The sequence below is a fragment of the Cinclus cinclus genome, chromosome Z (assembly GCF_963662255.1).
Source record: "Cinclus cinclus chromosome Z, bCinCin1.1, whole genome shotgun sequence".
Lineage (NCBI taxonomy): Eukaryota > Metazoa > Chordata > Aves > Passeriformes > Cinclidae > Cinclus > Cinclus cinclus.
The window spans coordinates 67,605,888-67,677,976 of record NC_085084.1 but is presented as its reverse complement, the minus strand read 5'-3'; the positions used below and the strand labels follow the sequence as shown (position 1 = coordinate 67,677,976).

Here is a 72,089-nt window from a genome sequence, read left to right as displayed (position 1 = left end):
AAAGCCCCTGTGAAGGGGAGGTGCTGTCAGAAAGAACATATTCTCTGGCTGCTGTTACTGGCTTGCCAAGTTGCTGCCTTTGTTTCTTGGCTTCTCTGTGCAAAATAAAGCTTTGCTGCTGTGCAGGTGTCATAGGCCTGCACTGGGACACGTTTGAAATATGCATTTATAATAATGTAATATAACAAGGACCTGTCCATCCTTTGCAGCGAGCTGCTCTGGCTCTTCTGCTGCTACAGGCAGACTACTTGCTTTTACTCCAGAGCACACAAACATGATGATTTCTTTGTCTGAAGACAATAAACTGGATCATTTTCTCCTTCTTTTTATTTGCAGAAGGAAATACTAGAAGTCACAAATACAAACAGGCTGACAGTCATTTGTATTGACTTCTTCAAGGTCTTTGATGTTGTAGTCTCAGAAAACTTAATTTTGTGCATTGTGTCTTGAAATCAGGAACACTTTGATCTACATTTAAATACATGTATTCATGGACTTTATTTACATAGTTCAGATACTAGGGAATGACAGTTCTGATCGTAAAGGCTGTACCACTGGTCTTTTAAAATTCTGCAGATATGGTTATGTAACTGCCTTGTAAAATGCAAGCAGACCCTCTGTTAACCCCTTTATTAACTGGTTATTGTGGCTGGGTAGCAGGTGGTCAGACAGAAATGATGGTCGTGTCTTGGTGTCCCACTGCTGTGTTGCAGGGCAGACTGGGCTGTGTCCAGCCCTCTTGTCAGTCTATGCTGGCTCATTCTCCTTCAGAGGGAAGGGACCTGTTTTGCTAACATGCTCCATGCCAGCACATCCAGCTCTCAGTTGTTTTCAAAACCTGCCCATCCAAATTCCTCTACTGTGGCAGCTACACCCAGCCATGGAAGACAGTCCCTCCCAAGATAATATATCATGGTGGGGTAAGTGAAAGTATGCAGTGTTGTAGGAAAATCTCAGGTCTTCCAAGCCTCACCCCACCAGCTTTTCTACTGAGCTTTGATGGGCATGGCCATGCCAGGACCTCCTACAGTTGCCATCCTTCCTGTACGTGTGCCTGGGCACCAGTGAGGTTTGCATTGGAAGGATTCACTGCAGAGGATGATGATGCCTGTAGGCCCTGGCAGTGTCCTGATAGGAAATGACATTACCAGGGCAGGGACAACAGAGCGTTCTGAGACTGAGCTGCTAGGCTCAGAATTTTGGTAATGCCTTGAACAGATTTGTTTCCAATGGAGAGTCATGTTGAATGGTAATCCAGTATGGACAAAGAGACAGCCCAGATCAGAGTGCAAGGTTTGAGTGTGACACCACTTGTGGTCCAAAAGGATATAAACAGAGAATATATATATTCTCCAGCTCCAGTGTTTGGGGGTTTATGTTCCCAAAACATTCTAATTTTCAGGAGGTGAAAATAAATCCCTACTTATAAAAACCCACAAACTAAAGTAAAAGAAACAAATAAGAACCATGTTCATTTAACTTTAAATGAGGCAAAGAAAGAATTTTCTTCATACAGCCACACTGTAGAAAATATTAAATGTGAACAGGTAGAAATCCATGGCCTATTCCTGCACAGTTTTATTTGCAGCAAGTTTATCCACACATGTGTCTTGATTTCCTGTACTGTATTCTTCTTTAAATACACATTGTCACAAAACCTGCACATCATCTCACCCTTCTGAAAGTGTTTTAAAATATATTCTAGAATTTCCAACTAAAATAAGATTATAGAACTTGGAACTTAATTTAATTTTTTAACATAATTTTCCTTCTTTATCAAGTCATGTCAGATGCATTAGCTGGCAGTTTGACTGTTCTTCATTTGATATACTGGAAGCAGTTACAAAAAAGGACAACATATGACTTTTATGACAGTAAAAATCAGCAGGAGTCCTGACTTAGGATCTTAGAATATGCCCAATATGTATCTGTTGCTCTGTATATAATTTTATTTTTCAGCACATGTAAAACACTAGTGAAAAATCCCCCAGAATTTTAAATATTATTTCTTACAATTTTGTTGCTTTTCTGTATCTGAAGTGATGATTTCTAGAGTTGTAAAATGATCACAGTAAATTTGTACCCTAATGTACTCATGTTTATATAGTCTGCTTCTAATTTTGTCTTGATGTACACATTTCTCATAGCATGATACTGTTCTGTGAATGAGCTTAGCAGAAAACACTGAATAAATGCCACTAACTTCCACTCTAAAAGAAATAACTTTTGTAGCTTCAATAAATGTCCATCCTAATTCTGCTTTAGGATTACTTCAGTAACTATTCTTCCTCAACTGTTCTGGGGAAACCCAGCAGTATAAAAGATTATTCATAGTTACACAGTGATCTATAGAGATATGTGAAATGCAATATATTTTAGATATCCCCAAAGAAAGGCCTTAAATTTAAGCACTTAATTGGTTTAAAAATATAATACTTCTACCCAAAGTGTACTACTGTGGTCAGACCAAAAAACTATATGCCAAACACTGTCTGAGATGTGATTGTATTTTTAGGTAGTAAATTGTTCCCTTAACTTCTTCTGCCTTGTTCTAATTAGTAGTAATGCTAATTAAACTATTTAATACATGAAAATTGTTGCTTCAGATTAGCTACTCCTTACATAGCATATAACATGGAGGTGTTGCTTTGTATTATTCCCTGAACAAAATATATAACTGTCTTTTTAGTTCTAATTAAGCATTGATTATAAAATGAAAGTGTGGTACCTTTCCCATGATCACATCCTTCTTGCAAGTCAGTAGCCTTTAGAAGTCCTGCCCAAAAAAGTTAGACAAAGGTTTGAAATCACAATGACCATGCTGATCTGCAATTTTCTGTCTTTTATTGGAAAGAGAAAGAAGAATACCAAGATCTAAAAACAGTCTAAGTATCATTTGTAACAGGAACTCAGTTTCTTATCCATCTGTGAAACTGGGCTAATGATGGCAACCAATTAATAAAATCCTCCTGTACACAAGACCTAGCTAATATAAAAACCCAATTAATCCCTCTTCTACTGTAACAGACAGACCATATCATACAAAATCAAGTGTTTCCATTTTTCTGAAATGAAGAACTCTCCCAATTCTGCAAGACCTTATCCATTCTCATGATGGTAGTTTGGTGGGTTGGGTTTTTTTTTCAGGTACTACAGAGCAATTTAAATGCAAGATCTGTTGCATTCACATCAGGACTATTGAAGCATTTTTTGGAAGGGCTCTCCTGAAAATATGCAGTTCAACCTCCTGCTCAAGGCAAGCCTTTTGCCAGCAGTAAATCAGGTTGGTTGTGGGGTTGTTTAACCCAGCCTTGGAAACCTCCAAAGATGGTGGCATGACTATTTCTCTCAGATCCAGTGATAGACAAAGAACATTTAATAGCAAAATATGCACCAGCAGACCAGCACCTGATAACCCAGTGTTAGGACAGCCTTACTGAGAATGTAAGCTCCACTTGTCTCTGCATTATGAAGATAGATGGAAAGTGAGGTGGTGTTTCAACATAAATACATGTTCATTCCTTCTTGCTCCTTGTTAAAGGAAGAAGATTATATACTCACTCTTTGGCTGATTTATATCCTGCTATAGCACTGTATTTTGACTCTTTGATGGTTTACTTGTATCTGAATATAACTTTGGAATGAATAATTCATGGCCTGACTTTGATGGAGGAAGAGACATTTTACAGGTCTTTCCAGTATATTTTTACATGGCAAGCCCTAGAAGATTAGCTGATACCTTATTTTAAAAATAAAAAAAAAACACATCACTTTACAGTATATCCAATAAGACCTATTATTTGGTTACGGTTTTTTAAAGTCCAATATGATTACCATTAAATCACTGTATATTGGTACAATGTTAGCAGAAATTGGATCCACATTTATGTCAGAAAAACTTGGAAAACCTATGTGTTTTTGTGGCTGAAACACTGAATTGGGCAGGCACAGTTTTTTAATCCTAGCTTTCTACTTGCACACAGTAAACAATTTCATATGTTCTTCATCTGCAAAACAGAGCAAATAGCAGTAACCTACTTTATAAAGTGCTTTGAGATCAACTGATGAAAAAACGAATTGAAAGATTTGCTGATACTAAATAAAAGGTCTTATCTCTGGAAATTACTTAAGGGTCTTCAAATCTGCATACAAGCAGATTACTCTGATTTAAATATGTTCCTTAAGAAACTGATTCAGTTAAATCATTGCAAATTCTGTGGTACAACCAAGACCAAAGAAAAAGCCTGAAGCAATAAGTATGGGGGAAAGAGAATGTATTTGTAGGTCAAGCAGTGTAGGGCAAAATTTTCTGAAGCAAGCACTTCAGACTCAATCAATTCTCATTAGCTTTCACCTCTTCCTGTTTTAGCTTCTGATCACACTGTACAAACGTAGAAAATAACAGTAAACAAGATCCAGCCTTTTTACCTGGAGCTAAGCCACACATTACTGTGTGCTGCAATATAAACCATATTTGAAACTTTTAGTAGATTGTGCAGGCATGGAAGACAATTAAAAAGAACTAAGAAACGACCTGTGCCAGACATGAACTTCCTACTGTATTTTGTAGTAAAGATGATTCATTTTGGCAGCAGTTCAAAACCTGGCAGTGGGTGGAGGGGGAGACTTAGCCTGAAGGATAGATGGTGTTGTCACTGTCATCCTTCCTCATAGTTTTGTCTGGAACAGCTTAAGAGCCTTTTCAGCAAAGCATGCTGAATCAACTTATTCTTGGCCAGCTCAGTTTGCTTTTTGCTGAGCCCGGTGCAGGCAAAGAGGAGGGTGTGACCAGTGCAGCCTCTTTTTTTCCTGCAGATTTCCTAGCCCCCTGTCATAATTTCTGCTACCCAGAACTAGTTAAAATTGAACTGGTTAGAGTTAAAATTGTGTTCATTGCCCAGGGTGTCATATGATAGGAGTTGTAGCTTTTGTGAATGTTCTTTAAGTACACAGGAGCTATGTTATTTGCTATAATGCCACCACACCCCCCTGGGTCTGATTCATACTGTCAAAAAATTTATTAGAGCTTAAAAATATTCATGTGGGGTTTTTTTGCTGTAGCTAGAAGATAGAATAAGTACCATGGAATGCAATGACCTAGATGAATTAGTTCAATCCTAGATTACTTTCTATTAATTTGTGGGCTAAGTACATGTGTTTGCAGCTAAGAGAATTAAACATTCTGCTTTAGAGGAGTTGAAAATCATTCCTTTAAGAGCATTTTGGTGTTTGAATCTAGGAGAAATGTATTTTAACTGTAGTCAATGACATTTACGTTAAGAAACACCTAACACCTGATCTTTCTCTTCAAAACGTTACTTGCTGGGGCAAAGAGAAAGGTTAAGATATGACATGGAAGCCCTTTCATCATTTCACAAGGAAGTGGGCCTATGCCTAGTGTCCAGAGCAGATGATATCATTTCCAGCTTAGGCCATGATTTTTCTGTATGATAGTAAGTTGTTTCATTTGCCTGTGCTTTAGCAGTTATTGTTATACAAATAGAGAATGGATATTCAGAGAATTCCACTGTTAAAAGTTTAGAGCAACCTGAACAGTTCACCTAACAACGAAATCAGTGTTTAAGGAGATCTTCATATCACAATTAAGATACCACATACCTTTCAGAGACAATGACACACAAAATTTTGATTTATCAGACTTACCTTTCATTCTTTACATGGTTCTTCTGAAACTTAATTTCTCATATGGACAACATCCGGAATCATTAAAGCTGGGCTTTGGGAAAGAGAGGACACACATGCTGCCTTCACTGGGCCTAGGGACCAGGATTGCAGGGGGCAGTAAGGGCAGCAGAATCCTTTCCCCATCCCTGGAGTTTAACTATCAGGGCCATGCTTTCATGCCTGGCGCTCTGCAAAAGCTTAGCTGAGATTGCAAAGGAGAAGTAGACAGGTTTTTCCCTCTCTAATTCTTGAGCTCTGCACATCCTCTTCTAGACCAATGAATGCCAAAATACTCACAAAATTGTATGGTAAGCTTAAGCTTACTAGCAACATTTTCATTCATACTTTCCCATCTTTTGCAACAAGACTAGAATGTGAGACATTAGTGGAATTCAGACCTCTGACCTTCTGAATATTCACAATGAATGTGCTTGGAAAGCATCATACACTTCAATCTCAGGACAGCTTTTGTTGTCTTTGGTGTGGTACAATTACTAAAATAAGATGGTTGGAATGCCTTTCCATGTACCAAAACAAACACCTTCACTTGGTTCTGTAACATCTGCACCAAATACACTATGGTTGTGGTTTTAAACAAATTGTTTGACATGTTTATAAAGCTAGTCTAAGTTTCAGATATGAATCATTATTCCAAAAAGTTTATCTCATGCTTTGTTGAGAGCAGGGGAAATAGAAACATTTTCTCTTTATAGCTATGACTTTGGTTTTCTTGATATTATCAAAATGCATTGGAATTTAACTTCTCTACTTTCAATACTTTAAAAAAGAGAGAAGGATGGAGAAATCATGAGTTTATGATACATACCTCTTTAACGTGCTGTCATTAGTGATAGTTTGAGAATGAGAAATAAGAATCAAAGGCAATACTAAGAAAAAAAGATTACATACAAAGAATTTTGTATTTATTGACTGATTTAAATACATATTCACATGAGTAATAGAAATAGTCCTGTTTTATTTTAGATGCAAAGAAGTTGTCTTACTCCATTTATGTTAAGGGGAATTCTGCATTTAAAAAATAGGATTTTTTAAACTTTCTGCAGGTTTTTCCAATTGGTCATATTCTTCTTTCATAACTTTCTCCAGTGGTACTTTTCAGATGCTCTTCAGCTTTCTTCAAGCACTGGATTGCTTAACACAGTAAAAAGATGAGCTGTGTTGTTCTTTAATACCTAGATACTGATGGAGTAGTGCATATCCCCAAACCCTACAGAATGTGAAAGAGAAGCTTCTGGTGGATGCATACAGCGCTCCACAGAAGTATATACCATTGTGTTGAAACTGAAGATTCCCACAATTCAAATCTGAGTCTTAAGAATCTGGGAAGATTTTTAGAAATTTGGAAATGAAAGGAATTCTAGTTAGGGGGGGGAAAAGAAGGTGACTATCTACTGCTTAAAGATTCAGCAAATGACAATCTCCTCTACTAAAATTTACTTGGCAGGATAAGAGAATGAAGGATTGACCTGAACTAGAAGGGTGCTTTAATGTATTAAGAGAAAGGTACCTTTCCTTCAGGTTTAATGAGTTTACACTTGGAGATTAATGGAAATGGAAAGCTAGGCTTTCCTCATATTTAAAATAAAATATTGCTGAAATAATGTGCAAGTTCTTCTACTGAACTAAATCCAAATCCTCTGTGAGAATCCTATGTGAAAAAGAAGGAATATATATTGTCACAATTCATAGTAAACATGGGAAGTTAGATTATTCAAAGGAATTTGAGAAAAACTCAGAAAATTCTAGGTTTAGAAACTTAAAAATAAGAGGGAGTATTATTTTCTTTATTTAGTATCATCAGTCTACATTTTATTTTTACAATTGGTAAAATGTAAAAATACTCTGCATACTTCATATATAGATGAGTATATTTCACTAGAGGCTGAAAGCAGTTATTAGAAAATGGCTGCAATTTTTCTTAGTGTAGACTGAAAGGTGTGTTACCACCTTATGAAGGATTCTTTGTTCTAGTTAAATAGAGCAAACAAATAGTTATAATCTTAAGACTTCCACGACTAATATGTAAAAGTGTTAATACACATTCTTATCTTGGATAGAAATTAAAGGAGCGACTGTTCTCTTCAAGATAAAGCAAACAGTCCATGCAGCTTATAATTAAGATGCTAGAAACCAACTAATGAAATTAAAATCATTAAATTGGTGGATATTTTTAAACAAAATCACCTTCCAAATCACATGTCTAGAGAAATTAAACTAAATGCAGCATCTCAGAACCATTTCTTTGTTAATGAAGTTTAAGAGAAAATTGTGACATTTGTTTTTTAACTGATCTGACTTTCATGGTTAGTGTCACGCACAGAAAACTTGATTAAGGCACTGTCCTTGAAAAGCAGTTACACAATTAACTGGAAGGGGCTGGCATGGATAATACCTTCATCTGTAAGTCATCAGCTATGCACTGGAGACTTGCAAACCTTTATTCAAAATATGAGACGTTTTGGCTTAAACCACAAAGAACAAGGAAGATAGGCAATCAGTCAAAATAAATTCTGTATCCTACCTTGGCAAGGGTTAGGGTAATGTCCTCTCCCAGATCTCCACAACATATTCTGTCAAGGTCATTCCTTGCTTCTCCAAAGCCTTTCATAGTGCAAACATGTAGAGCATTTGAAGTCAGCTCAGCTTTGTGCCCTGATAATATTTTTATGTTACAACAGTGAGAGAAATGATCAAAATGAAAATTGCAAAACCACAAAATCTAATCCAAATCCATTAAAGAAGCATCATATATATATAACACAAATATGCGTGGCATTTTCATGTATTTATATTACATGAAAAACAACTTTGCAAATGTCAAAGACCACCCACTAATACAACAGCAGTTTTATGTGATTTCAGTACCTAACAAAAGGATGGTAAGCATGAAGAAAATAAAGGATTTTTCTATTCACTATTTATTGATAGGATTAGTATCCAAACATAATAAAAATTGCAAATTAATTTGGTGTAGCAAAGGAAGCTGTGATGTAGAACAGCCAAAGCTCTATAAATTACATATCTCAGGAACAGCTATCAGATTCAACAGGTACACTTATATTATGGAACAGATAGAATATTTTCAAAATCTCTTATCAATAAAGTAGAACCTAAGAAAGTTCAGAAATTTGTTTTGCAAAAATATATGTTATTTCATTATATTTCTTTTGGAGCCAGCTTCTCATGACTTACAAAAATAAGATGATTGATTTTAGTACTAATAAAATATTAGAACTGAAATGTTACTTGCTTCAGAACTCTTCAGTGTAATTTTCCAGAAACCACATGGGAAACTTTTTTATGACTCTTGGACTCTTACTTATATATGCACAGAAAATGCTGAAGAAAAATCGTGTTCAAAACACTTTGTCATTAGATAGGCAAGCCCCTACTACTGATGTCCAGATCATATGGTTTTTAAAGATGTTTAGTTTAGATGGTAGCTTTGGACACTATGATTAAATGGCTTTGGAAACACTGTTCTCAGGGACTGTGGCTGGCAGACAAGTAATAAAATTGTGTTGTGCCAGCTACATTGCTGGAGGGAATAACAGAGATTTAAAAGCCTAAGAAAAAAGCCATGCAGCTTTTTCTGAAGATGTGGAAATGATAAAAATCTGACTGTTTGGACATAGAGGATCCAAGAAATATTTTTTAAATCTGTGGATTCTCTGCCATTGTTACAGCTAATAGCTGTTTGGTTCATTTCTACCATGGAGCCAGAAAATTGGCAGACTTGGCATAAAGGGGTCACATGATGAGCTAGGCACAGATATTGCTGCTGAGTTTTATTCCCTCCAACAGCTGTGAGGCAAGTCTACCTGCTGGATTTAGGAAGAGGAGCAGCACTGCCATCAGTGTTAGCCATCATGAATGCAAGCATACAGACATTATTACTGGTGGGCCAGGGTGGGATGAACAGCAATTAAAAGGAGGGAGAGAGAGAATGTGTCATGCTGGATGCCATTACTGCACCCAGAAATTATTATTCAGATATGCACTGCCTCTGGAGAAAGCAAGCAGGGTACTCTGTGGGGAATGTTCCTGCCAGTTCCTTGTCTGTTTGGCAATTATTCAGGGAGGCAGTTATCCAGAGGTCTCTGTCAAATTGTGTCACTCTCGTCTGCTTTTCTTTTACAGGATGCTCAAAAGGATTGTGTGGTATGTGCTGGGTATATCAATCACACAAGACTGCTGTTTAACAGCCCATAGCCATGCTGAGATATGCCAACAAGGCTTTTAATGTTTGGTGGTGGTTCAATGTTTATGTTGTTTTCAAGTTACTGTCCTCTATTAACTGCAGCTGGCAATGTGTGATTCTGCTGCTAGCAGAGCAAGGGTGATGAGCAGCAGGCAGAGGAAAAGAATAACTGCAGGGTATCTTCAGCAGGAGTAAGGAAGTGGTCCTTCTTCCATCCTGTTGAGGCAAAAATAAAAGTGAAACTCTTGCATCTGTTTCTCTGTAATTTAGAAACGTGTGGCTTCCAGTGGAAAAAAGCTGCCACAATGTATTAAAAGCTGTGCTTCTATTTATGTCTTTGACTCATACAACAGAAAGAATAATGAATACCTAGGCTGAAAGAGATGTAACAGGTAGCAGCAGGGTGAAGGAAAACTGAGCTATCACTGTTTTTCTGAAAGTGTAGAGTTGCTTTCCCCCAGAGAGACAAGATAATGGTGCTTACTGTAGATGGAATTGCTGATCCAGGTGAGAATTATGCTGTCAATTTACTAGTCTGGAAGAATATAAGAAAAAGCTGATGGCTGCAATAGTTTTGGTAGATCTTCATAAGTAATGGGTGGGAAGAAGTTTAACAGATTTTGCTCAGTTCATTAATATATTTCTTTTGAGCAAGGGATTCATCTTGAAATTCAATAAAAGTATATCCCTCAGCCTTGTGTTATGCCTTAGGTAGATAAATAAATTTTTTACACAGTTACAGTTGGGAAAAATTGAACCATGAAAGGATCATGACTTATTCAAGGCCAGAAAATCCACTGTACTACAGCCAAGAAGAATATCCAAGTCAGACACCAAGCTGTAATACTCTAAAGACTATCTGAGGTCAAAAATTGAACTGATTTCAGTAGTTAATGCAAGATGTACAAATTAGTGATAAAAAACCAAGGCGGCAGGTACACTGTACAAGGACTACACTCTAGCTTGCTTATTGCTCTGTTGCCTGTTTGTTTTTCATACTTAAATTGCAAACTCTTTGGAAAGAGATCACCTTTTTGCTTTGGATCATATGGTGGATAGACCAAAAGGTTCACCACTTCATGAGTAGATGCTACAGGGAAAAAAAATGTTAAGTGTAAGTAATGTTACTAGACAATGCAGGAGTATTATAAGTAGCATCAACATCATTAATTTTTAGGGAGAATCAGGGAACTGCTATTACGTCTTTGTAATAGAACAAGGAGGTTTAAGTGCAGCCTTTTCCTTATATTATGTGTCTGATGTCTAGGTCAAAACATCACCCTCAATTTCATTAATTCCAAAAACATTTTTGTTTGCTTTGTTTTAGAAAAGTTCTGTTCCATGTGGACTGAAATGTGAGGGGAAAATAGTATTTAAAGAGGTTTTCTATTGAAATAATGAAGAAAAGCATAAGTAAAACATTAAGAAAAGAAAAACATAAGTAACAGTAGACTAGACATTTTCCAGTGTGAGGGCAAAACCCCTACAATTTTCTGTAAGAGATTCCAGTTTTTCCTGACGTTGTCTCTCCTGAGAAGTGGAATGGAACTCTTCTTTTCTGAAGGAGATTTCTTCTGAAAGGTACACCTATTATGCTATTAAGTAAAAATGGTGCATCAGCAAGATGGCAAAGCATTTCTACAGAAGACAGTGATGTCAGCAGATTTTCAGTAGGACCTAGGAAACAAGCATGAAAAGGTCTTCAGATTGGTCCTCATTTACTTGCTTGACTTTTCCATTACATGGAGGAGTAAACAGGGAAGGATTTTGGCATAGGAGCAGGTTTGTTTTCCCTTTCTCAAAACGGAAAGAATGAATAGAAGATCAAGGTGGGGATAAGTCTTTCTACACAGACTAAAAAGACAGGGAAAATCCAGTTTGTGTACAGTATTAAAGCACTTTTTTGCATGTTTAGTCAAGACCAGAAACTGTGGACGGTGTTATCTCTCATATTTATTCTGTTTGTGCATGATGATGCCTAGGTTATGCATTCAGGGGCACAGCAGATTCCTATCTCTAGCATGTTGAAAGTTGTTGATTATTCATTACACTGTTACAAGTTTTGTGCAACAAGGAAACTCCTTGGCTTGCAAAATCTTAGTGCGTTCCCAAACAGAAGTTCCTTTGTGTACAGCAGTAGATGTTCCAAATATTGCACGATGCTAATTTGAGGCCAAAGGCCTCTGTTTCATAACAAACCACGGGTGCCGTTACTTGTGACTGAAAACTGCTAGAAGTTAGTCTCATGTTACCTTCTAGAGCTGTGTTTTAGTCAGACTGAGAAATAGTCTGAGCAAGAGGTATCTGAGTATCTTTCAGAGCTCTTCAGTAAATTTTGTGCTTTTTTTTCTAATCAGCTCAACTCATTTAAGTGCTAAAAAAAGTTTAAGAGCAAATGAGAAAACACAGATGTCAGTCAGCATGTTCAATTTGTGATTTCAAAGTGGTAGAGCCTTTATATTGTGCATAAACTTGTGTTGCATGCCAGCAACGCACGACACAGTGTTCTGGAGTGAGGAATGGAGGGTGGGTTTCATTAGCCACTTTGCTTCCTTCTCTGGTCAAGGCACAGTGGAGAAACACACATTTGAAAAAATAAGGTTAATATAAGGATTATAGGCAGAATGTAATTTATTGAAATTGAAATTCAGCAGGTTATGAAGAGATAAACAACCATTATAAGGAATGCCATGCATTTTTAAATGACGGAATAGTAAGGGTTTTCCACTTTGCATCTTATCCAAAGGTAACTCAAAACCTTGACAGCACTGGCCTTACTCAAAAGGCAAAGTAATATATTAACAAAAGTGGTGACAGCACCTGTCTCCTTCCAGCTATTTCGTACACTGATGGCTCCCACTGTCCCAGTATTTTATGTTTTGCCTTGTTCTTAGCTGCTTTCCAGAAAATGTTTCACCTCAGTGTACATGCACATCCCTCAATACTGCCACTCTGACATTTTCCTTGAATTTCCTGTTTCCTTCTCCCTTGCTGGAGTCTTGGCACTCTGAGAGAGCTGTCCCCTAGAACTGTCACACACACTGTATGCACCCTCACCTCCCAGATTAATTTTTATTGAAGATATGGTTTTTCTTCCCTGTATTCTATTCCGACCAATTGCTATTCAATGGGATATTCCTCTTCAATGTTATGAGTATTTATAAAATACCTGAAGTAATATTCTTGCTCTGTTTAGATGTCTTTAAAAGCATAAAAGTTGAAGCAAAATCAACTAAAGCATAAAGCATAGGGTTTTGTGTGGTTATTTTCTTTCCTTTTTCTATAAATGTGATTTTATGCTAGAGGGGCATATTCCAAAAGATATGAGTACACTAATTTGAATGCAAATAATTTCATGCTGTGGCTACAAAGTGGATACTTTGTTATCTTATTCCCATGAGTAACATTCTTACTTTGTCAACGTGTCTTGGTCTAGGAATCTTCCAGAAAACTGTCTGTAATTTATAGCAGAAGTTTTAAGAAAGTGTCAAATGTGACCTTCATGAAACTCAGAATTTACATCTCTGAGATGTACCTTACAAGAGAATATTAAATGATCTGTTTATTCCAAAGAAACCATATACTTGCAAGATGACAAGGAATGCAACTGACTTTCTCACTTCATCCTTCACTGAAAAACCTGCACAAGGATGGTTGTAGTGTAGCATTTTGACAGACCAACTAAATAATTCACTCAGTGTGACCTCAAGACCTTACCTACTGGTATTACAGAGTACAAAGAGTGCTTTCAGATTTTTGTCTAGAGGGAAAAAACTTTTCCTATCTGCTCATCACATTGTCCAGCAAAGACCCTGCATTTAGGGACTGATCATATATGTAAGGCAAGAAAGAATCTGCTTCTGTTAGAAGGTAATTCTCACTCAAATAGTGCTTCAGATCAAATCACCTTTCCCAGCAAACTGATCATACCAATAATCATTGTTGAGACAATGAGTTAATGTTACATTTAAATACCTACCACATTCTGAGAAATAAGGCTGAAATATTCAGCTTAAGTGCTTTGAACTGCGTGACTTCTACTATATCTAAAAATCACACCGTCCTGAAAACAACCTTGTATGCATAGCAATATTCATTTTTCCTTATCTCAGATCAGAAAGCAAAACCACCCCAATGTGGTCAAGTGAAAATCCTGACAAGTAGAAAATTTACTTGAACCTCCGCTGGGTTCGGGTCATGTGATGTCTGCTGCGTTTCTTCTCTCTCGCAGTCTCTCAGGAAACAGCCGCAGCGGTAGGTGTGCGTGGCAGGGTATAACCTCATCGACACGTGCATTCCGGCGCACACATGGAGACGGGTGTGCTCCGGAGAGACATTAACGCTTCTCCGTCGTTTACAGACATGGAGAAATACCGGAGAATGGAGGGAGCGGCGCCGGCCAACTGAGGGCAGCCCGGAGAAGGACGCGCGGAGACTACGAGCGAGGATGTGTGTGTAATTTCCTAATGACTCCAGAGAGGGACGACCAGGTGAGCTGGGGCACTTTGGAGAGGCGATTCCTCGGCTGCAAGCAGCGTGGCAGCGCGGCCGCTCCCCTCTTCCCGGCCCCTCGCCGGCTGCCAGGGAAATGCTGGGGAGAGGAGCGGCTCAGGTTACGGGGTGCGAGCTAGGAGCGCTCTGAGACCCGGGAAACGCTTCACCGTGCCTCGCTCGGGGGAGCCGAGCCGAGCCGAGCCGAGCCCAGCCCGGGCCCGCCCAGTCCGGCCGTACCCTGCCCGGGGCACCGGAGCCTCCGCTGCTCTTCCGCACGTGGGGAGGGCCGGTGAGGGCGGGGCCGCGCTCCCCGCTTGGCGCCTCCACCGTCTCCCGAGCTTGGCTGGGCTGTACGGACGGACCCCGTCCGGTTCCGACCCAGCCCCAGCCCCGCAGAGCAGCGCTGACGGCAGCAGGCGCAGCTCCCGCCCGGCTCCCTCCCTCCCCAGACACCTGCGCGGGGGCGGGCGGGGCGCGGCCCCGCGGCACCTACGGCTGAGGCCCCGCCCCGGCGCCCACAGCCGCCAATCCGCGCCCGCCGTCCGCCCCCGCCCTACGCCGTTTGCGCAGGCGGCGCCGTTTGCGCAGCGCGCTGTCCGCCGGCGGCCCCCGGTGCTCGGGAGCCCGATGTGACCCGACAGAGAAAATGGCGGCGGCGGCGGGGGATCGCGCCTCGTCATCGGGATTATCCTCGGGCGGCGGCGCGGAGGCGGCCGCCGCCGCCGCCTGCGGGAGCCTGAAGGGCGGCGCGGTGGCGGGGAGCGTCGCCGGGAGCGGCGGGGGGCTCTTGCGGGAGGCGGGCGGCGGCGGCTGCCGGGAACAGCGCTCTGACTGGAGACGGAAGCAGCTGCGCAAAGTGCGGAGCGTGGAGCTGGACCGGCTGCCGGAGGCGCCCCTCTTCCTCGCCACCCCTCCGGCCGCCTCCTCCTCTTCCTCCTCCTCCTCGCCGGAGCCCCCCGAGACGCTGCTGCTCCACTACCTGACCGGGCCGCCTCGCTGCAGCCCCTCCAGCCCGGCTGCCTTCCCCAGCCGCTGCGCCGAGCTCCTGGAGCCGCTGCCGGCGGGGAGCCTGGCGGGGACGGACCCCGCCGCCGACCGGAGGATGGAGCCGTCCCCGGCCGCGAGGTGAGGGGCGCCGGCGGCTGGCGAGGCGGGCAGGGGTCGGTCCCGGCGGGCGCTGCGTGACAGCGGCGGCGTCGGGGCTGTTCCTGCGGACGGGGCTCGGGGCGGGCTCCGGCGCCCCGTTCCCTCCTGGCCGCGGGCCGGTAGCGGATGCGGGGGCGGCGGGAGCCGCCGCGGAGCGCAGCGCTGGGGCGCGGCGGGCAGAGCTCGCCCGCCTTCCCCCGGGGCACCTGGTACGGGGCGGAGGGAGGGGCACGGCCGGGCCGGGCCGGGCTGGGCCGGGCTGCCCCGCCGGCCGCAGCTGTCAGTGGTGCGGGACTGCGCGGGAGCCGAGCCGCGGGAGCGGAGCCGCGGGGGGCGGCCCGTCTGGCAGCGGGGTACGTTTGTGTTTGACTCCTGCCGGAGTCCCGAAAGGCTTTGAAGTGTGAGCCTGTGAACTCGGTGCGGTGGCGGGGCCGGGGCCGGATGTGTCAGCAGCCATTGGGGCTCGGGGCGAGCGAGCGCGGTGCTGCCCGCGGGGCTGGGGCCGGGCTCCGGGCGGCGGCTGAGCGCCTGCCTTGGGTGCTCCCAGGCGCTGCCCGAGCACTGAGTTTTGCCGCAAAACTGAGTAATCGACTTTATTTTATTTGTGTTTCCCCCTCCTGCCCCCTCCTCCCTGCCCGGACTTCTCTGAAGTCAGATTCTGATTTGTAGCTTCGCGGTAATGCAGAACTGATTTCTTTTAGTAAGAAGAGGGAAGACTTAGAAGCATAAATATTCTCTCTGGTCTGTTTTCCTAGGAGAAAGTAATTTTGTCGGTGTCTTAGTCTAGGTGGTAAATTGAAGTGGTTATATTCAGCGCCCTGGTGTTTTTGCAGCTTTCTGTACGTATTAATTCATAAGTCAATTTTCTTGTGAACTGCCAGTATTTCGCCAGCTTAACATATGTGCAAGTATTCAGGATGAAAGTGAACTTATATCCGTGGTGAAGCAGTTCAAGTACTTAAGTACACGTTTCAGCTTTAACATGTACTCGCTGGGTCTTACTGATGTGTAGGCAGTGGAGTATGACCATGTAGTTTTGATGTGAAGATGACAATTTCACCTGGACCTCTTGTCAAGTTTTACCTGATGTGGACTCTGTAGTTTAAGAACTTAGTATTAACATCCAGAGACCTATTTTAGTGATGCCTTACAGTTTGGCTAATCACTTAAACCTCATAAAAATATAATTCCGTTATAACTTGTGTGTTCTTTTCAGTTGTGTCTTATGTCAGTCAAACCTGAGCAATATTTTTAAAGGTTAAATTGCCAAGGGAGTACTGTATTAAGAGCGGTTTTCTAAACCAATGTCCTGTTTGTATGTACTCTCAGCAATTCAGATGGATTTTGGCCTGTTCCTAGGGCTGTGTAAAAATACTCATTATGGTGTGGTTGTTCAGATAAAAAATGACTCTGTACTTACAGAAAATCATAAATGTTTAGGGGAAGGGGAATGATGTACAAATTTCATTGAGTGCCTTGTCTTTTTATAAATTCTCAGCACTGCCTTTGTTTTCATAACGTCATGAAATTATAATGGACTGTATATTGTAATATAATTATATCGAGTTTTGTGGCTTTCAAGAAAAAAAGTGTCTGTGTCAGAATATGTTCGAAGCAGTTGAGTCTCATGGTGATAGCAAGTTGGAGTTAGGCTTGATGTTAAAGGTGCAGGAAGGTCAATGGGTATCGCATCAGTGCTGAAACGCTGCGTCCATCCTTGGTAGCTGGTCCCACAGCTGCAATGACAAAGCAGCTGTGGAATTTTTTTTCCTTTTCATACTGACGGTTTTGCTTACTTTTAAGTACCTGCATTTGAGCAAATCAGTATATTGAGTGTGTATACAAGTTAAAATATTTGTAAGTGCTTTGTGCTATTTAACTAGGAATGTTAACAAATCTTAGAAAATACTGAATGCCAAATGCTTTCTCTTCAGTATTTCAGTGAGTCCACTCTGAGTTTAAGTGCCATTGAAAATACATAACTTTAACAATAATTCTCCTTCAGAAATACCCTATAAATGCTCATGTAGAGTATCTCAGTAATTCTGTGTGCTATGTTACCAATAAAAGGATATTAGACTAAGTTGTACTTTATCAAGTTGTTTAAAAGTTTAAAACTTCTGTGTGCCCTCATTTTAATATTGACTTGTTTTATCTGGAGGAGAGAGCCAAATTTATATGTAGCAGTAATACACATTAAATTTGCCTGGGCAGCTGTTGCCCAGATATTTATTAGGAGGCAAACTGAAAGGCATAATTTAAATAATGTTTTATGGGGAGGCTTTGAATACAGTTAGTTGTACTTTCCTGTAAGGATCTACTATTAGTTAGAAGATACTGTGCTTGCTCCAAAGTCCCCCTATCAGTCTGTTTGGTATTACAGTGACTTCCTTTTAAATAGGTTCTCTGTTTCTGTTTATGCTGGAAGACCTTCCTGAGCCTCAAAATGAAGCTGAGAAGGGAAACTGGCTGCTGTTGAATTATAGATGTAAATATTACCTTTTTTCTTTAAGCTCTCAAGCGTTCTGCTTAAGTAGAATATTTTGAGTAGAATGAATATTATAAAAGCAGTGAAGGGTGTAAGCTATCTTATACCACTATAAGAGAATAAGGGAGCTGTTATCCTAGGAATTGCAGCTTCAACATGATAAAGCACTTCAGATCTCTTATCCCATATATATTGTTTACCATCAGTATATTGTTTTTGTTTATAACAAGATGTAAATAGTGAATTCAGTGATAACTGTAGTGTGATTTCTTGTAGCATGAGGGAAATCCATGGAGGTGAAGTGCACCTCCTTTTTTGTGAGCTTAACGATGTGCTTCTAAAACATTCAGACATTAATGTTTGTGTCTGAAATTGGTGTAGAAGGCTTACTACTTCCCCAAGTACAGAATTAGTTTATATTGCTGTAATCATGTTTTTTATAAAATCGAAAGTAAATAAATGGTGTAGATCATCTCTTCTGTGTGCAGTAACCATATACTTTATGACTTCCATGAAAATTAGGTTTTTGAAAAGGCATATGGTAGGATAGTTCAGCTGCAAGGCAGCCCTTGTAGATGTTTATACTGTATTTTTCTGCAGTTGCTGTTTGACAGATGCTAGGGACACCAAAGACACACTGTAAAACCGAAGTTTTGTCTATATGTACAAGTGTACTAATAAAAGCACACTGGTTTCAGCTCTGTTTATCAATTTGTAGCACCTTTGATAACTTTCAAATGAGGACATGAATGCTTTTAACGGAGCACTGGGAGTTGGAGTGGGAACAGAGGGGGAGCACCTACAGTAACTGCACAGCATGGCCAAGGATTTTTCTGCCACTGAAATGCTAACTTTGTCTGTTCCTGTCAGAATGTAGCTAAGGTAAAAAAATATAGTTTATTATTGATCGTGCTATTCCCAGCTAAGGTAAAATATCATTTTGTATTTTATCTAAGTCTCTAATGCTTGATGTTTATAACAGTCTGTGTAAATAAGGCACCAGATTTTCTGCATGCAATTTGAGTGGATACTGTGGTGAGACAAGATTGCCTTTCTACCTCTTCTGTGCTCTGTGGCTTGTGAGTACTTTTGGAAGAGGGTCACCCTCTACCATGTCTGATTTTTATCACTTTTAGTTATTGCAAGTTGTAGGGTTCTGCTTAAATGGTCTGATCTGGTATGGCAGTTTCTTTGTTCCTGTGCAAAGTAAATAGATTGTAACTAACTGATCTGGAGCTTTCTGTCTCGTTGGATTTAGTGATACTAAAGGTTCAGTCTCTACTGTCACTCAGTGGAGTCTAAGTACTGCTCAGTGCAATACCTGTGTGTAGACATATGCAGTCATATTTTACCCAAACATGTAGAGCAGAAGATTTGAAGACCAGTTTTTCTTTCTGTATGAAGGATTTGAACTTCACTAAACCTTTTAGTGTATTAACACTTTCAAAAGTGATGTTGCAGCTGTGCAGTGATTTATGCTGCTGCAGGGGAGCATGAGTCGAAAGTAGAAACGAGTATCTGGGGGTGGAATGACTGTGGGAATGCTTCTGTTGGCTTTCACTGGCTTCCAGTATTGGTGAAACTTGGCTTAAGCTTGTTTTAAATACAAATTATATGTTGCCATGTAGCTGTTTTTTAAACAAACTTGTAAAACTAGTTTTCAGCAGAAGTGGTGATAAGAGTATGGATCTGGTTTGAGTTCTGAGTTTCTAAGCCTAATCTGAGTGTTCTCAGAGGATTCTCGGCAGAGACCAGAGGGTCATTCTTAATTTACATTTTATCTGCTGTGTGCTCGCTTAAAACTCTAGAATTACAGTTCATTCTTTTGCTTAAGGCAGAGTGGACAGAAAGCCTTTTAAAGGGCTTCATTACTTGTCTGTGTGTGACTAGGAGGACATGGTAAAATGGAGAGTTGCTTTCTGTTGCTACCATCCTTTTTATCTCTACCCAGAGCTGGGTGTATTGCCTGCAGGGTTGCTTCTGCTTTCCAATCTCACAATGCTACACAAGTAGAACTGGAGAATTCTGGTTAGTGCTGAAGTGTTCTGACTATTTTTTTTCCTGTATGTTTGGAGTTTTGAGGGGGTTTTGGTGTGTTTTGTTGTTTGTTTTTTTTTCTGGGGGGCAGGGCAGGGAGTTTGTGGGTTTTTGGTTTCTTGGTCTGTTTCTAGGCTTGTAGGTTTTGGGTTGCTCTTTTTGTTGAGTTTTGGGGTTTATTTCTTTGCTTTATTTTGCAGGGGTTGTTTGTTTATTGGTGTGCTTTTAGAAGATTAGTTTTGTTGGACCTTGGCTGTAAAATGTCCTGAGAACACAGCAGCTCTATTTATTTGCTACTTAAGAGCAATTTGAAACTGGAAATTATTTACCAGCTCTCTGGAAGTTGATGAAATAGTTTTCAAATGGTCTTAATAAAAGGTCATGGAGACATCTCTTCCTCTCTTTTTTGGATTATTAATGTCCAGTTGTTTTGATGGCATTCAGCATGGGATGATCAAAGACTTTAAGATGTTCGCAAAAAGTGGTTTTTTTCTTTAAACTTAGAATGTCATAGAGTATTCCTGTTTCTGAGATTAAACTGTAATTCAAGTTAATCTACGTTTGTTTCACACTGTCTCCATGTATTTAATTTGTGTCCCTAAAGTGTAAACTATTCAAGTCATTCATGGAAATATAGCATAATATTGTCAGTTCTCACCTCTCTTGTCCTAGTATTCTAATTCATAGTTAAATGAATGCTAATGTGATTATTGTACTGGGCAACTTCAGTTCTTTCCTAGTATTTCCCATCAATAGATTTCACCCTGTTCTTGGTACTGCAGCTCCTTGTAACTTGCCCAAGGTCACTGTGGAAGGTGGAAATGGAATGCTGGGAAATGACTTGCATCTGCTTGACCTCACTGACATCTGACCACATCTGACATCTTGCTTTCTGAGCTCTTCCCCATCCTGTTCTTGAGCCTCCAGTCATCTTGCTTTTCAGCAAACTGAAACAAGTTCTTACCAGCTGTCAGCAGTGATGATCAGGTACTTTTGGGAGCTGGTAGTTTGCCCTCAAAGGTGTGCATATATTTGAGTAGTTACTTATCTGAAATACTGTCTTTCACCCTGATGATTTTTGCAGTCCTTGGTAACTGTCATGTTTCCATCTCCAGGGCTGTTCCTTTCAGATGCTAGAAGAGCTTGGTCTAAATACTTAAAATGCTTAAGGGAAAAAAAGCTCTAACCCTAATTTGTCATAACAAAGTGAGAAACTGTTTTGGGAATTTTCATACAAATTTATACAAATTTTGTCTTACATCACATTTTACTGCAAACAAAATGTCTGTACAGTATTATTTTAAAACTCTAGTATTCTTTAAAAGGGAAGCTTCTAAGCTCAGTGGATGATATTTTCCCCTCAGATAATATGTAAGTGCTCAGCATTTGGAGATGTATACAAAAATATATGTCAAAGGTGTGGTTAATCTGTGGGATTCTGTGTGGAACTTGCAGTCACATCCAGTTTGCAGTTTGTGTGCAGTTAATTGACCTTGTCAGATTAAGACAGTCTAACAGGCTAGTGTTTGTTTACCACCATGACTAAGACAATATTCTAATTGCTTTGAATTATGACGGTTACTTTTAATTTCTGGTTGCTGGATATATAGTTTGAAAATTCTTGTGTAGTCAGGGACAGTTCCTCCATTTATCAATTTTTTATTTTTTTTTAATTACTTCTTTCATGATTTTAGATGGTAGAGTTGCAAGATCTGATATCAGTAGTCTTTCCAGTCTTTTTTCTCTGGTTGCGCATTTTAATTTTAGCATTAGTTCTATAATTAGTGTCTTAAATTTTTCCATAAATAAAGATCTGAAATGTTTATTTCACGAAAGGAAATGCCTCTACAGAAGTCTTAGCTACAATTGCAGATTTCTTTGCTTAATGTAAGAAATTATTGCAGTTTTGATTAGCATGGAAGCTTGCTGGGACAATATTAATGTATTCTTAAAAAGTTGGAAAGGATCTTCCATATTAAGGATTTGTATTGCATATTAATTTTGTTAGATTATTCATATAAATAAAACATAGGGGATGGCTTCTGTAGTTGGGTGAAGTTCTTTCATACTTGAAATGGAAGTGTGAAGAGTTAGTTTTTTAATTGTGTGGAGCTGGATGGAGTTACTCATAAAACTGTACTAATATGCATAAGTTTATTTTTAAAAAGGTAATTCAGTAATGCCCCATATAGATCCAGAAAATGGCTTCTCCTCTAAAGATAGAATTAACATTGTTTTTTTGGGGTTTTTAACTGCAAATTCTGCATTGATTTATAATTAACAGCTTATTACAGTAGGTCTCCTGGTCTCTGCAGGAAAATGGAATGCCCCAGCCTGTAGAAAGTGCGAGGTCTTTGGGGTTTCTATTAAGTTTTCCATGGTGTGGAAACTTTCTCTGTAATGCCCAGTAAATGCAGCCAAGCTCTTCACTGTCTACCTGGCAGGGGTGGGTGGTGGTTTCTGGCAGGGTCACAGTAACCAGAATAACTTGCTTTCTCTTTGAACCTCTGAGGTAAGGGCTAGGGCTGGTGGCCTCAAACATTCTGCTCCACACAGCCTTGTTTACACACTTCCTCAGATATCTTCCTGAAATTAACTAAGTCAGAGTTCATTCTGTGGAGGGGAATTTACTCTTGAGTTGCAACTGCATGTTTCTTACCCTTCCCAGAGGTTCCTGGGTAGAAGAGCAGGGTACATGGAAAAGAGATCCTAAAGACCTGCAGATTGTTCTGCATTTGCTTTAAGCCAGTAGTACAAGAAGAGGGAGAAGAATCTCCTGCTTCACTCCCCTCCAGCTTTGTAGATAAGAAAGCATGAGACACCTTAAGCCATGCAGAGCTCTGGTAGGGAGAAATGCAGGTGGCCTTCAGGGTTGTCATTTTAGAAGTGCCTTGTGCCAAACCAATATGGAAATGTTTGATTTGCTTGATTTCTCTCTCTGTGAAGATTAACATGCAGACTCAGTGGCTTTTTTTTTTTTTTGTGGTAAGAGGACACATAATAAAATAATAAATATTTTGTATTAAACAGAGATGATTCCATCTTTTCAAAGTTGTAAGGCGCTTTCATGTAAGAATGCGTTCAGCATTGTAAACCAACATACACTGATACACTCAGCAAGCTGAGTGAGGAAAGGTATGGACTGACAAAGTGTTTGACTTGGGAGATCCATGCCTCATCATTGCGTTTGGCTTATGCTGCATGCCAGCATCCTCTGTTTAATGTGGTTACTGTTGTCACTCCTTTCTGCTATATTTCTGGTGGCAAAGGATTCAATTCTGAAAAAGAATGCTTTTTTCCTTCAAAGACCAGTGGGTCCAAGTTGACTGTCTTAGGAATGGAAAACACAGGAAAAAGGCTTAGAAAGTACCAGAGTAGTAATATATATTAAAACAAAAAATTAAGTGTTCCCTGTACCTGAGATGCTCATTATTTTTGCCAAAAAGAATTTCTCAGTCTGAGGAGATGGTCTTATTCCAGAGAAGGAGAGAACTCAGGATTTGCAGACTCCTAGACCCTCCTGCAAATCCTGTCTCCTTTCTGCAGTAGAAGATCAGCTTCCCTTTCTGAAGAAAAAAAAATTGTTGGAAAGATTTGATCTGAACATTGCCCATTGACATGTCCATGAAAAAGGTCTCGATGACATATCATTCTAATGTTTACTGTCTGTTCCAAATAAAATAGTGACAGTAACTTTCCTTGTCTGTTGCTCTTTGGGATACAGTTTACTAATAACATCATGAACCTTTGTGAAAACTGGCGTTTCTCAGAAAAATAGTGTCTTTAACCAAGCCTTAATTCATGACAGTAAACTAATGAAACTGCTTACTGTTCATCTTTCTAAACTGATTTGAAGCATAGTTATACTTGATCTTGAAATCATCATTTATATTGAAAATCCTGAAATATAGATTAGCTCTTTATGAAAAATTAAATGTATGTATGGTAAGTGGCTGTACTGTCAGATTTGTCTTTTAAGCATGTGGTTAAGTTCCAACATGTTCAGGTACAATGGTAACCTGTCTTGTCCTGGTAAATGTGCTGAAGTATTTAATTCTTCCTGGTGTCTCAGCAGTAAATTACTATGCTCTACTGTTTGCTTGTTCTGACCTGCTCTGAGTTGCATGTTTGTGGCAGCTTTTACAATTCTGCTGCTGCTAGTGAGGATGCCCAGCGAAGCCGAGTGGAGAAGAATTGCTTTGACATTTTGAAATCAGCTATATATGAATCGCATTCCTTCATTTTAAGATTGACTGCAAATGAGAATTGCCAGGACAAGCCACTTGTAGACCCTGGGAATCAAAACTGCAGGGGAGAGAGCACAGCCAGAACTTCCAGAATTTTTGGCTTCCTTTCAACCTACCGGGTAGACTGTTGAGGAACTAGCAAGGGGAACTAGTAGGAAATCTGCCAGTTTCTGTCATGTAGGCAGACAGGGTTCCATAGGAGCTTCATCAAAATAGGTCTTTCACTTTTTCTTATTTAACAAATAGTTTCTTGAAAGTATTTATTCCCAGGAAGCAGTTTAGCTGTATGCATTAGTATTTCAACTGTATATAACGTATTTGCATGTGTGTGAGTAGTTGAGAACTAAATAGCCATAACTAGCTAGGACTTCAACAAGAACTCAGATTTAAATCTTGTGAGTGAGCCTCTAGCAAAAACCTTAAACAGTGGTGGAGCCTTATAGGCTTTATTGGTATTCTTGGTGAGCAAATGTTCACTTCATGTGTATCTATCATATTTGTAAGATTGGTGCCTTAGCCTGAAATAAAGCAAGGCATTTATCACTAAGTATGTGACTAACTAGTTTGGATTTTGTTCTAAGCATAATTTCCACTTCGGAGGAAAATCAGCATCCAAGTTTACCACTGTGCCCACCATGGAGTTACATGTGACTGTCAGAGTTCTGAGTGAGCTTTCTCTGCTCATCAGCTTTTTGTAGCAGCTGGCAGCAGGATGAGGCTACCATACCTGTTGTACTCACAGTGGCTAGGTATGTTCTTTGCACCTTGTGGCACTCAACTACATAAAACTTTTTCCAGGACTTGTAAAGTTAGCAGGCTGGACTGCTTCTGATGCTTCAGGCACTAAGTACCTCTAGAACTTCGGATGCAGAGAGGTGGGGGAAAAAGGGTGCAACATCTGGTAATGTAGTATATGTTACAAACTGCAAGACCTCCTGGCTGTAACAGAATCTCTACATAGGAATGCGTGGTTCAATTACCACACTTAAGTTGCTTTTGCCTGGGCTAAGCTGATAGTGTTTTGATGCATGCTGATTTGTTAAATATCTAAAAAACTCAGGAGTTTGTCATGATTAAAACCTGGATTCAAAGGTTATAATGGTGAAAGTGGTAAGCCTGTTTCTTTTATGTGCCTAGGACATTTAGCTATAAATAGCTATACTTAAAAAGTTATAAGACTTTGAAAAAAAACACAGTTTGTTTCATCCAGCTTGTTGGGAAATAATTCAGGTCTGTTCCATTAATGTTTGTGAAGGGAAAGACTACTGAACAAATTTGCCTTCTCTGGTTAACCTCGGTACAAAAGCTGCATTAAGTTTCTCTGATCATAAAGCCAAAAGTGCTCAATCTTGGATTTACACAGCTAATAAGTAGGCAAACTGGATTGGAACAAAGCCAAACCAGATAGAGGACTGATTTATACTGTAGCAGCATTTTCAGAGATGTGAGGTGTCACCTGTGTGAAAGAGCTCAACTGGTTATACTACTTAGGACCAGCTCTGTTCTGTCTCCCCTCTGTGGGGAGAACACAGCTTATGTTATGGGAGCTGGTGCCTTAGGAAGGATAGACTCTTTTTTTTCATTAAGTATTGTCAGTTAATCTCTGGATGAGAAGACACCATTGCCTCCAGATCTCAAAATATTTGTGCATCAGATATGATGACAAATAAATTTCTGATTTGGTGGAGGTACAGAATAGGCATATGGACTTTGTGCTATTAACATTTTTTTATACTACTGGTTTTTGCTTGAAACCACAAATAATTGTGCAGTTGAAGTTTTCAGTGTAGTTACTATCAAGCAAGGTTTTGGCATTTTTCTTAACTGTCAGTCTGTCCAATCTTTCCTCATGTTTCTTTATAATCACTTTGGAGGAGGAAAAAAAGCTCTGTAGAACTTGTTCTTTTTCCCTCCTGAAGTTCATTTTAGAAAGCCAGCATTTCACTTTATCTCCTGAAGGCCCAATGCATGCTTCATTGCATTTCTGAGTCTTATTGTGAAAAGACCTGCATTTTGATACTTAAAAGGAAATAGGAAATGAGACAATATGGGTCTAGCATACTCCCTTTCCATGTTCAAATAAATGGCATGTTTTTATAACTGGGAGGGGATGAAGCTGGCTCTCACAAGGGAAATGGTTAGTTCTTACCGTGGTGACTTTTGATAAGGATTTGTTGGGCTGCTGTATACTTATTTGCACTCTCTAAAATAGTCTATAATTACAGGATTTAAAAATTCTTAACCCTTTCTGTGTAAGTGCATTAGTTCTTCAGTAGTTGTGAGAAGACAGCCAAGGAATAAGAATTGAGAGCCCTGCTATTCCATATTCATACAGCAGCTTGTTTCTAATTTTGTGTGGGTGCATAACTGGCTGGCTAATACTTAACCTGGACATACTAAGCAAGTATGGGAAGTGTGTCTTCTGAAAGTGGTCACCTTCCCCGTGGAGAGTATTCAGAGTGATGGAGTTTGTTACATATCTTGAGTGTTGCTGAGGCTGACTGAGTTCTTCACTGGTCCTGGGCTGCAATCAGCCTTGTTCCAGTGCTTCAAAGGCAGGTTTTCTTTCTGATGTCTGCATGGACCTGGGGCTCTGTCACCCTTTCCTTGTCCCACGTCGCCTGACATTTTAATGTAGCAATTAATTCAATGGGTCACAATAAAGACATGAGTCTTCAGCTTCTAGTTCACAGTCAGGTCACTCCAGTACCTAGTAAAATATTAACTTGTTGAGAAAAGTATTTCCATAAACAGTCCATTAGTAAGTCACAAGGTTACGATTAATTTTGCATGCAGACTTTCCCCCAGCTATAGTTATACCAGTGTGTCCTGGAAACTAGTTTTTCTTTCTGGACTTTTATACGTTATTGTGGTTTCATAATGATTTGAAAAGGAATTGCACACCTCCTTAAAGAACTGGCTTTCCCAGTTACTGTCCCATATTTGAGACACTGCTACTGTCATACAAGTTCTCATGGTAAGAAATATTAGTTTAACATCTTTAGTGATCACAAATATTTGCCTAATCTTTGAATATTTTGTTAAAAATTAGTAAGTTATCTGTGCATTATAGAAAATGCTTTTTTTGTTATCTTTTTCTTAGACGTTTGTCTTGTAAAGGTCTTTCGGACCTTTCTTTTTGACATAAAATGAGCATATTGCAACTGTCTTTCAGTGATGATGGTTAAATTTTAAGATGTATGATCATGTGTTGATTTTACATGAGTCCTTTTATAATCTCTGAATATGTGCAAATGCCATTAAGCTAGAGCACCTTCTGGAATTGCAAGAGGTGTGGACATCTTCCCCTCACTTTTTTTTTTCCTTTAAAATAAAACTTACATGGTACAGAAAAGTAAATAAAATTAAATTGGGTTATGAAATTGTAATAATCAGACAAATTCTGGGATAGAATTATTACTTATGTCAAGTTGTTTCAACTGAGGTTGAAAGTCCATTTAGAGGAGTCATAACACAGTGGGGTAATCATAAGTGGAACTCAACTCATACAGCTGCCACGATGTTCAGAGTTCTTGATAATTACCTGTTTAATTTATTGTTGCTTTACCATTTCATTTGCTGAATCAGTGGTAGTGGGTTTCTTGGTAGCACCTCAGGGAATACAGATTCAGTTTTTGTTACTGATTTCCTTTGAGTGAAGAATACTTCCTCAAAGAATACAAGTGGCATAATTTACCCTTTCTTAAGTTGGTTCAGTGAAATCTTGAGCTTTCATTTCCCTTATTTTTATGATTTCCATTACTATAGCTTGAAGTCCTAGTTTTTGTTTTTTCTTATGTTTAAATGTGTTGCTTAAAAAAACACCATGCCTTAGGCTATACTGATTTTTTTTGTGTGGATTCTGATATTAAATCCTCCAAAAGATTATAGAAGTATGGACAACACAAAACTGACTGAGATTCCACTTACGATTGTGCAAAAAATACCCATGAAACTTGAAGGAGAACTTCATTAAGGCAGCTGGGACAATCTCATCTTTCCAAATAAGAATAAATGCTCTTGAATATGATTAGCTCTCCATTTTCTTTTCACTTAATTTTGAGTAAAGTCTGCTAGCAAGTACATAAAGTCACTTTAAAACCTGTAGATTGGTCAAGTGAGTTTAATATGGAGTGAGGAATTTGCTTCAGGAGGAATTAAACAGTAAAGCACAAGGATAAGTACACTTTTGAGCTGTGCAATTTAGTTTTTTACTTTCTGAAGATACTTTAACATAATTGTGTATGTAGAGAATTGCAGAAATCAGTTCTGGATGAGTTTGGCTTCATCAAATCAGAAAAGGATTAAGCACCTCACCTGTGCCTTAAGTACTTTCTGCTACTTGAAAAAGGCACAGGAACCATACCAAAAGTTCAAATTAGCAAATTCTTCTTGGCTTTTTTTTTTTTTAATATCCAGTTGGATTCTCATTCACCGTAATTTCATTTTTGCTGTGAACTATTTTTCCAAATTGTCATATCCCTTATTCAGTGATTTGGTTTTGGTATTTCGTTTTTTCTAACACTGGAGTTTTAAAACACATTCTTATCTTGTATTGCTGCTTTCTAGGCTGATGCACTTCTGTCTGAATGTTCATATAGAAAAGAAACCTCACTTTAGTTACCAATTTTTTTTAAAAATATATATTTTTTCAGTTATGTTTTTAATAGTTTTGAATTTCTCACGTTGTTTGCTTTATGTGTTCTCTGGAAAGAAATGCCTCTTCTGTTGTTTTTTTTTCTTTCTGTGCCATTTTTAACTAGAATTGCTTATGCTGAAAGTGAAGGTTGGTTTTGAATACAGCTGAAATACAAACTTAATGTGAAGCCTAAATTTGGAAACGGCTTTGGGAAGCTTGACATTTTTTAGAAAATGAAACTGCCCCTTGGATACTTTCATATGAATTGGGAATGTATTTTAATGAGAAGGCAGGGAAGAGAATAATACAAAGAAAATAGTCACTAGTAGTCTTGCACCTTTTTCAGAAATATAGTATCCTTTTTTTTCAAAGCTGACAATCAGAACAAAGCACCAGAAGAGTGCATTTATCAGCCAGTTTGCTCCATGTGATGTGGTTTATTCTGACTTGTTAAGGAATGAGTACACAGTATTGAATGTTATTTACTTTATTGCTTTGAAGTTGGAAATAGTTAAGAATCTTCCATGAATAATGCAGAAGATTTGCTTTTCTCAAAATACATATCTTGCTTGAGGTGCTTTTGGTGCTTGTGGTGTCTGTGGACTGTGATGAGACCTGGCTTTCATCCACAATTTGAGCCAATAAGTGGTGGTTTGCTTTTTTGTGTATTTTTTTTTTGTGTGTTTGTTTGTTTTTTGAAAGTTGTCATTTCAATGGACCAGGATTTGTTGTTGCATGAAAAATTGAGATGGTTTTTTAACAGAAATACAAAATTCAGTCTATGTTAGTTTAACCTTTCCTTAGAATCCTGAAAAAAAAAAAATAAGTAGAACGCTGGAAACCAGATTAAGACACACTTGAAAGCACAGAGTTCACTTACTGCCTTTCTAATTTTAGATCATTTTGGTGGTCAAAACTATATGAGATTTCATGAGAAACTGGTAATATATTGAAGTTAAAACTCACTGATATGCATTAGGTTTAGAAATTCCTGTTAAAATTACAATGCAGAAAGAGTATCTCAGTGAATTAAGTGCTGTGAAGTTACTAGGCTTGGAACTGTTAGGTTAGTTCTGAAGTGGAATGACAACACTTGGAAACTATCAATCTACCTGACCTTTTGTCAGACAAGATGGTTTCTCAGACAGCCTTGAAACTTGTAGTCTGTGTTGGTAAGGATTTGTGTCTGCCAGTGGGGTGTGGATAGGAAAAGAGGGCTTGGCTTTGCTGAAACTCTGTACCTCTTGAGCATTATAATTTATGGCTGCCTCTTCTGTGTTTGTTGGTGTTTCAGGTGTTTTCCATTGTTGTTATTCACTGCACTAAACAGTAGGGAGAAAAGGAGGGACCAAATATTTCTGTAGTTAGGTTCTGTACTAGATTTTGGAAGGTGGGCTTATGATTCTGGCTTCTTAAGCTCAGACACTCATCCTATGCTAGTTTAAATAAAATTGTTCTTGTAGGTGTATAGATTACTTTAGAACATAAGATTTAAAATTAAGTGCATATTCTTTCTTTATTACACCTATGCTTCAGTCTAAAACTTAATTAAAATTATTTCATTCTCTTTAATAGTGTCTGTTACCAAGGAAGTCCTGAAAAGTACATACATACTTAGATCCCAACATTAATACCAGAATAGCTCTCATACATTTTGGTCTTAGGACAACTTAACAGTGTTTCACACTGGGAACTGTGCTTTTGATCAAATAAAGCAGGGAGAGGATATACATTAGAATATCACAATTTGTGTAAAATGGTACTAACTGGTGAATATATAAAATGAGAAAAAGATTCAGACAAAGATAACATTTTCTTCTCCACCCTCCTGCCTCACCCCCATACACTAATGGCACTTGTGTGTTTGTATTTTAAATTAGGCACAGACATGTTTGCTTATTTTTCTCCAACATGTCTATTTTGCTGCCCTTCATGAGGGAGAAAAATGATGGCTATATTGATTGAATAAAATAAAATTTAAAAATTCAGATAACTTGCTTCCCACACTGATCATAATTTTTTGATGACACTTGTATTCATGGGCTAGATTTCATGATCTTTTTTCTTAGTAGCAATGTTGCTTTTAAATTAATGCCTTTACATAAATATGAATACCTCTCTTTCTTTGTTGGGTCCCAGACTGAGAAGAGAGTATGATGTGCTATGCTATGGATGAGAGATATCCATAGGATATAGATGAGTAGCTTGCTTTCTAATGCACCATGAAACTGGAGAAATAAGTTGTACATCAAACATCTGGCTGCTAGTTATACAGTAACATCTAAATTAGATGATGCTTTCTTTACTATAACACTTTCAACTAAATGTATTACATGTGAATGCCAAAAGTTTTCTTTTGCTGTAAAGGTTATAACTTTATAGGATAAATATTTGCATTTTATGAACTGGAAACAGTTTTCCCTGAAAAAAACAAAAGGCAGATCTAAGGGTTTTTTTCTCTTAGGTGAATCTTTGAAATTACTGCTATAAAAGTCTTCTGAGATAAATTACAGGTAACAAGCACCTTGCACTATTTTTAGTTTACCTCATGCAGCTGAATCTTTAGCAGATGGTGAGTTTGCTGTGGACTTGATGCAAAGTCAAGTGGTAACACAGAACCATCCCAGTGAGTGTGTTCTGCAGTGCAAGAAGGAAACAAAGGCTTCATCTCCAGAGAAATACTTCCTGTTGTGTTCTTCACAGCCCCGTTGTTGTAAATTGTTTATTACTTAAACAAGCCATCTAAGGAGAAGCTGAACTGCAACATAGTATAGTAAAATTCAGGTCTGTGCTGATCATACCTTTTAAGTGTATTTAATTGTGATGTACTTCAGGTCAACTGGTGTACTGTGCTGTTCTGAACAATTCAGTGCAAAAATCACATAAGCTCTTCTAGTTTTTGAAACAAACTGTTGTATTTTGACTTTGTCTGGCCATTTTAGTTTTTTAATGTAATAATCAAATCACTTTGTAAAACATGCTCAGATATTATAACAGTGTTTGAAAGTAGTTCTATTTTTCAGGTATCTGCCTCTCAAGAACTGTTTTTCATAGAAATTTTTGCAAGCTGCAATGCAAGAAAAGAGAAGGGCTTTTTCTTAGTTAGATAAGAAAAACTGAAAGCATGCAGCTGACTTTGGCAAAATGCTTTTTCGTTCCTTGGCTTTGCAAGAGAAGGGAGTCCTTATAAAGCTTTCTTAAACTTTCATTAGTAATCTTCTTTGTCTTAATGCTGTCTCTGTTATGACAAATATCACTTTAATGTGTGTACTGAATTTCCTGTTCGAGAGATTATGAGAATGCATCTTTCTTGATTAGTGTCTGGTCATGATCTCTCTAGGCTTTGGGAAGAGACTGATTTTATATTGTAGATTCCCTCAGAAATCTGAGGTGGTTTTCTTGGTTTTGTTTATTTTAAATTCTGCTGCCAGCTTCCCCTCATAGCTGAGGTTCCATTTCCACTGTGATAATAAAACACTGGCTTCATCTGAGTACAGTAATCTGTTCCTGTCTGCTTGTTAAAAGCTGAAAATGTGACAGTTGTTATGATGGTTTTATAAAGCAGGAAATTACAGGCTTCTTACACTTTGTCAGAAACTTCAATGCCTACAGCAGGAAGAGCATCTGAGATCCCAAGGAGCATGTTCCAGGATACAAAGTGTTTCTGTTTTAACTTTACTGTTTGGGAGGAAGCTAACTGGACACTTACTTTATTTTTTGGTGGGGTTTTTTGTTTGTATTTTTTTGTTTTGTTTTGTTTTTGGTTGGTGGTGGTGGTGGCTTTTTTGTTGGGTTTTAGTTTTGGCTTATTCTGTTAGTTTGTCTTGTGAGGTTTTTTGTTTGATTTGGGGTTGTTTTGTTGTTGTTTTTATAGTTTTTAATAATTATAATAGTATTCTGATTTCTTTTTGTATAATGTAGAAATATGTTTTTTAGCATGTCATGATGCAAACAGACCTTATTTTTAAGAATTTGTTGCTAGTATAGTTGCCCAAGGGAAAACCTTTATAAAGGGGAACTTGCCTTTCTTCTCCTCTTCTGGGTTGTACATACGTGGTAGCACTGACAGATGTGTGTGTTGAATATCTTCTGGCACAAACAGCTTCCTTTAGAGGCTTAACATGAACTGTGTTTCTGTAGTTTCTCCTTCTTCTGTCCACAGAAGGTCAAGTAGGTCATTCAGGTTTTTCTCTCTACTGGTTTAATTTGACTGGAACTTATTCATTGAATAATTCATTGGATAATTCTTAGTGTAGTTTAAATTCGGTTCATATAATGGCATTTCTGGTGTAACATTTTCTGAATATTGACACAGTAGAATTTTTTGCATCATTCTTTTATAATAATGTTGATAGTATGGCACGAAGTCAAAAACATGCAATATCTTGTGCCTAGAGAAGTCAAAGACCTTTTCAAGATAAACTTAGTCTAAGCAAAAATAAGAAATCAAAGCCTGCACCTGTGGATGAGTGCATCTTCATAATACTTCAGGAGGATGCCTAAGCATTCTCCTCTCTTTCAACTTGCCTGCAGGAACAGATTTGATGGTTACAACTCTTTTAATACTTACATGAAGGTTTCAGAAGCAGCAGGAAGCTCAAGGTGTGTGTCTTGATGGTAATTTTTTAAAATTACTGTATTCCTCAACCTACAGTCTTTCTGATTTATAACAGTGGGAGTTTGTTCCCTGACCTACATTTGTAGGTCACAAAAGTGTCATATATATATTCAAATTATCAATGGGCATTTACCTCTAGCATGTATCTTAACAGTTTTCTATACTACAGTTGTTTTCAACATAAGGGTTTTTCTCATTTTGTGATGCAGTGAGTGAACACAATTTTTGCTTTTTCCTGAGGTCAGCTCAGCATCTTTTAAACCTCTTGGGTTATCTCACATGGCATGCCTTCATTTTCTAGAGTGCACTCTGCATATAAACCAAGAGATTAAATATACAGCAGATAAAAAAAATCAGACAAATTAATGTGGAGTTATCCTCCTCTCATTCATCCCTGAAGCCACGTATAGGCTGCTGAAATTGAGAGAAGAATCTAGTGGGAGCAGTTGCTCAGAGATTTACTGTGGTTTTATCACAGCACACACAGATAGTTTCAGTTTGACATAGGATGCTGGGCTGGATGGACTCACAGCTTGGATTTACAAAGATGCTTCTAAGGGGAGATCCTGTGGAGTGACAGACTGTGCAGCTGGGAGCCCTGTGAATGCACAGGGTCTGCAGTTCACTGTAAACTCTATTCTTTGCTTAGTCATACTGACAAGTTTCCTTTCTGTCCTGGAAATGCAGAATTTTCTTTCTACAATAAATAAGAAACAAAGGAAGTTGTTACTTTTAGGGGTACCTTCTTGAACAGAAAACAGGAAGAAAAGGTAGTATGACTTGCTTTCAGTCACAAGCTTTCTAATATGTTTAATCTCATGGCTGAAGGTCATAACTCCTGCTGTTTTGCTCGGTTGAAGGAGAACAAATTTCAGTTTTTGAGGACTGTTGTTTCTGCTCTGGCAGCTTTATTTTAGTAATAAGATCTTCTTCATCCTACAGAACTACAGTCTTTAATATGGTGAATCCCATTTCTGCATATGAGGGATCTTCTCCGCTGGAATAAATCCTTATTACAATGCATGTGAACTGTAAAAGAAGTAAGTTTGTCAGAAGTGTCATCCTGTTTTGTTTTTTGGGAAATTGTTGGAGCACCGTATGAGTTAGGTTGGAGATCAAATACGGACCAACAATTTTTCATTTTCTCCTCTCCAGCTTGAAGTTCAAAATGTATGGAGGTGATTTGGGGTTTGGTTCTGAAGTGAGATCAATATCAGCAGGGATAAACAGAGATTTAATATCTTAGGTAGGGAATAGGAACTCCTCAAACTGACCTTGTTTCTACAGAGATGGCATATGGAACTGATTCAAAAGGTTTCCTACTCAAGTTAGGATAGCTTCTGACCCCTCCTCCCTTTGGATTGGCATAAACAGCTGTTTTTCAGAACCTGGGTATCAACCTAAAGTGTTTCTAGGCTTGTTACCACTCCAGTTCTAATATTGCTTAATCTAAGAGTACTCTAGCAGCAAATTCAAAATTTTACTTGCATATAAATATTTTAAATGTTAGATGTTTATGTCTGAAATTGAGGTCCATTACTAAATTGACAAAGTACCTCCAGCACATTGGCTTTTCTTTAATAGATGCAAAATGGCGGAGAGGGAAGTAAGAAGAAAATGAAGAATGAAATTTGGGTGTGTTTGTTAAGTAGGTTTGCTTTCAGATGAATACTCTGAAAAACCATTTTAAGTTTTTTGCTTCTCATTCCTCAAGTTTTTGAAAGCTGCTTGGTAAAGAATAAAAAACTTGAAATTTTTACTTTTTCTGTGTTGTCAGCTGGAATAAACTTTCAGTAACCTCTTGGAACCTCCAGTTCACACATTCCACATGACATTCAGTTTGATAGCATCCCCTGAGACTCAACTCAGCCTTTTTGAAAAGACTACTTTATAATGCTAAAAATACCTTAATGTCTCCATCACATTCTGCTTGTATATAGGAAAGTTTTAAACTTTGTTGCAGCCTGCTGGAAGCTACTTTATGTTGCAGACAAATGTAGGACTTCAGTATTTTTTCTGATTTCTGGCTTATAGGATAGACTTTGTGTTGAATTTCCCCTTTATTGTATTGAGTACATGATTGAGTTGAAATATACAGAAGAAAATTGTCATCTGTACTCGAGTTTTTGAAACAACATTTAGCATTCCTACTTAGTTGATTCTATGTTTTCAAGTGAGTGAACTAGGGAAATGTTGCATCTTTTTTTATGCATGACAGATTTTAAAAGATTAATTACACAGTTTTTTCTTAATAATAATATTTCATAATAATTTCTAACAATATTTCATAATATATTGAATTTTAGGAAGATTTATTTTAAAAATTGAGCTCAGGAAGTAGTTATTTTGAAGTGAATTGCATAGAAAATGTATTTAAATTGCATCTTCAGTTTCAAATATTATGTGAGCTTTATATGTCAAGTCTGAGTGTGCCCTGTCCTGAGAAGTGGAGCACAGCAGTCTTCATGAGTCCAGAGGCACATTACACTACTGTAACTACATTTTCTCACAAACACCTGAACTGTGTTTAAGTGTGGCACTTGGCAGTGGCATGGCCTCCAGTCTGTGGTTAGGTCCATCTAATGCTGAATTTCATGTCATACTGGTTACACAGACAGTGCTAGGAGGTAAATTGAAAACCAGTCTGCTTTAGGAGATGAGGTCTGCAATTGTGTTATATCCCTCCCTCTAGAGCAAGCAGATGTGTCCATAAACAAGACCACATTTTCTTACCTTCGGTTGTTGAAGTGTTAATCATATGGAAACTGTCTGAAATCCAGCATTGTTGGGGGGGAAGCATTTAAGACTAGTACATAGAAGATCCAGGTAATGGATAAAAAGCAGTACTCACATTAAAGTTTCCTTGTAGGGAGGAATATATATGGTTTGCTTGCAGCAGCATACAAAGTTCTTTCACTTTAAAACTTAAAATAACTATGAAAATACTGTCCTGTACATAGAGCTTTGTGTAGCAGGTTTTCTGATTAACATATGGATTTTTTAGAATGCTTTATGTATTGGTGGCAACAAAATGGAATATTAATACTTCTATGTCATGATCCTTTCATAAATTTAGACAGTTATACCAAGGGTTGACAAAGTACACATACTTTTCCCATATAGCTTTAACTTGCCCTGACAGTTATTTTCCTACTTGACAACCACCACCATCACTCTCAATAAAAAACAAACCACAAAACACCCAAAATATTCCAAGTACAGTATATTTGAAACTGAAAATCAAAGTTCTGCTATTTCTTTATAAAAATAAAAGCATGCTGAAATAATCTGAATAAAGCATCTGTCATCATTGGTGCTTTACACCTCCGGATGGTGGTCTCAAACTGACTGACGCCCCCAGTTTATTATCATATAGCAAAAACCCACATACTTTTTCTCTGTAAACTTCCCAGACTGCTGGGCACACTTTTTCAGAGGACACATGGTTGAGTCCAAATACAGTGACGAACATCAGTGTTTAATTATTCCCCAGTACAACCTTTGATACTGTTTTCCCTCACCTGCGCAACACCTGCATGCCCGTTGACTCTTTTGTGATTGGTCAACACAAATCAGCATTCCACACTTCTCCTTCAATGCTGTTCAAATGCCCCCCATTAGGGATCAGCCCCATTCTTAATCTCCCACAAAATATTCTTCTACAAGCATCTGCTATTCAGGACTGAAGTTTCTTTTGAGCTATTTTAAGGAAATTACAGAAATGTTTTCATTTTCACTGTTGCTTGAATCATACTCTTATTCCTAATAGCAATCAGTTGGTGTAACAAAACTAAAATGCTTATAATTTGACTCTTCCTTATTTTAGATTGCTTATTTCAAATGGATGGAATTGGGTTTTTTTTGGGCATGCTGAGAACTGTGTAAAAATCATAGTTAGGATAATGAAGTACTTAGAGTTGAGGATGTTTTTGAGAATTGACTTCTGAGCTAAAGGTATCATGGGCCAATAAAAATGACTAAAGTGAAGCCATGTGAATTATACTAGTAGTATAATTGTATAAGTTTGAGATCTGCAGAGTGAGGGAAGACATCCTAAAAAAAAGGAAGACAGGTGGATGTTGACATTTGACTTGATTGGTTTCTGTTGTGGAATAGGTGCTTCTGAACCATGGACCTGCATATTTCTCTGGGATTAACATCTTAGTTATTAACAAATTGAGCAAAAATAAGAAAGGCAGGACTTATCTGTACAAAGGTACAGTTTTGAAATAAAGCCTGCAAATAAAGATGTTTGAAAACCATGCTGTAAAATTACTTTATAAGGCTTTCTTAATAAGCCCAAATTTACTTACTTGAAATTCTAATTTCAATATGGCCTTTCTTCATATGTGTAATAGTGAAATGTCATCTTCTAGACAGATGTTTGTTTAAACAAGTTTCTCAAATGCTTTTCATGAGAAGTTTGAGAAAACCCTAGAATTTCTTTGCTTATATATGAGGTTAAGTGATGTTTCTACCTATTCAAAAATGTAATTATTTTAATTTGGTGCATTGCATAAAGTTTATTTTTATACACACCTTAATTTTTAATAGTAGAGTTAATGATATAAAAGCTGTGGTACATTCAGCTTTTCTGGTCTCACTGCAGTGTAGAAGCTCTACAGTTGCTTTCATGTCACTGTAAAGTTCAGAGAAGCCTTAGTGTTTCCTGAGAGCCTGACTACATGTTTTATATCAAAATTTAAAGTTAGTTCCTTCGGGTGTGGAGGCAGTAGTGAAGCAAGGAAATGTTGTCTTTTCAGTGCATGAATATTTAGACATTGTGAACCTGATGTGGGAGCATCCCAGCATTCTTTATATATTCAGAATATTCATGAAAGCATTTTGCTATTATTTTAGTTTCCAAAATGGAAGCTTAATAATAATGTATAAATTTCAGAGAACTGCTCTATCAGAATTAATTTGTAGAGGTCAAATACAACTGTGGACAGGAGATGGATGTTTGAGGACTGCATTGATAAGCTTACATGAGTAGTCCACAAAAGCCTAGTGTATAGTATTGCAGACCAAACAATGTTTGTCTTTTGGGCTACGTGGGAGGGCAGTTTAAAAATCTGAAAGTACACTTGTGTGTTAATGGGGTTTCTTTTTCTTTAAAGCCATGGACTTCACTGAGTGCTCTATCTCAGCTGAAGCAGTGCTTGAGGGTAGTGCACAAATGGTTAGTAACTGCTTCCTATCAATACCCTTTCAGGGTCCTTTAGTATGGATGGATTTCATGGCAATTCTTAATCAAATTTGTCTTGGTTGCTGGTTCATGGCTTGAAGTCTTTTCTTGCAGTTCTGCTGTGGTTTGGGCACAGAGTTGCTGCCAGCTACCTGAAAGATGTTCTGAGTAGTTGTTGGTTTTAAGTGACTAAAGAAAAAGGCATCTTAAACAGTAACTTATATCTTAACTAGTCAGTAACATAAAGAAAATCATGATCTTTTGTCTTGAATGCTGACAGTCAATTTCTGATGGAGCAAGAAGTTTACTGGGCAGATAATTTTAAAGAAGGATCTATCATTGTGCACTTTTTGAAGTACTAATTACTATATTTATGATGATTGACAGTGTTAAATATTTAAATCAAATCCCAGATAAAGCTAAATTTAAAATTTAAGTGCATCGTTTTATTTCTGCTCCTTAAGTTCTTTTTTTAAGATTAAATAGGTGAGAAGATGTTTATAATTGAAAACATGTTTTCTCTGCCTGAAGTATGCATATATCTATATTCCTGTGCTCCAAATAATTATTTGTCATGAATAATATATTTGTCATGTCATAATATATGTTGTCATGAAGCCCACTGGAAATATCTTTGGTGCTTGTCCTATAAACAGTGCAGTAGTTTTCTCAATGAGAAGGTAAATGAGCTCTTTTGTAATCATACTTAACTTTGTAGCTTCTGCAGTGTGAGGCTGCTTCTTCAAAGACAAGGATTACTTTTGTGCTTGTGGGTTAGGATAAATGAAGAAGCCTTTGTAAAGTTACTTTAATGTAATACCTATCCATGGTTATAAAGCAGGCAGTGAGTGCTGCTGTTAGTATTTTTGAAATAAGTATTTTAGAGACTTTTTCAGTTCTATTGTTTAAATTTTTATAGTTATTTGAACTCCTTTGTATGCCCACAAGACTTGTGTTCTGTAATTGCCTGTGCTTACTCCTGTTTATAAGTTTCACATTTTTCAAAAGTTTTTTCCACCTTCTTTGATTCTCCTGGATTAATTTAAAAATAAAAAAAAAGATAAATTTAGCTGCTTTCAATTTATTTAGCAATAATGTATGAAAGTTCAAGTTATTATTGTAAGTCCTTTCCAGCCAAACCCCTTGCAGTTACCTTAGGGAGGAGATCTCAGAGTGTGGTAATGGGCTGTAATTACTCTTACTGGTGCTGATTAGAGAGGACAGTAAAATACTAACTTTCCAGTTCTGGAAAGCCTTCCTCCATGCCTCTTCAGAAGTGTTTTTAACAGTAGTAGGAAGTTGTTCAGCGTTCTGCCATCGGTACATAAAGGTGACATTATTGTTATTCATGTTACTTAGTGTTTGTTATTTGTTTTAAAGTGTTGCTATTTATGTTCAATATATTTTTGTGGTCTCAAAGTCCTGTATAACGTTAGAGACAGATTTGTTCCAACTACCTTGTAAGTACATGTAGCTAGAATGTTTGAATAATGCAGTAGTGTGAGGTGAGTAAATGTCAGTGTAGATTTGGGGTTGTCCCACAGTATGGTTTATTTTTTCCAATAGGTCATGTCTTTTAATCTTTTTGTAGTGCCTTATGCATGGAGTGGCTTTCAGTGTGCAAAGTCGTGGTGTAATCAGTAAAGTGATGGTATGTTAAGAATTTTTGTTAAACTATCACTCAACACAATCCTGGAGGAGAGAGAATATTTCTTAAAGCTGGCAAGCATGGGAATACTAAAAAGCTCTCGAATCAAAAATTGCCAAAATAAATTCAAGAAATTACAAGTAGCCAAAGCATTTTCTGGTGGACTGCTGAGGGGCAAAAGTGAAAGTGCCAGCCTCAGCTTCACCCACAACATTTTGAGTTCACATTATGTGAATGCTATCCAATGACATTTTTCATGAAGTGCAGTATACCTTCCCCTCCCCCCCTCACCACCCCATCTCCACTTACTACTTTTTCTGTAATTAATGAAGCCATAGGTTTAGAGAGCTAAGGATAGTGTCAGAGTGGGATGCAGGGAGTCAGTGTGTAGAGCTGTACATTCTGAGCACTGGCTTTTATAAGCAGAGAGATGACAGTTCTTAGTGGCCCACAAAACCCTTCAGCAGGCTGGGAATAGTCTGCTGGCAGTCAGTGTGCTAATTGAAGTCTGAACATAATTAAGGCATCTTTATTCATCACTAGGGTCTCTTTAAGACTCAACGCTTCATGTCAAATACTTTACTCTTTCATGAACCTAGTCTTGGCAGGACCACATACATGTCACTAGATAAAAATTAATTAGTTTTGCTAGTTTTGTTTTTTAAGAGTATTTTGCAGATAGGAAAACTGATACCAGCTAACCTAAATAGCTCTTACTCTTACATCATCCCTCAAGTACTGCATAAAGCTTCATACTACTTCTAATTCCTCTTGCATGGTATGTCTTGATGAAATCAGGCTGTTTCTTTTTGTATACTAGCATGTTTGGCATAAGTGAACTATCTGTATGTATAGTTTGATTCTGATGCATCTTTCTAGATCTTAGTAATGTTCTTTTTCTCTTTTTATGGAGGAGCACCCATGTTTTAGGATACTGCTATTCAGTCACTTGTGCACAGTAGAATGTATTGTGCCTAGTAACCTAGGATGAAATGGTTAATCTGAAAACTTGAATGCAAAGGCTTTCTGATCAAATGTGGTTTGCATGGAACAGTGTCTTTCCTCAAGTCACTGGTGACAAGCTGGAATTCTCATAAAGTAATGCTTCTCTTGTGTTGTACTTTCACACTGCTATGTGAATGAGTCTGCAATCTGTAAGTCAATTTCTGAGCAAATACTGAAGACACCCATCTTCCTTTACCCAGACCCATATCATACAGAAATAAGCTCATTGCATTTTTACTCTGACAGCATGTAATTTCTAATTAGTATCAAGTATCAAAATTACATTTTGTAAGGGGTATGCATTACTTTAAATTAAAAACTTCAGTACATTGTTATAAGTAAGATGTGAAAGCAATGTTTTAAAATAAAATCTCAGGAATCAACTGAAGAAGATACGAAAAAATAGTGTATATTTTTAAGGAGTATATCTGCCATCCTGTATTGGTTTGTTGTTTTGTTATAGAGCCCTGGCTGCTTATTATGGAAAAATATTTTTATTGCTTGCTAACTGCACATATTTTATTTTCTTTTTTAATTTTAAAAAATTATCTCACTAAACACTCTCTTCCTTATCTGGCAAGATTCCTGTACTTATTTTCTCTTTATTCTGTAGATTTTTAAGACAACAAAACAGGAGTTAGTGAGGCTGTATCATTTTTAGCCATATGCTCAGAAAAGTTGTGAATGCCTTTTCCTGTAATTTTTTTTTTTGTCATGGCAGCTTATCGTTGTCTTAAAAAAATAAACTTTTGCAATAGTAGCTGCCATCGTTTAAGTGGGTGTAGTTACTGTATGGTTGACCTGTGGTTAGATTAGCTGACAGATACCACCAAAAGGTCTCTGTTGTTCCAAAGGAGACAACCCTGTTCAGCACGGAGCATTCTATACCTGCAAAGCCACTGCATGTGTGAACATTAAAGATCTGCAGAACCTAAATCTGGACCTTCTTGAGAGCACAAGGCATTTTTGAATGAGTCTCTGACTTTTAGTGGGCAAGACATCTCTCTTTAGCAAGTCAGAGCCTGTTTAGTATAGCTTCCTGCTTCTGTATCATGCTATCATATTAATGATACAAATTCCTAGTGTGACTTGGATTGATAAATATATAGACAAGAAATATGAAAAGAGGAAAAGAAATAAAGCTTAAAGTTTAAAAAATTAGTACTAAATAACAAAACATAAATAAAATAAACTAATTGGGATGCTTAGAATTCTAGGGGCCTGTTTCATGACTTCCAATTGCTACTTTGGTACAACTAATTGTTAACAATGATAATTGGTTGTAATTGTCAGTAGGTTGTAATTGTCAGAAGAAACTTGCTAAGAAGCAAGTATAACCATGGTGAGAAATAATGATTGTCATGAAAGCATGTCAGTCAGATCATTCTTCAGCAAAGAGCAGGAGGAGTCTTTTAAAATTAAATTTGTTTCTGCGTCTCTGGTCTCCTTTTGTGAGGCCAGATTAACCGTCATTAAGTCCTAAAATTTATAGAGGATGTTATGTTTCTTTTCTAGAAATAACATATATATAAGCCTCAGGTTTTTTTCATTTGCTTTCTTTCATTGTTTATTTTATGATTATATTTTCCTGAGAGAATTTTCCAGCAGTAATCTCTGAACACTTGGTATTTGCTGATAATTCTGCCATTTTGGACAAGGCCAAGACATTCTAAAATTTTTTCTCATAACTATTACAGAAATCTTTTAGTAGGTTGTAGCTTTTAAATTCTCTGTAGCTAATCCTGTCCAAGTTACTTGCTTGTATCCTGTCTTATTTCCATCATTCTCACTGAAGGTGGAAAACTTAGTATGCATGTTTATCTGCTTAACCCTAGTATCTTAAGGTGATTCAAAGCATGATTTTTTGTATGAAATATCTGATGTTCTCCACTGGTGACAGGACAGGGGAGTAAAATTTGCTAAGAAACTCTTAATCCCATGCACTGTGTGGAGATGTTTTCTCTGACAGTCACCTAATATACAGTAAGAAATTTTCTCTTTAAAAAATAGGACAGAGACTTGAAACAGTAGGATATGTACCTGACATATAAAAATATTTTTCAGTGAGAGCTTTCTTTAAGGATTTGTATTTTGGGTTTTACCCTACCTTTAATTCTTATCTTTCTGTTAATGGGTTCAGACTTCTGCATCAGCAGAAGCCATTTCTGCTCTGCCCTGATCCTTTCTATGTGTTGGCCAATCACATTTCATTCAACTCGTACTCCTAATTTGAGCTAGGACAGCCTTTATGAATCGGAGGCAAAAGATCAGTTTGGTGCCTAAGAGATCAAATTTCATTCCAGAAGTGAAGAATTTGAATCTGTTAAAAAAGGAGTTGACTTACAAGGTATATAACAAATGAAAACTTGCTATTACACTTCAGTAAGAGCTGGAGGATGGCTCTGGTGGGCTAACCTGGAGGAAAAAATCCCTAATACCTATGCTTGAGACCCTATACCTGGTGCAGATGAGTTAATCATAGCTGTCAGTGAGCACTTCTGTTCAGTCTTTGTAATTACATTACTTGCTTTGTGATGACATTACTGTTCTTGAAGTAAGGTCCAGTGCTTTGTTGCACCACAATGGGGACAGGATTTGGGTATTCTCTTCAGCTGGTGTAACTTGGACTGGGCATAGTGGGTTCTGCTCTCTGCTGGGATACTGAAGTTTGTCATACAGTAATAAATACATGAACCTTTATCATCTCATTTTGGGTATATTAAGCAAAACTCATGATTAAAATAATTAAACTACATGATTATTATGACCTCTAGGTCTCTTGTATCAATATAAATTATTTACCTCCCGTAAGTTCTAGAAATTCTGCTCAATAATGGCATAAACTTTAAGGGTTTTAGAGATAAAGTACAAAATTCTCTCTCTGAAGCATTAAGTATGAAAGTGTGGAGTCTGAGAGATCATGTAATGTTACTGCTGTTTTTCACATCTTGAAAACACCTATATGTACACCCTAATCCATCTGGACTGCAGCTGGTCCACTAAATAATTATAGAATTAGAGAGCCCTAGGAACTTTGTGTAATACTGGTGTGAGATGTCTGATAGCTTTTTAAAGAAATACACAGGAGAGAAGCCCATTTTATTAGCTTCGTAGCAAGTATCTGTTGCCAACAGAGGCTGTTGTTTCTTGTTTTGTAGGAGGACTCATTTTCCGTGGCTACTGAGTAATGTATCTCAAAGGATTAGCTAGGTGGTTAGCTATAGCAAGAAATAAAACAAATGTTTTACACAGGCAAATCTGACTTCGTAGGAGCTAGAAAATCTCTGCAGGAAATCTACCTCTGTATGTTTTGACATCCATCTTTGGAGTTTTGAGCCCTCATCACTAAGGCTTAGAGGAGGGATGATCCTTCCTGGCCAGGCCTGTGAGGTTTCACTGAAGGGGATTGGCTCAGTTTGTGTAGCGAGAGTTTTGGTTGTGAATACTGATTGTCCCTTTAGCAGTTAAATACTCCCTTAGACAATTGCACCTTTTGACATACCAGCCTTCAAGGGAGTACTCTTAGCATAATAATAATACAACTAAATTTCACAGCCTGTAACATTCAGCTAAAGTCTGTAGCTGTTACAGGAAGCTAGGTGTCTTTGTAAGTTGAAGTAGCACATTCAGTTCTATTGTTAAGTGGCATTTGCTTCCATTTATTATCAAGTTGAGAAAACTTCACTTCCCTGTGAAGTTTGTCTTAGTATGTGCCATACCTGATCTTTTGCTTTGTTAGAATGGACATATATGGTTAGATGATAGATTAAGGGGGAGGGAGGCAGAGTTTAAAAGTTAAAATTCATCCCAAGAAAAGTGTCTCTTATATTTTTTATTTTTTTTTTTACTCACGAGAAGCTGAAACATTTAAGAGCAAAATACTTGCTTCCTAATGAAGCAGAGGGATGAGCTGTTGAGAAATGTAAGGCTCCCCTGGTCTAAGCCTGTTCTCTGAGGTTTGTTTTTAGCTTGCTTATTAACTTTGCACTGTGACTCAAATAAAACACCACCTGAGAGTCTCTTAAGTACATTTCTATCATGAATAGGTAATGCTCTGTGAAAATCAAAATACTGTGTACACTTCAGGATGAAATCCTTGGTGGAATATGCTCTGGATTTCTTGTTTTTATTTTGTGCTGAGGTACAGTGATCTAGAGACTGGCAATCTAGACACTGCTGTGTAGAAAAGTATCAGCTTGCCTGGAATAGATGAGGGAGTTTAAGATGCTAAATAAAAAAAAAATCAACAACAGCAACAACAATGACAAAAAAACCTGCAGGTTCAGGGTCACAAGGTGAGGGTATCTTGCAGTATATAGGAGTCTGGTGCAGTCACAGGAAAAATATTTTTCCCACAGACCCAGCAGATATGGATATCTAATGTATATTTTAGCCAAGGCTTGAGTTAAAATATTAAGTTGTTTTGATCACTTATGAAGTTGTGTTCTATAAATAAAAATAAATATATATGGATCTACATACAACTTAAATTCTGCATAACATAAATGGTTTACTAAGCAAAAGCTTTCAGTCACAGTTGGTCTTTCCCACCTGCGTGTAGAGAAAGCACAAGAGTTCTTTGTGCAGACAAGAGTAGATCAGTTTAGCTGTCACATGAGAGGAAGATAGCTGCTTCTGCTTTTTAGAGAACAAGCAGAGATTGTGAAGCCTCTACTGTTGTATTACATTGTTCATGAATTCAAGGGCCTCTAAAAGACTTTTTTTATATCTGTTGGGAAGTTAATCATGGTTTTATGAACAAATGAAATACTGTGTCATTCTTTCACTGCTGATGTGGTGTTCTCTGTCTAGTATATGAAGTATTTATGCAACTTGAGATAGTTCGTGCCATGAAATAACTAATATAAAAAATAGTGTAGTGATATTTTAACTTGCACCTGTATTACTTCAGATCTGTGCTGTTCTTATCAAATATTTTTTTGTCTTTAAACAGTTTTTTGACTGAGCAAAAAATTTAAAGTTGATTCTTTTTACATAGTAATTTCTTCTGCACTTGAAACTTCCAGGCACATTTTTCATTTGGACTCTACCTACTGCTATAATATCTTTTTCATTAATTACCACTACTTTTGTCTCTGTATCTAGAAGGCAGTGTTATGGAATTCACTTGCATGACTTTTAGAATATTAGAATTAAGCAAGCATGAATGATTAACCTCTGAAAAAAATACTAATTCTTTGGTGGATTATGTTTCTACTTATAAACATTTTTAAGCCCTTAATCACTAGAATCACACAGTTCCACTTATCTCAAATCAGTTATTAACAGTAGGTTTAGAAGTTAGCTTGAAAGAAAATACATTTTCTTTACAGTGTCCATCTGCTTATTACATTTCAGCACTGAACAGGAAGAATTATTTCCTGCCTCAGAATCCTTTGTTTCCTTTGTCTCTACCATGAGAGAAAAAAAAAAATACCAGTACTCTCCTTCTGACCTGCAAAAACTTTTTATTTTCTTTAAAGTACAGATTTGTGATAAATGACCTTACTAATGCAATGCTGCTGAAGATAGGAATTGTAATTTTAATGCCATTTTATTGCAATGAATATTGCAGGTAATATATTTTTAAGTCATCATACAGTATATAAATGCAGTTGTGACTGCATGGTGAAATGTTTTAAAAGCTGAGATTGCATGGAAAAAAGTAGTGGTTTTAGCTAAATTATTATATACTCTTCCTCTTTAAGTTGTGATTTTATTTTTTGAATAAAATCTCATTCTGACTGTTGGCTTAATCAAGCTTGGTTATTTTTAAAGAATACTAGCTTCAAGAAGGTGGGTGGGGATCATGTGCTGCTGCTTAAGAATGTGGTTTTCTTGGTGATTTAGCAGATATCCCAACAGAATCAGGAAATCTTCCAGACTGTTCGTATTTTTTTTCCAGTGTCTGACAGTATTTTTTGTTTTATTGTTGTTGCCAGCAATCACAAGGAACTACTATGCTGTAGGTTAAAAAGCCCAGATGGATTAAATTTTCATTTTACAGATACTAACTTTCTGTGAATTTTGCTCTTTTTATAGCTGACTTTAAGAGTTCTTGAGTCATTAGGCACTTGGAAAGAACTCGCAAGGCTACTAGCCTTAATTTTGTTACTTTTGTGTCTATTTTAAATATGCTTTAGGCCAGGTTGCGTGGGCAGCCTGGTCTGGTGGGAGGTGTCCCTGCCCACAGTGAGAGGGTTGAAACTAGATGATCTTTAAGGGTTCTTCCAACCCAGGCCATTTTATTATTCTCTGATGCTTACTGTCAATTAGTTTACAAGTTTGTTTTTCTGATTTTGGGGTTTTTTTGAGCAGAGTTAATATATGAAGAGGAACTAGGTACATAGTTTCATACTTATGCATCCTATGACTATGGGAAATTTTCATCTTTAATTTACATTAATTGTGTAAATTATTTTAGCGTGGAGATTGCAAGCTTTGAATTGCTAAGGAACGCATGAAACCATTGCAACACTTGTGAAACCCTTGATGAATGGCATAACATTACACAGAGGGTAATTTTTGTACTGGTTTTGTATTTGTCAAGATCTTCATTTTTAGTGGGAGTCCAGTGCTACAAGCAGTGCACGCGTTTTACCTCTAAACAGGTATTCTGCTTCAAATTGCGTCATAACAGATTCGTTGTAACTCTCAAAAGGCTTCTTGCAGTCTGGTGGAAATAGTGTTTTAGCAGCTGCATTGTAAGGAGAGGGAGAACAGGGTGGCACAAAGTTTAAGAACGCTGTGGCATTACACTTTAACTTATATTAATTGTGTTTATGACTTTTTTTTTTTTCTTTGCTGTAGTCGTGACATGGAGAATAAAGAAACCCTTAGGGGGCTGCAGAAGATGGATGACCGCCCAGAAGAGCGCATGATCAGGGAGAAACTCAAGGCAACGTGTATGCCAGCCTGGAAGCATGAATGGCTGGAAAGAAGAAGCAGGAGAGGCCCTGTGGTAAGTGGCACTGACGGAAGGACAGTATCTGTAACAGCTATTACAAATAAAAAGCGCTTCAATTTCTTTCTACTAGAAACCTCATTTTCTTTGCAATTTCCCAACACTTGGTTGTGGTGCTCCTGCCGGTTTCCTAGGCGGTGTTTCGCAGGACAGCGTAGCTGTCTTTGCGGGATGCCCCGGGATTGTTGCAGTTCATTTTCACGCCAAGGCGCTGCGGCGGTGCGCTCGGAGCCGTCCCGCACGGCCGCGGCACCGCTGCCCTCCAGCGGCTCACCCGGTGAACCCTGCTCACCCCGGGAGCACACCGAGCTCAGCCTGTTCCTCTGCCGGCCCTAAACATCAACCTGTTCCTCTGCTGGCCCTAAACAACAGCCTGGTCCTCTGTTGGCTCTCAGCTCCACTGCGCTTTGCATGCCAGGGCTCCCTCAGCCTTTTGGGTCCTGCTGTGGCATAAATGGCTCGGCAGTGCTTTTAAGAAATGTAGGTAGATCAAACCTGAAATATTTTAAGAGTAGTTCCAATTCTATTCAGCATAATGCTGGTTAATTAATAGCCATTACTTACCTATGGACGTAGATGCATTGGTTGTGACTCCCATGTACCCCTAATGTAGTTAAGATCATCTGATGCAGTAGGCAAGTTTTTGGGGACAGCTTTTGTGGAACAGAAATAAGAAGGCTCTGTTGTGAGAAATAATGTTGAAAATACTTACAAGTGCACCAAACCCCATTACTTCAAAGGGTAAATAACACAATTTTAAATTACAAAATTTAAATGCTTTTGGGTTACTGATGAATATCTTAAATTATTTCCTTGCTCAGCCCACTTCCCTTGAGGTTTATGGGTGTGTTACTACAACATGTGATGCTCCAGATTCTCAGTTGCTATAATTTGAATATTTATGTTTTCAAGCACAAGTTGTTTGTCCACGGCTACATGAATTTGAATTTTGATCTTCCAGGCAAGGAGAAACATTAATGTAATCGGCAGGAGGGAAAAAAAAAAGTTTTCACTGCTCTTTTTATTTCTCTTGTATCCTGTTCACTTTTGTAACTGGACACTACGTGTAGATGTTTCTTCCTACCCTGAGGAGAGAAAACTCCTTTAAGTTTTTATCTTAGAGACCTCTCAAACTTTCTAGTAGACATCTGCTCTGTTTATCTGAGGTGTTGCTTGGAGATTCCTTCCAGTGTTGAGTCAAGCCTCTGAGACACTGAAAAACGTAGAACTAAAACTGAATCTTCCCTATGTGACTATTTTTAGTTCAATTCCCAGGGATGTTACTCTTCTCATGCATTATGTGGGTCTGACTGGCAGAAAGCTGAAAGTTGTCTTGAAATATTTCAATTCTCAGTGTCAAGAGTAAGTGTTTATGCAATGAAGTGCTATTGTGTATGTACTCCCTTTGCTTGAGCACCCCCTCTATCCAGACTGTGCAGCATCATGCGCAGTGGTTAGCTCAGATACCAGATGTGGTATAGCTATTTTGCTTGTATGGCAGACAAAAAATGTGAGTGTGTTTTTTACAGAGAACAGCACATGTAATTTTACTGGATTACCTCCATGTTTGAAATCTTTATCTTGTAAAAGTGTTGTGCTAAAGAAATAGTAGTATTTTTCAGCTGATGCCATGTAGAATGGATGGGTCTAGTTTTATTGCTCTTAATAAGCACAGTACCTGTAAAGAAGATAATTCTCTTGGCTTCTACTATCTAGCTGGGGAAACTGCTATTTTTGAGGTTTCATGAATGATAATTATATTAATGCTTTAAGAATCAAATCAGTTGCTGCGACAACTAACAGAAACTGCACAAATAGACAGGAAGAATGGTTCTTGCTTTCGTGTTGCATATAGATCAGTAAGCTAAGCCCTCTTAGATGTTAATTGTATAGCCTAAGGAATATTTGGATATATATATATATATATATGTATTATGTATAATGGCTTAATTACAACAAAAGAGTTATTGATTAATTTGCTTTGCTTTAATATAAAATTACCAATTAATAACTTTAACATGGGGTTTAATTCCTGCAAGGTGGTGAAACCTATCCCTGGAAAAGTAGATGGATCAGAAATGAACAAACTCTGTCTAGATCCTCAAGCCGAAGGACAAAACACTGCTTCATCACCTACACAGAAAGGAAGACGTAGTCCTTCTCCTAGCAGTTCCTCTTCATCATCTGCTAGGACAGTTAAATCTGAGTCACCAGGTGTTAGAAGAAAAAGGGTGTCTCCAGTGCCTGTAAGTTGCAAGCTGTGATGTAATTTTCAGTTTGACTATATTCTACAATCTTTTGTTTATGGAGCAGTTGGTCTTCCCTCTGTAGAGCAAGATGCTGATATAAAGAAATTATTACAGGGTATCACTTGAGTGACATACATAGGTCATAGGTATTTCTCATGTGTGTTTTCTTTTTCCTTCAGTCCTGCTTTCATTTGTTATTGCTAGGAAGAAACATGAAGAAATATAGGTACTCAATCATGAACACATATATGTTCTCTTAGCTTGATTAACATGAAGAAGTGGTGGTAGTTTTTTTGTTGATTTTGTGGTTTGGGGTTTTTTTGTTAGTTTGGGTTGTGTTTTGTTTTGTTTTTTTTTTTTTTCTTTTTGTTGCTTGGGGGTCTTTTGGTTTCCTTTTTTGGTAACTGAAGTCAGTTTCTACTGCCTGTCAGTTCTGTGGGCAGGTATATTCCATTAAGGATAGGACTGTGGACGAGATTAAAATTCCTGTAGAAAAGTCTTACTGGTATGCTATTGTGATCCTCTGTTTCAGAATTTAAGCACAGATTAGTGAAGACTTACATGTGTATGTTGTAAGAATTCTAAAATCACTATCACTGCATTCTAGAGAACATCTAGAATAGAATGTTTTAAGCAAGAGTAGCTGTCTTAATTAAAGAAGATCAAGATTATATTTTGAGCAATAGTATCTAACAAGCTAGCTTGTAAAAATGCTCATCAACAGTTAAATTTACAGTGAAATTCACAGTGCAATTGGAGGATAAGATCCAATTGGTTTTATTTTCCCATTATTCTAAACAAGTTTTTCCAGTATTAGTTAAAATTTGTACTGCCATTCTTCTGAACTAGAGACAAATTACAGCACAGCAGCAGTGGTCCCTTCCTCTTGACAAGAGAAATTGGAAGGTTAAAAAAAAAGCAACCATTTTTAGTTGGTTGGGTTTTTTTTGTTTTATATTAACTTTTCACATCATTTATGTGAATATTATTTATATTTATGTTTTACATGTATTCTGGACAGTGAATTCATTATTACTTTCATCCTAACATGAAATTCAATGCATACAAATAAAAGCAGAAGATCTGAAATGTGATGGAACCATTAATGCATCTCATAATGTTAGAAATGTGAAGAATTTAAATTAAGAAAACCTTCCTAAAAAGTTTAGGCCATTGATTTTTTGATTATGTGGAAACTATTAAGAAAACCCAAAAGTATCCATCTAAAAGTTGTTTTCATGGTGGAAAAGGGAGAAAGCTGAATCTTTTTTTAGTTTTCATTGGGGTTTTCTTAAACTTATGATCTTTGTTGAACTTGTATTCCCTTTTGTAAACTGTAGTCAGAGCATTTTTTTGTTTGTTAAATATATTAGCATTATAGCCTTATAGAATAATCTCCTTTATTGATTAATTAGTCTCTGATTATCCTCAGATTGAATTATACTTGACAGTTCACTAGTGATATGGTAAGGCAACCAATGATGACATGAAAATAAGAAGCAATTCAAAGGACTCCTTTTGTGTCCCAATGTCAGACAAGTTTCAGCTACAGAATTTCCGTTTTCTTCTGCCCTTGAGTTCTGGGCATGGGAGAAAAGTAATTATTTTAAATCATGTAGTCTAAGAAATTGTCGTAGTTCCAGGTTTTGGAGACTCTTACTCTGAAAACAAATCAACAAGCCATACCTATTTAAACGTTTTTCTGTCCTTTGAATGCTGATGACGGAGGCACTTCTGTAGTTTCAGAGCGGACGGATAACACCACCCCGACGAGCCCCATCTCCAGATGGCTTCTCTCCATACAGCCCTGAGGAGACAAATCGCCGTGTCAACAAAGTGATGCGAGCCAGGCTGTACTTGCTGCAGCAAATAGGACCCAACTCTTTCTTAATTGGAGGCGACAGCCCTGATAATAAATACAGAGTGTTTATTGGGCCCCAGGTAGGGAACATCTTTGTCATGTCTATAGCTTTTATCAATTAATAGTTAATCTCAAAAAAGACAGATTAGTTCAATTGATGATCGCTGTACTATAAAGTAGAACAGTTTAAAAGTCATAATCTGTACTCATGTAATACCAAAATCAGTTTGTAATATGTAAATTATGTTGTCTACAGTTTTTCTTTTTTAAAAGAAAAAAGAATCATTCCTAGAAGTGGCTCTGAATTATATGTCTTACATATTCTTGGCTGAAATTTGGCCACTAATTCCTCTATTCATGGGGTGTATATAAATGACAAACACATGACATAATTCTCTTAATAGTGTGATAATTTCATAAATACCCGTAATTATATCCTTTTAATAGGCTTTCTTTGTACTAATGTGATGCAGTATTGGGCCACATCCAGGCTGGGTAAACAGAAGCATCTCATTTGAGTTGGATGTCAAGTTGTGACATCATACTTCCCGTATGAAGCATTAAAATAGCTTCAGTTGATTTAAAAAAAAAAAAGGGGAGGGGGCAGGGGGAAAAAAGAAATTGAAACTGGTATCATAATTTTATGCTTTCATGGATGCATTTCTGAACAATATTTTAAGAATTCTCTGTTTTTGTAAGGCTAGGCAAGAAGAAATTTATGCATATATATGGGATTTTTTTGTTGTTGGGGGGTGGGTGTGTTCTATGAGACACTTAAATGTGGAAGACTTGCCAAGTCAGTAGAACCTCAGCATATTCTTTTCTTTTCAGACTTGTAGCTGTGGCCGTGGGACATTTTGTATTCATCTGCTGTTTGTTATGCTGAGGGTTTTTCAGCTTGAGCCCTCAGACCCAATGCTCTGGAGAAAGACATTGAAGAACTTTGAGGTAATCAATTTTGAATAGACACAATGACAATGTAGAATACACTCCATAATGTCATTAGGATGCTATCTTAAAAATGCTGAAAACTTACATTTCAAAGCAAGAAGAATATATGTTTATAATTATATCTTTAATTCAGTCTCGTGAGTTCTGTAAGTGAAAAAAAATTATCTGCAAATATAAGACATAAATAGTAGAGAGCTGTAGTTTAGTGAGTGATTCAACTCACAGGATTTTCTATTAAAATTTATAGATCTGTCTGACTGATTTGCTAAAAGGAAGAAAAAAATGTGGGTATTTTGAAGTAATTGTGTGTGTACTTAGACCTGTTATTAATTTTCAATAGACCGATAAGTTTTTGGTGTAAAATGTTTCTCAGTATCTTTTTAATAGTAAGACTTCTGAAATTTCTGCTGCTACTGCTAATGTATTATTGTGAGGTAAATAGATTTTTCCTCTTAGCAGTAGTTCATGCTTTGGTAATATGACTTTTGATTAAAAGATATTCATAGCATAAATAAGACTGTTGCTATCTTTTTCTGATGTTAGGTTGAGAGTTTGTTCCAGAAATATCACAGTAGGCGTAGCTCGAGGATCAAAGCTCCATCTCGTAACACCATCCAGAAGTTTGTCTCACGCATGTCAAATTCTCATACATTGTCATCATCTAGTACTTCTACATCTAGTTCAGAAAACAGGTTAGTATTTTTTAAAGGAATTACAAGCTTTATTCTTTAGTTTCAGAATCACTTACATTCTTTTTGTTCAAAGCTGCTTTCATTTCAAGCCACGTTAAGTCTCTGCATTTACAAACAGTCAAGTCAAGCATACATTAGCACTGTGGTACCAAATGGGCATATTTGTTTTGTAACTTCTGTTTGGAAAATGTTAAGTAGAGTTGTGAAAATAATTTTTTTGATGCTATATGAATTTTGTGACACAAACATTTGAAATCTTGAGTGCAAGACTGAAGTATATATGAACTTTGGAAGCCTATTGTATGCATTTTTTAAAATATAGGACTTACGGAAATGTTAGCAAAAGAATAAACATTATTTTTTTGTCTCCTGTCCTGCTTTGGAGAAAAGCTTATGCCTCTGACAACACACTGAAAAATGTTTAGGTAAATGCACTCTGTATAAACACATACATAAATATTAAAACAAAACCAAGCATATGTTTTTAAAACTACTTCATTAAAAATGGGTGATTAGATTATTTAAAGAGAGATATTAACATATTAGTTATGCCTTGTCTATGAATTGATGCCTTGTCTATGAATTTCAAGTAATGTGTTATTCTTTCATATATTTTTCCCTGACCTCTTCTACTTAAGTTCTTTTGTACATTCTTTTCCATGGTTTTGAAGGATACTGATTATTGTTTTAAACAAATAATGTGCGCTTGCATTATTTAGTGAGCAAAGTGTACATCATTTAGAGTGGTCCAACCAAAAATGGCAACCCTAATTGAGGCTTTGTTTTGTGTGAAGTGGAATCTAACTTAAGGAGTACCTTGATATGTTACTTTGTGATAAAGAGCATATAGTAAGATGAATATATTCAGACAGGTTTATATTTGATAATAGATTGTGACCTTAATTTCACTGAATCTTTTATTTATTTTTCCAAATTGTGTCATTATCAATAAGTTGCATAAACAAAAATTGTTAAATATATAATTAATCTGGAACTATTTATCTGGCAAGCCAGTTCCTTTTATGTTGACACTTCATGTAGGAGTTTTTTCTATTGAATTGTGAACTTTGCTGCATTAGTTATCACTTCTTACAGGATGAAAGATTTTCAGTTGCTTGCCAGTACACCTGATGATACTGATTCACCCTGACTGATTGATTCAATGAGAGAAGCTGCTGTTTTATGCAAGTCTAAATTTGTATGGTATAGGTATTGAAGAACACTGAGGAACCAATTCATTTGAGATAGAAGTTTACTCAGTTCTGATAACTTCTGTGACTTGCGCTTACATTATACTCAAAAATAAGTTTCTGATTAATATATAATGTATATACACACAAGTGGAGAATTATTTTTCATTGTTTGCTCACTTTTGTGGATTTTTTTCAAGGAATAAACAGCTTTGCAAGCATTTGCAGAGGAATAGAAAGGAATACATGCATATAGAAATAACGCATGTACAAGTTAATTTTATTTTAAAAATATATTGTTTGTGAGCAAATGCAGGGTGCCTGCAAAGTTTAAAATGCACACCAACTATAATTTTTCTAAACTTAACTTTTTTAACTTATTTTTTTGCAATGAGTAATTAGAGTTTTGCATATTTAAACAATATTGCAGAAGATTAAAAATCTGTGCTTTTCATGGCATGTTGTTTAAGTTTGGAAGAATTTTTTTGGGTAAATCTCTGGTTACATTCATTTAAAAATTACAGTGGAGAAAAATAAAATAGCAAAAAATGCAAAAAATAGGAGGTTGTTTAAACATCTGTGCGTGACATGTATGTTTGTATTCATATGAATCTATTCCATCAGTTTCTGTTAGTGGCAGAAAATTCTTGAGTAGTTGTTTATTTTTTGAGTTTTACTATGTTCATCAAAGAGTATTTACAGTTTATTGTAAAGGGCTAAATACTGCCTTGTGACTCCATACTTTGAAAGGAATGTGATGAAAAAAAACATGGGTAGCTTTCAAAATATAAAAAATGCTTAGTTTTTCAAGGCCGAATGGTGAATTAAAAAGTGAAGGTTGGTTTGTTTAAAGAAGCCTTAGGAAAAAAATGTTAAGTGCCCAAAGCTGAGCCTTTCAATCTCTAATTGGTATCTGACCTAGTTTGGAAAGATGTCATGTGTTTTGTGACTTTCCTTTTCATTTTAACAAAGTGTTGTCTGTACTCAGTGCTTCTAAAAATCTGGTTGCTTACTTATGCAGACCAAGGTTTAGAAGAACGATTCATAAATAGCCTGTAGTTATCCAGAAGTGACTGTTTCAAACTGGAAGTTAATCTTTTTTCACTGTTAGAGCCTGTTCTGAATTCTGATATGCCTCTTCTACAATCACAAATGTCTCTTTTTATAGTATGAAGGATGAAGAAGAACAGATGTGCCCCATTTGTTTGTTAGGCATGCTGGATGAAGAAAGTCTAACTGTGTGTGAAGATGGCTGCAGGAACAAATTACACCACCACTGCATGTCAATATGTATGTTATCTTTGTTTTGTCAAGTTCTGGTGACTCTAAATCTGCAAAAATATTATGGCTTAGGATGGTTTCAGGTTGTTTGTTTTATGCTCAATAAAAAAAAAAAGAAATCTACTTGCAAATGATGACTGGTAACTCTGAAAATCTAGTATCATTCAGATACTATTGATACACCTTATTTTATCCGAGTTTGTAATTCCATGCTCTGATAGAGAAGTTACCTGCAGCTCTAGAGGTTTAAGCCTCTCTTACCTGAGTGAATAGATAATATGCAATTAGAACAAGGTTAGGAATGGACTTTCAGTTCGCCGTGATTTGTCAATAGAATATATAAAAGTCATGTAACGCTAACTAGGGTTATATAATGAATTATGAAGCATATTTATATAATACATCAAATGAAGTATGTAAATATTTACAGTTTGCATTAACAAATAAAATTTTCCTAGGTTTGAGGTGAATTTCAGTTCATAACTTAAAAATATTAATTGTAGTACTGAAGTGAAGCATTTTTTCATGGAGAAAAAAATGTTTAGTCACCCATATTTTAATGCCTAAAATCTTCTGGTTTTGTACATTGAAAAACTTAAGCGCATATGATCTTATTGCTGTATTCCAGGGGCAGAAGAATGCAGAAGAAACAGAGAGCCACTCATCTGTCCACTTTGTAGATCTAAATGGAGATCTCATGATTTCTATAGGTGAGGATTCAGTTGGGGTATAATAAACTATCTGTTTCCGGATCTTTAACTGATATTTCTGAATATGCTGGATTATTTACCTCAGATGTTTAATATGTAAATCTGTGTTGTTCTTGATCTGTAGTCACGAATTGCCAAGCCCTGTGGATTCTTCTGTTCTCCGTATGGTTCAGCAACAATCTCAGCAGCAGTCTGCAGTTGGATCACAGAGAAGAACTCAAGATAGCAATTTTAACCTTACTCATTATGGAGTCCAGCAGATCCCTTCTACATATAAAGATTCAGCTGAGCCATGGATTCAGGTAATTCTATTTTGTAGAAGACCTAATAGCCTTTAGAGTGTAGAGGTGGGTTCAGCTGAGCATGGAGTCATGCACTTAAAAATTAGATCGCTTCTATTTCCTTTATTTCTGCCATTATTTTCATCTCGTATAGCTAGACCTTGATTTCAGGACTGTTAATATCAATGTCTGGAAACCAACTTCATACTTAATTAAAATTCTCTTAATAGAGGTTTACAGAACTGAGTAGCATATAATTTATGATGTTTCATTTCTATCACAGAATCTTTTTTTAAGACACTGTACCTCCAGACATTTTTTTGCTGTCAGCAAAATTATTTTTAACTAGAAATATCATTCCTCTTTTTGATTGCTCTTGTCTGGTATTTAAGTTGCAGCACTGTTCATTTTGACTCCTGTAATGTTGCTTTCTTCCTTGGCAGGTATTTGGGATGGAGCTAGTTGGCTGCTTGTTTTCTCGAAACTGGAATATACGAGAGATGGCACTTAGACGTCTTTCCCATGACGTTAGTGGTGCTCTGTTACTGGCTAATGGTGAAAGCACTGGAAACTCCGGAAGCAGCAACACAAGTGCTGGAGCTCTGGGAGCAGCTAGTGGGTCATCTCAGACCAGTATCTCAGGAGATGTTGTGGTGGAATCCTGCTGCAGTGTGCTGTCCATGGTCTGTGCTGACCCTGTCTACAAAGTGTATGTTGCTGCTTTAGTAAGTAGTTGTTTACTTGTCTTCTACTAATTTTGTAGTTACTTCATTTTTGAAGGGGGAGGGAATGGGAGAAGATAGGTGAAATCAGGAATCCTAGTAATTGTTTTTGAGCACCACTGATGACTTCTGACTGCCCTTTGAAAGTGGGATGATCAAAATACTCATCATAAGTGAAAGGACATGATTTCACTGGCACTTGCCATAGTGCTAAGTATTGACAGTATTCCTATGTCTTTTCACTCTCAAAGAGGTGTTGACTAACTAGCAGTGAATATGTAGTAAGCTATTTATCCTTTGAATATTTCTCTGACATTTTGAATGCAATTTAGGTAGAACTGAATTTTCAACTCTTTAATGCTTATTTCCGTCTCTTTAAAAAAATAAAATTGTGTAACTAGTAGGATTTCATATGTATTGTTTTTTTTTTCCTTTCCTTAGAAAACTTTAAGAGCCATGCTAGTGTACACTCCCTGTCATACTTTGGCAGAGAGGACTAAACTACAGCGACTTCTCAAGCCAGTAGTAGAGACGATATTAGTTAAATGTGCAGATGCTAACAGGTATGATGTCTCATTCATTTTGGATTGTTACTGAAATATCTTTAAGCTTAATTTGTTGTTATTCATGTGTAACAAGTTGGTGTTAAAATAAAATATGTGGATTGTAAATATATATCATTGTTTTGCTAGCCTAACTGCTGCTGGCAAACTTCTGTCTTGAAATATGTAGGTTTTGAGGGCAAGTGATTGTATACTTTGTTTTCATAAGGGTTTCCCCCCCTCCCCCCTCCCCCGCCTAAGTAAAGGAAGATGTTAGGTGCAGTCATGAACCCATCCCTTCCATCTCTGTTGCTATTGCTTTGGTCTAATTCTTGTGACTCTCCTTAGAGCTATTAGCAAGTACTCCTCAGTATTCTTCCTACTTCAGCGGTTGTTACACATACTTGCCATGAAGTAGTAGCAGTAACTTAACACTTGTGATTTGTAATTCAGAGTGTAATGATTGGAGAAGGCTATTTAGGGTGAGTTCCCCTTGGCTTGAGTCTTCCTGTCCTAGGCTACTCTGTTCATTCTGCCATTTCCTAGGCCAGCCATTTCTTCTCCTGTACTGTAAACTAGATGCAGAACTCCAGCAGTTTGAGTTTCGTCTATCAGGGTTTAGTTTGTAAGCAGCATTTTTTCTGAAACTGCAGCTGGAGATCCCCAAACAACAATCCAGTAAGAGAATGTCTAAAGTTAAAGTAGTAAGTGAAATAGAGCTGGTTTTATATATTTGACCACATTTTGCAGGAGTACTAGGCAGTTTGGGGTTTTGTTTGTATATTACTGATATACATTGCATTTCTGGAAGTATCCTTGTAAAAATGTCACAACCACTGGTAGCTTACAAAAAGTGGACTATAGAAATTTGCTGCAATAAGATTATGTGAAATAATTTTACACATAATTTCTAGCTGATGATTTTTTAAGTATAATGAATAGAATGTTTTTTTCTTGAAAGCATTTGCTAAAGGAATTATTTTTTTGGTTTTCCTTTCTTACAGTCGAACAAGTCAACTTTCAGTCTCAACGCTGTTGGAGATGTGTAAAGGTCAAGCAGGCGAGCTGGCAGTTGGGAGAGAAATACTTAAATCTGGTAATAATAACTCTTCATATACAATTAAATTTTATAATTACAAGCAAATAATACTGGAATTATCAACTGCAAGCATAGCAAGGAGACCAGTATTCCTCTCAACAGTTTGGAAGGGGGCTAATTTGGGCAAACAATGAGTAATTCTGTATGATACAGTTCTGATCTCTGTGTAGACTGAACATAATAACATAATCGTCATTTTATCACCTTTTTTTTATAGGATCCATTGGTATTGGAGGTGTTGATTATGTCTTAAATTGTATCCTTGGAAATGAAATTGAATCTAGCAACTGGCAAGCACTGTTGGGACGACTTTGTCTAATAGACAGACTTCTGTTGGAATTTCCTGGTGAATTTTACCCCCACATTGTCTGTGGAGATGTATTGCAGGCTGATACCGTAGTTGACAGGTACTTGCTTGTACTATGTGAATGCTACTCTTTGTAGTTGAATTTGTTGTTGGTGATATCACAAAAGAAGTAGTTGTTCTAATTCCTGTAAACAACATATATTTTTATGCAAAGCATGCTTGCTTTACAGAGTAAATAGTTGTCTTTTAAAAAACTTCTGACCTGTGAAGCATTTTTGAAGCACCAGTGCAGCAATAAATATCCTTCCTACTTCAGAACTGACAACTAAATACATTATGTTGAAGTGGCTTTTTTGGTACCAGTTAAAGAGAACACATCAGTGTATGAAAGACCTCTTTTTTTTTTTTTTTTTTTTTTTTTTTTAGGTATAAGAAACTTCTCTCTCTCTTAACCTTCGCCTTGCAGTCAATTGACAATTCCCACTCAATGGTTGGCAAACTGTCACGGAGAGTATTTTTAAGTGCAGCAAGAATGGTAGCAAGAGTGCCCCATATTTTTGTAAAGCTGTTAGACATGTTGAGTGTGACAAGCTCAACTCATTACGCTAGGATGCGTCGACGTCTGATGGCAATAGCAGATGAAATGGAAATTGCAGAAGCCATTCAGTTAGGCATGGAAGAAATGCACTCTGGGGAATGCCGACATGAAGACTTTTTACAGCTACCCGTGCCAGATAACTCTCCAGAAACTACAGAAAATAATACCCCTAATAATACTGTGCAGTTATCAGGGAAAAGTGGGAAAGGTTTGAGTGACAGAAAACTGAGTGCCAGTCCAGATGACATTTCTGAGATGCTGGCTGGCCTTGCTATGGGACTTCCTGTTTCATCAGTAACCACTGAGCAACCAAAACCAGCCATTCAAACAAAAGGAAAACCCCACAGTCGGTGTGTGAACTCTCCTCCCTCATCCAGTCATTCCCAGTCACTATTTCCAACACTTCTGTCTCCATCAAACCCATCTGTACCAGCTGGCCCTGTAACAGATGTCTCGAAACTCAGACCTCAGGGATTTGTTCCCTGCAAAATCCCCTCACCTTCTCCACAAACACAGCGGAAACTTTCTCTCCAGTTTCAGCAAAACTGTTCTGAAAATAAAGAATCTGAGAAACTTTCTCCAGTTTTTACCCAGGCCAGGCCATTGGCATCCAGTCACGTACATAGGCCAAAGCCATCACGACCCACCCCAAGTGATGTGAACAAGCAAGGAGAAACCTTAAAAAACAGTATGACACTTGACCTGAATGATATTTCACAATGTGATGGCAATAGCAGTGCAGTTATACCAAGTGAAGAGACAGTGTTCACACCAGTAGATGAAAAGTGCCGGCTGGATGTTAATGCAGAGCTGAATTCCAGTATTGAGGACCTACTTGAGGCTTCCATGCCAACAAGTGATGGCACAGTTACATTCAAGTCTGAAGTTGCAGTTCTTTCTCCTGAGCGGGCAGAAAATGATGATACTTACAAAGATGATGTAAATCATAATCAAAAATGCAAGGAAAAGATGGAAGCTGAAGAGGAGGAAGCTTTAGCTATTGCTATGGCAATGTCAGCATCCCAAGATGCCTTGCCAGTAATTCCCCAGCTACAGGTCGAAAATGGTGAAGATATCATAATCATTCAGCAGGATGTAAGTATACATCTAAGAATTTAGGATAAGTCTCAGCTGAGGGTCACTGAAATTGTAAAGCAGTGCTGTTATATTTCAAAAGTGATAGAAAACATGAAGGTGCTCAATACTCTTTCATAGGAAATTGAATATAAACGGTTTGCCACTTGAGGGTGCTAACAGAATCCTTCCATGTTATTAACAAATCCAGAGAAGGTGTTTGCAAGAGAAACACTGTATCATATATCAACATTTAAAGTGATAAAAAGAAAATGTAAAATTGGGGAAATCAGGAAATAAAACCTGAACTTAAAAAAAAATTAAGCAGAAGTAGAACTGTACTGAGTCCTAATGCCGATTTACTGATTTACTTTGAAGGCAATTGTACAAAGCCAAACTAAATTTTGGAAGAAAGAATGGGAAAAGATCTTGTCTTCCTATTTTGAGAGAAGATGAGAAATACTTTATTAGTCAGAAAAAAAATGCAGCTGTATTTGCAACTAGACAAAAAGCATAAGAAATAATAATAGAGAAAGGGGTATTTTATTTATGATCCTTTGAGGTAACATGTAAAGCATAAAATGGGAGAGATAAATTAAATAGCAAACAACCTGGGTTTGCTTCTGTTTAGTGTAGGTACAAGCTAAAGCCTTATCTAGATGCGGGACAAGGAATAAAAAAAACTTGTGCCCCTACTTATGTCCTTAATCGTGCCTTTCACCTTCATGTAGTAACACAGAGGCAGCTCTGTTTCATGTAGTAGAATTATGTGGGTTACAGGATACTCTGGTGTTCTCATCTCAGCTGAGACCTGTATAACAAGCAGTTCAAGGAAGTGTAAGGGAGAGGACAGGTACATAAGCTTGGATATTTTCTAACACTTTAGAATGTCTGTGATTTAGATGCATGTTAGTAAACTTAGAATTGATTTTTGAATTTTAATTTGCAGACACCAGAAACCCTGCCTGGACATACCAAAGCAAAACACCATTACAGAGAAGATGCAGAATGGCTTAAAGGTCAGCAAATTGGTCTTGGAGCTTTCTCTTCCTGTTACCAAGCTCAAGATGTGGGAACAGGGACGTTAATGGCTGTAAAACAGGTAAATACTTCAGGAAAATACCTCACTTTCTTGTGTTTTCTCTCTCAGACCCCTTGTGTTCCTGCTTCTTCTACTCCCTGTCATGAGTTTTGACATAATGCATAATTTAAAAAAACCTTTATGCACATGATATTAACTAAATACATGCAAGTTTTTTCAATTCTTCTTAGAGTGTAAAAAAAAGTTCTTTTTTCTATGCCCATTTTCTTCCATAGTTCTTCAAGTGCATTTTTGCTTCTGTCAAGTTCATAAAATGGTGGCTGTGTTAGGAATGGAGCCCAGATATCTTAATTGCAAATTAATGCCCTATTTGCAAGATAGCTATTTAAAATAGTTTCTCCTCACTTGTCAAGAATATTTGTCCTATAACTTTAAATGACGGAAATATAGTTTAGTATTTGTTTCCTTTGCTTCAGCTTTGATAACTAAATTAAAGCCAAGTTGGAGGCAAGTATTCTTACTATTTAAATTAATAGATACAGAAGTGTGGCTGAGAAGAGGCAAATGCTTTAGTCAATATATCTGAAGGTTGCAGGTGTGAGTAAATTGTTCACACTAGAGCTGCCTGGGGCTGAATCAGTGGTAATAAAATAGAGGGAATTTTAGTCCCAACACTCTTACCAGTTTTACAGTGAACTTTCACCTATGGAATACATGAAATGTTTTGAAATTGCTCAAGGAAATTGAGCAGCCACCAGTTACTTGTCCTTTGAAACTCTTCTTCTTGTGAAAAAGTGGGACTGTCCATAGGGTCCTGGAGACATGATGGTGATCATTGTGATGCCTGGAGAGATACTCTGCAGCATCCCATTAAGTCATATTTAGTATGGATCAGAGCTGAGATCGGCTCAAATCCCATTCCTTCTGATCTGTCAAGTTCTTCCCTCAATTGAATTTCTGTAAGAGCTTTAGTTATGAAACATTTAACTGGTAAAATTACATAAGTGACACTCCGGATCCTATTTTCACACCTTTTCTTTCTCCCTTTTCCTCAATATCTGGAAATCAAGGTTTTTTTCCTAGTTTAAACTGAGGTGAAAAGAGGGATGTTTCCCCACTCTACTTGGAGAAGTTTTTGTTTGTTTCCTAGAAGATTGCTCTTAATTTTCTGTGACTGTCTCACATAGAGATACGTTCTCAGCTATGGGGTTGGACATAAAAAAATAGTTCCATATGGTGAAAACCATCCATTCTTGTTGCGGTACTGAAAACCGATTACAGGACTTAAAGTAGGTAAATCTGAATACCATATTTCAAAACAGGTGACATATGTCAGGAACACATCATCTGAGCAAGAAGAGGTGGTTGAGGCACTGAGGGAAGAAATAAGGATGATGAGTCATCTGAACCATCCTAATATTATTCGGATGTTGGGTGCTACATGCGAGAAGAGCAACTATAACCTGTTTATTGAATGGATGGCAGGTACATAACTGGTGAAAATACTGTTTGAGTCTGGAAATATGTAGTGTTGCATCGCTTGAGGTTGTCATAGTTTCATTGTTGTGTTGGCAACCAATATAAAGGTCTACTTACAGAATAGCTGAAGTGGTCATAGCAGTATTCTTAATGGAGCACCCTTTTGTGATTTGGCTTTTTCCATACCTAATCTGTCATACAGTTAAATCAGTTGGAAACCCTGAAGAAAGATTCTATTACTTTTCATTCCATTTCTGACTCTAGATAAGAAGTTATAAATTTTGGTTTATTTCCAGCTAAAGTGACTATCTCTCAAACTTGCATTTTCAGTGTATCTGTGTAGCTTTCTGTTATTATTTAAAAAAGACTTTGCTAGCAAGTTTGGAATACTGAATTTTCATTTCTTTCATTTTTGTCCTGAGCTTTTTCATAAAAATTGTGTCAGGTGTCATGCAGAGGCATTTAAAAACCAAAAAGTAAGTTTCAAATAATGAGTAGTAAGTAGTGCTTTTGAAAAAATTAATTTAAATCTTAAATCTCTTAAAAAGTAATCTAGTAAACATTTTTGAAATATTTTCATAATTGTATAGAGCAGAGACCAGAAAAACTGTCTTTATTTTGAGAAGTAGTTTTATTAATTTTATTAATGTGATTATATATTGCTGCTGTCCAGTTACTAAGTATTTTATACATCCTTATTTGTTGTAAAAGGAAGCATTGCCCCCTAACTTATGGTCCGAGTGCTAACATGCAAAGCCCCCAAGTTTGTGTCGTTACAAGAAGTAGTGCAAGAAATATTTTCTCAAAATTTAGAATGTTAAACCTTTTAAGTGTAATTTTTTTCTGAAATATTATTTAGATATTTAAATGTCAGGAGCTGGATTTACCTCATTTGAGCCCAGGTTATATTGCAATGAGAGACAAATTGGAAATTCAAAATCTTGAGAATCTGTTACTGGTTTTGGAAAATAGAGAAAGATACTGTGTTTCCTTGCTTGTCAGCGTAGTTCTATGTATTGGATGACAACAAATTAAGATATTAAGACAGAATACTTACCGAAGGTTGCACTTACCTATTGCCTCAAAAATAGTTAATGTTCTGCTGTTTACATGTTAATGTGAAGTGTGGATAAAGTGTTGTTTTTAAGGAAGACTAAAGTTACTAGGAAGTATGAAGACTTTTATCTTTAATGTGTGTAATTCCATTGAGAAAGTAATTGAGGAATGAACTACACCACTTTTTGCCTATGAAATTATTTTAATTTGGGGGGTTAGGGGAAGGAGGAATATTAATTAGGTATACTAATATCAAGTTCCAGTTTTAGGATGCTGTGTTGCACTCTATTAACAGAATGTGTAAGTGTTGATAGAATGTACTGTTTTATCTTTTAGGGGGTTCTGTTGCTCATTTATTAAGTAAATATGGAGCCTTCAAAGAATCGGTTATTATTAATTACACAGAACAACTGTTACGTGGCCTTTCTTACCTTCATGAGAATCAGATAATCCATAGAGATGTTAAAGGTGAGAATTACTGATAAATTTTTCTAAGAAGGAGCATTCAGAAAGCAGCACTTGTTTTGGCCTGAGACCTATTCATTCTCTCAGATTCCATCTCAGGAGTGGTATTTCTATGGGGTTTGTCTGATCATTTTGAAAAATTCTATTGCTGAAATTAATCAAAACGCTACTGAAATTATTCAAAATGTTTGTGGCAAGCTTGTGGATATTTGCTACCTATACTAACAGTTTAGAAAAATTGTCTTGCTTGGTTGGTTAAAGTAAGATAGGAAGTTGCCATACAGTTTAAAACTACTTCTGCTTAAATAATGTAAATATTTACATTGAAATGATAGTAAAATCTGTGAACAAACCAAGATAGAAGCCAGATTTCTAATGTGTGGAGATAACTGTGCTGAGTTTTCTTCCCTCATCCTAACTGAACATAAATACAGTTGAACCCTGAGCAGTGTGAACTTTACTGGGAAGTACCAGTCTTACTGAACTTTTCTCTTTGATGTCAATATAGCTGTCCACAAACTGGAGATATATAAGTAGAGCATATTGACGGCAAATTTTTATCTTTACTAATTCTTTTTGAAATAGTAAAACTTTAAATTGCTTGTAATTAACTTTAAAGCAATTTGAGGTTGCTTGATAATGAAATAACTTTAAATTTCACGAGGAGCTGTAGGCAATGAAAGCCTGTAGGGCTTTAGGTTACCATTTTCTTCCATTATACCATCTCCAGGTGTTGTTCCAGAATTCTGTGTGTTTGCCCTACTTTGAAAATCTGATTGCCTCTCGAAATCTCTCAAACAGCCTCAAGCTGTGTGCAGTATCATTCAGGCATAACAGAAAAGTGAGGTTATGAGACCGTATCCTTAATTTTTAGATTTCCTTGGTACTGGGGTGGGGAATGTAAAACTGTTTTATAATTTTGAAGTGGAGGGAGGTAAAGCATCAAGTGTCTGTTCATCCTTTTGCCTTTCATAGAAAGCAAAATAATAGTATTTTTATTGTGCTGTTGACAGGTGCCAATTTGCTAATTGACAGCACAGGTCATAGATTAAGAATTGCTGATTTTGGAGCTGCAGCCAGGTTGGCATCAAAAGGAACTGGTGCTGGGGAATTTCAGGGACAGTTGTTGGGAACTATTGCATTTATGGCACCGGAGGTAAGAAACTGATTTTTAAAGTTAATTCAAAAAGTTTGTTTGAACTCTTTAAGTTAATTCATTTAGCTGAATAACAAAAAATTGCTGTATATGCTTCAAATGTGTTTTAAATGCCTTTGTTCTAAAGATTAGGAATGATTCTGACATGGTAATGATGACATTTCTTTCTCACTGTCAAAGTTGTTTTAAGTAGTTTGCCACAGGATACAGATATCACAAGTGATATTACTAATGTCCAAATAACCATTTGCTCAAAAGCTAGCTATTGCAAGGTACTTTGCTTGCCACTTGGCAAAGTATTTTATTTACTAGCTCTAGACCTGTGTAAATCTTGTGGCATTTACATCACTAGTTACCGTCTCAGCCTGAAATGTTAATCAGAATACATTTGTTTGTTGATGTGTTGAGATTTACTTCTAAATGACTTACAGCTAAGGGACTTGGAAGCATATAGTCTGATTTTTGGTGTCTGTCCAGGTCCTGAGAGGTCAGCAATATGGAAGGAGCTGTGATGTGTGGAGTGTTGGCTGTGTTGTCATAGAAATGGCTTGTGCTAAACCTCCTTGGAATGCAGAGAAACACTCCAATCATCTTGCTCTGATATTTAAGGTGAAGTATTTTGTTATTATCCATATACTATAAAAGATGCCAAGTAATCTTTGTATACAGCAATTTGAATTTTAGAAAAGTTGCATGTTGTAGGGATTGTTGAGATAGCTTTTTTCATTTTGGAGCTGTTAGTACAGACGGAATACTGGTACCAATATAGTCATACTTGCTTTTTTTTAAAAAAAAAAAAAAACTGATGCAAAAAAACCCCTCAAACTTATATGTGATATTCAAAATCACAGAATTGTAGGTTGGAAGGGACCTTAAAGACAATCCAGTTCTACCTTGCCCGCCAATGGGGAAGGTGCTGGGGCACCTTCCACTACAGCAGATTGCTCAGAAAGGTCTGTTCTAAGATAAAAAATATAGTGTAATAGGCCAAAAAAAAAATAATAGGAATAGAGTTGATCTTAAATTAGGCAGAAGATTGGCATTTGAACTTTTCTTACAATTCTGTAAAATACAACTTTTGTACCATAAAACATTTTTATATGTATTCATATTTCAAAGTGGGGAAAGTCCTTTTGTAAAAGCCTAATGTTCCATAATCAGATTTTGCTGAAAGATGTTTTCCATTATGCTATGCTAGATATGATTTTTGCTCCTTCCTTTGCTAGGTCATCCATCTAGGCATTCTTGTATCTTACTAAAATCAGTTAGTTATATTTAATTCTAAAGGTCCAGTTGAACTGTAGGCTGCAAGTAAATGAAGTGTTTGCAGAAAATAGACATTGCATAGCAGTACTCAGATATTTTCTAAGTAAAATAACTTGCACTAAGAGATGTAATTGTCTTGGTTCTGTGTCTCTGTGAATCTGGTGGTGCCAAATAGATTGATTTCATCAATAATTGGAAATTGTAGTGTTCCCAGTCATCCTGCTTAAATCCAGCTAGATAAAATTAATTTGGATGGGAGAGATCTGTGTCTTTCTCAGAAATATTTGCCTCTGGGGTAGTAGCAGAAATACAATAAAGGCAGTGCAAGAAAGCACACCCAGTTTAACCTCTTGTAGTGTAACATTGCTCAGTTAAATCTCTCTCCAAGGTGACTCATGCCAATTAACAATGAAGGCAACTAGTTGACTAAGAAATGTCCATATGTGTGCTGTAGGAGCTTTTCCTATGGCCTGCTCAGAGATGATCACTGCAGGATCTTACTGTGAGAATAACTTGTAGAGGAAAGTATCAGGAGGGAGTCAAACTAAAAAGCAGTAGGTGTAAGGACAACAAACTGCAATTATTAATTTAATCTTTAAGCTGCAGTAGGAAACATACTGAATGGAGAAAAGTTCATAAATCTAATTCATCAGCTGAAATTTTCAGTTTGTAGAATGTTTTTGGGATAGAAGAGGGGTATTAATCACTGATTTCTAAAAGTTATTTCCCCTTGTTCAGATTGCTAGTGCAACTACTGCTCCATCAATCCCTACACATCTGTCTCCAGGATTGAAAGATGTGACTCTTCGGTGTTTAGAACTTCAACCTCAGGACAGACCCCCTTCTAGGGAGCTGCTGAAACACCCAGTCTTCCGTACTACATGGTAGCTACTTATTTGTAAGGCTGAAATACTGAAGAAAATGCTACTGAATATACAGTAACTATCTTGCAGTGCAGTTAAGCACAGCAAATTATATTATTCTGCTGGCCTTAATGATAGATACATCAAGAACATAAGGCCAGTGGAGGACCCTACCTAAGTATGTGATTGACAAATCAAGATCTTTACCTAAGCTCAATATGCAACATTTGACAATTCATGCAGAGATTTGTAAACTGTGCCTTTTCAAACATCTGGCTATATATTAACATAAAAACATTTTTCCTTAAATCTGCATGATTATTTAGCAGGTAAGTGATTTTTATTTTATTTAGAGCATTTTTTCAGAAGTGTTAGAAGCTGAGAGGCTCAAGATCTGTTTTAATATAGCAATCTGTTCAATTTCACGTGTAGATGCTCTGCAGTTAGTAAGTTTTCAGTACTGGTTAAAAGGGCATTTGGTATCTGTCCCTTTTAATTACATTATGTTCTCTGAGTAACAAATCCAAATATTGGTGGAAACTTTAAAAAAAGCATTTGCCTTCCTATAAAGTAAGAGCAGGCACTCATGGTTCACTGTGCATTTACTGCTGGCCATGTACTTTCTTTTGAAATCAAAGTTTGTTTTCTTTGTTTTTTTTAACTTTCATGAAAAGGGGATATTTTAAAATAGTCTTTAGAAAAAAAGATGCAAGCTGTGTTATGGAATATTTTCCTGACACAAGAGTTTTAAAACCAGATTTGCTGGAAATCTGGGATAAAATGCCACCTTCAACAATGCTATGTTGAAGGCTCTGATAGTATAGGTTATTTAATAAACAAGATTGTTCTGTATAAAGCAACTTAGAACTATGCTAGAAGTTGTTGAGCCTTTTTTTTCATATAGCAGTTTCTTCTGGCAAATCGTGTAGAGAAGTATCATGTCAAAGGCCCCCCAAACCCAGCTCCCATTAAAGTTTTTATGGGAGACTTTGGCATGTACTTCAGTGTGAACAGGTGCCAAATGAGCAAATCTCATTCTTTGTGTAAAGAAACTGAGGTTACATTCTCTACTGATAATAAGTTTTACCTGCTGTTTTCCTTCTGCCGTACATCATCTATTTACTGTAGCCATTAGTGATAATTTAATTTGAAAATGTTAAAAATACTACCGTAAGAAAGGTATTTATTTTAACAAGAAACAAACTTGGACTTGAAGATCAAGTTAAAGTAAAATGTGAAGAAAAGCTTCACCTGTAGTGCAAATCTTGTTGGTTTTTAGGAGCTGTGGGGGTTTTTTTTAAGCAGGTTTTTAAAATTATTTTAAAGGCAGGTTTTTAGATTCTGATGCATGTAATTCTGAAGGAAAATGGCAGCTTTTTCTTTTGCTTTTTTAAAAATGGGGATCTTTTTTAATCTAATAATGATTGTGTTTAATCCATTTTGAAAAAAAATACTGTTCATGTTATAACTCTTCAGAAGCCAGTTGGATTGTTGGACTCAAATAGAATTGGTTATTTTCAAAGACTCAGGACAAACTAAATAAGCTATAGTACCTTAAAAGTGTATAATACAAATTGGAAACAAGACATCTTAAGGATAAGTTTACATGAATGATAGTGCTCATACTAATAAAAAAAACAAACCCGTGTCATTAGTTGTGAATGTGTTTCTTTTGGAAATTTTACATTCCTTTGTTTTTGAAGATTGGCAGACTTTGAAGAGTTAAAAAGATAATACTGAAATGTGAAGTTTGGTAGCTCTGTTTTGTACTTGACTTTTTTTTGACCACTTTAGAATTTCTCATTCTAATAAGATTGTTTCCAAGTCTTTCTTATGTGCAAGCTTTAAAGGATGCACTCTTGCCAATTTATGTACTGGAAGATCAGTTGTCAGATTAATATTGTTTCTGGCAGAAATGTAAACTGTATAAACTGATGAACCTCAGCTAATCAGTATTACTATGTAGATCACCATGCCTACCACATTTCAAACTCAAACTGCCTCTTAGGTGTCCAAATGCATTTGTTTGAGTTTGCATTTCCCTCGGCTTGCTGGTAATTGTGGTGTTTTTAAAATGGAGATGTGATGTAATATTCTTATTTTCTTTGGATCAAAGCTGGACTGAAAATTGTATTGTGTAATTATTTTTGTGTTCTTAATGTTATTTGGTACTTAAGTTGTAAATAACGTCTACTGCTGTTTATTCCAGTTTCTACTACCTCAGGTGTCCTATAGAGTTTCTTCTACCAAAGTTCACTTTCACAATGAAATTATATTTGCTATGTGACTGATTCCTAAGACTTCCAGGGCTTAAGGGCTAACTTCTATTAGCACCTTACTGTGCAAGCAAATTTTACAGAAATCTCTGGGTTAAGAAATTTGGCTTCATTGTATCCTTTGTTATTTTAAATATATCAAGATATTTTAATTAAAAGTTTTTACCCCATTGAACCAATTTTATATAGTACAATTTGTACGTATTTTGGTGTTTTTTGTCTTTATAGTAAATAAAAGTTTTTGAACAAACTTTGTCCTTTGCTTACTGTAAGACAAACACATTCCTTTTACTGATGGAAATAAAATATCTCTGGTGCACTTCAGTGTTTATACACAATTTCATACACTTGATACATCAAGACTTAGTTTCTAATATTAAATTATGCAAGTGAGTGAATTCTGGCATACATACATACATATACGTCTTGGGTGAATTAATGAAGAATGCTAAGATAAAGGGCAGCAATAAAGACTTATTTATTTTTTAAATTAATGATAAAGATAGTAACTTCTCTTATGACAGCACTGCTATCTATGAACCTTACTT

The 72,089-nt window shown here is 37.1% G+C and overlaps 1 protein-coding gene across 2 annotated transcripts; it reads left to right on the top strand.

Annotated features, from left to right (window-relative positions):
* Window positions 1–15,026: 15,026 nt before the first annotated feature.
* On the top strand, window positions 15,027–69,337 carry MAP3K1 (mitogen-activated protein kinase kinase kinase 1). Of its 2 annotated transcripts, none has more exons than XM_062512890.1 (20): window positions 15,027–15,526; window positions 48,228–48,378; window positions 50,421–50,627; window positions 52,371–52,571; window positions 53,323–53,439; window positions 53,986–54,134; window positions 56,493–56,614; window positions 57,234–57,315; window positions 57,440–57,617; window positions 58,040–58,321; window positions 58,760–58,881; window positions 59,865–59,956; window positions 60,177–60,366; window positions 60,693–61,959; window positions 62,888–63,040; window positions 64,303–64,465; window positions 65,852–65,983; window positions 66,994–67,136; window positions 67,614–67,745; window positions 69,141–69,337. In XM_062512890.1, exons 1-20 carry the CDS (start codon window positions 15,048–15,050, stop codon window positions 69,288–69,290), a joined length of 4,512 nt encoding a protein of 1,503 aa, XP_062368874.1. In that variant the 5' UTR covers window positions 15,027–15,047; the 3' UTR covers window positions 69,291–69,337. The 2 variants fall into 2 exon arrangements, with proteins under 2 accessions (XP_062368874.1, XP_062368873.1); XM_062512889.1 differs by lacking the exon at window positions 15,027–15,526 and adding an exon at window positions 47,910–47,935.
* Window positions 69,338–72,089: the final 2,752 nt, after the last annotated feature.

What these genes read in the sequence shown, in the direction of transcription:
- MAP3K1 (XM_062512890.1), top strand. Translation starts at nt 15,048, where the DNA reads ATGGCGGCGGCGGCGGGGGATCGCGCCTCGTCATCGGGATTATCCTCG. An exon ending in AGACATTGAAGAACTTTGAG is followed by an intron (nt 53,440 to 53,985) that starts GTAATCAATTTT and finishes TTCTGATGTTAG; the next exon opens with GTTGAGAGTTTGTTCCAGAA. An exon ending in CAGCTGAGCCATGGATTCAG is followed by an intron (nt 57,618 to 58,039) that starts GTAATTCTATTT and finishes CTTCCTTGGCAG; the next exon opens with GTATTTGGGATGGAGCTAGT.